Raw genomic sequence first — 72,089 nt, forward strand, 5'->3', positions numbered from 1 at the left:
GTTCTTTGGATTGATAAGATTACACCTAAGAGAGAAATTAGAAACTCACCCATCATGCTAGTATATGGAACCGAAGCAAGGCTTAATATCTCACTAGAGTATCTCTCTCTTGAATTAACTCATCAATTAGGGCTAATTGAAGATAATGCCATGACACTCAGGATGGAAAAATGGTGCAGAAGCACCCTTTCAAGGCTCCCACCATATCAAATTTTGGTGTGATGAACTTCTTCTAAGAAGTATGTAGATAGAATAAGAGTTTCTACCTCATTTGGTGTGTTTTCCTCTAGTTTAGGCTCTTGGTCTAAGTGATTGACAATGTATCGTCATGTTGTGATGTTTTGATTTCTAGTGCATAGGGTGTTCCTAGAACATTGGAATGGTGTATTGGGGGAAGTTTGAAGCCCAAGAGTTCCTTGAGAAGACCCAAAAATGGTCTTGGTGACAAAATTGCAAAAAAAAAAAAAAAAGAACTAAAAATTGCTAAGTTGTTGGTCACTTATGTAAAAGTGTTAATCAACTTGTGTTAGAGAGCAAGCTAACTTGTTTAAGTGGCTAAAAATTCCCTAACTCAACCCATACACCATGGGATATCCTATTTAAGGTTCAAAATACACGAACCAAGGGTTGGAAGTCATTTTTTTGTATTGCATTGTGCTGCTACAGCAAACTGTGACTGGTTTTTAATACGTTTTGACTGGTTTTTGGTGTTGTTTGGGAGAAAATTACATTTTTACTATCATTTTTTTGCATGTTCTAGTTAGTATCTTGTATATTCTCCATTATCAATGCATTATATTATATTTATAAATACATTTTGGAAGGTTTTGTTAAATTTCTTTAAAAGTAAGAGTTTGCTGTCTAGTTTTGAGTTGTCAACAATGAACGGGCTGTAGCTCTTGTTTCCACCTGGGATTTTCATGGACATTTGGATTCCAAGAATACAGACCCTAATGTGTAACATATTTCAAGAAAGGGCCCAAAAAATGTGTGCAAGCATTTGTTTGACAAAGCCCTAGGCGAGCTAGGCAATGCCCGACTAGGAGCAAGTATCAAAGAATTTGTTCTCAAGAGCAAAGCATAAAGATTCAACACTTTCCCTTTGGATTTATTCAAGAGGGATATAATAAGGCTCTTTTTTGTAGAGGAGAAGTTTCTATGAGTTGAATAAGGTGTTTGAAAGTTGAGGACAGTAGGCAGCCCTCAAAACCCTTCAAAACCCTCATTTTTACCATTATTGTTGTACGGATTTTTGGTGGCTTAAAACCTCAAAAATATTTGAGTATGTGATGTATGAAAATTTTTTTATTGAGGCCAGGTCTGATGAATCCTTAAGGGTAATAAGTTACTAGCCCTACAAATCCGGGTGGAGGCCTAATTTGGGGCTCTTCCAGTAGCCTTTTTGTGAAGAAACCAAGAAATCTGGTATGAACCCATTGTTACCATCTATTCAAGCATATTAAAAGTGTTCCAATAGAACCTTAAAACTCATCAAAACCTTAGTTGGATTAGGTATTACCGTGGAACCCTAGTAGACCTACATATGCATTTTGGAAGAATTGCACTCCTAGGAGGATAAGTGAGTCATGGAGCAAGATTCGATTATTTCACCTGGTGGGAAGGTTAGGGAAGGTCAGGGGATGTTCTAAGTTGCAAGAAATCCTATAGACCATATAGGTGTAGTGAAAACACCAAGATCCTATTGTTTGATGAGAAGCATAAACTAGCTAGTCTATCCCAGCCTTCCCCATCAGATTGGTATCAGAGCCTGCAAAGGTGTGGGACAAAGGAAGTGAAAAGAAAGGTGAATGTAGTCACCATGTGAATCTAGTGATTCTAAAACAATGGTAACCAATGTTGAATTGGCTAAGAAGGTAGAAGAGCAAGAAGAAGACAACAGGTCTTTGAGAGAAAGATTGGCACAACTAGAATAGTTGTTAAGCGAGGTCCAAGACACTACAGATAAAGTCAAGGACAAGATGGAGCAGAGAGAAGAGAAGGAGGCTAAATAAAAAGACATTGAGTTGGAAGAAGAAACTCCAACACCAAATTCTATTTTACCAGAAGAGCCTTTCTTGAAGGCAATCAAAGCAATAAACAGTAAAGCCTTGGAAGGCATTCCTCTATTCAGTGGCATGATGGATCTTGATCTCATCATGGAATGGATTGAAGGAATGGAGAACCATTTTGAATGTGATGGTGTCTCTGATACTCAAAAGGTTAAGAGAGGCACTGCTCTCACTTGGTGGAAATTTGTGCAAACAGAGAGGGAAAAAGAAGGAAAATGTCCTATTACTTCCTGGAAAGGAATGGTGGCTAAAATTAAACAAGCTTACATTCCTGAAGACTATGAAATATAGCTGCATAGGAGGAGACAAAATCTGAGGCAAAAAGACATGGATGTGCATTCCTATACTGAAGAATTCCAAAAGTTATTCTTGAGGTCTAAAGTGGTTGAAGATGAAAGTATTCGGTTGACAAGATATCTAAATGGATCAAATGGTCTATTCAAGAAGAAGTGAGCCTTGTCACTCCTAAAATAGTTCATCGATGTTATCAAATGGCCCTAAAAGTGGAAGAGAAAGGAAAAAGAAAGCAAGACCATACTTCCAAGAATAGAGGAAGAGGTAGAGATTCTAGAGGTGGTCAAAGAGGTGGTTCTAGTAGAGCTGGTGAATCAAGAAACCAAGGGGAAAGTAGAATCTTGGAAAAAAGTTCTTAAATCAGCACAAGGGGATCTTTTGGTAGAGGAAGATGATATCAAGGAAGTAGAGGAAGAGGAGCAGGAAGGAGTAGCTCCTATTTTTCCACGATGAAGTGTTACCAATGTGGATAGCTTGGGCATCCTGCTTACAGGTGTCCTGATAAACCATCAACCTCTACCAATGAAAAAAAGGTGGCTTATGCTCAAGATGATGGTGGCAGCTCAAGCACTAATGAAGTTAGCAAAATAGAATTAGAAATGGGTGAGAACTTGATGATTAGAAAGGTGCTCATAAGAAAGCCCAATCCGAGTGAACCTGAGTAGAGGAGGGATCTCTTTAGAGTCAGGTGTAAGATTCAAGGAAAAGTTTGCAAGGTTATAGTAGATTCTGGATCTATAGATAATATTATATCAAAGGAGGTAGAAAAGAAGCTGAAACTTACAAAGGTTCCCCATGCAAATCCCTATAAGGTAACTTGGTTGAATCAAGAGCAAAGTGTACTTGTTAATGAGCAAACATGGGTTGAGTTTTCTATTGGAGCATATAAAGACAAAGTGCTTTGTGATGTCTTACCCATGGATGCATGCCATCTTCTATTGGGAAGACCTTCGCAATTTGACAGGAAGGTGATTTATGATGGAGAAGAAAATGCCATTTCTTTCAAGAAAGATGGAAGGACTTTCAAAATTCAGTCCTTAAAAGAGAATGAAGGGGAAGCCTCTAAGACACCTAGTGTGTTACTTAGTACTAGCAAGGAGTTCTTGCAAGATTTACAGGATGAGGAAACCATAGGATGTGCAGTTATGGTGAAACCAAAGGAAGAAGATACGAAGTTGCGGCCAATACCTCTTGAAGTGCAACAAATCCTTGATGATTTTAAAGATATTATTTCAGATAGTACACTAGCGGTACTACCACCTAAAAGAGAAATTAGCCATCAAATTGATTTTGTACTCGGTGCTTCTTTGCCCAACAAAGTAGCTTATAAGCTTACTCCAGATCAAAATAAGGAAGTGGCAAGTCAAGTGCAAGAATTATTGGATCAAGGGCTAATTAAGAAGAGCATTAGTTCATGTGCAATCCCAGTGGTCTTAGCAGCGAAGAAAGGAGGAAAATGGAGGCTTTGTACAGATTCAAGGGCTATTAACCGGATCACTATCAGGTATAGATTCCCTATTCCAAAAATAGAGGACTTGATGAATTGTTTGGGAGTTGCTAGGTACTTTACTAAGCTGGATTTAAAGAGTGGTTATCATCAAATTAGAATCAAGGAGGGTGATGAATGGAAGACCACTTTTAAAACAACAGATGGGTTGTATGAATGGCTTGTGATGCCATTTGGGCTCACAAATGCCCCAAGCACTTTCATGATATTAATGAATGAGGTCTTGAAGGACTTCACAGGTAGATTTGTGGTACTGTATCTAGATGATATACTCATCTATAGCAAGACAAAAGAAGAGCACCTAGAACATGTAAGGTTAGTCCTAAAGAGACTCCAAGAAGAGAAACTAGCCTTTAATTTGGAAAAGTGTGTATTCATGCAGCAGGAATTGGTTTATTTGGGCTTTGTAGTGTCCAAGGGTAATCTGAAAATGGACCCAAGCAAAGTGCAGGCAATCCTAGATTGGCCTACTCCTAGAACAGGGACTTAAGTGAGAAGTTTTCATGGCCTAGCACAATTTTATAGAAAGTTTGTGAGGAAATTTAGTGGGATTTGTGCACCAATACTAAACACCATCAAAGGTGGGCTGAAAAAAAAGTTCAAATGGATTGAGGTAGCAGAGAAGGCATTTCAAACATTGAAACAAGAGGTAGCTACAAAACCCATTTTAATCTTACCTGCATTTGATAAATTATTCACTCTTGAATGTGATGCAAGTAATGTAGTAGTAGGGGGTGTACTGAGTTAGGAAGGAAGACCTATAGCATTTTTCAGTGAGAAACTCAATGAAGAAAACAAGAAATATTCATCTTATGACTTGGAGTTGTATGCATTAGTACAATCTCTCAAGAAGTGGAGACATTACCTCCTACCCAAAGAATTTGTTGTCTTTATAGATAATCAAGCTTTGAGTTATATCAACACTCAAGAGAAGCTTAGTAATAGGCATTTGAAGTGGATGGAGTATCTACATTCTTTTACATTCACAATCAAACACAAGAAGGGGTAACTCAACAAAGTAGCAGATGCCTTGAGTAGGAAGCTTTTGACTGCCCAAGAAGTGCAGCTACAAAGCATTGGAATAGAAGGTTTTAAAGACTTGTATGAAGAAGATGAAGACTTCTCCCAAGCCTACAAGGTATGCCTAGAGTTTGAGAATCATTTTCATAGTGATTTTGCAGATTATACCCTTCAAAATGGATTTCTATTTAAAGGTAATCAGCTATGTGTACCTAAGGGATCCATGAGAGAAAATTTTATTCAAGAGAAGCATAATGGTAGCTTGAGTGGACATTTTGGCATAAACAAGACATTGGAGTTAGTACAGAGATACTACTTTTGGCCTAAGTTAGCAAGGGATGTACGGAGATATGTTGAGCAATGTGGAATATGTCAAAGAGCTAAAGGAGGTTCAAGAAATGTAGGACTCTATCAACCCTTGCCAATTCCAAATAGGCCTTGGGAATGTGTAAGTATGGACTTTGTGGTTGGACTTCCCAAAACCAAATCAGGTATGCACAAAATTTATGTTGTAGTAGATAGGTTCTCTAAAATGAGTCATTTTATTCCATGTAAGACTACTCATGATGCGAGTTATATAGCACATCTCTTCTTCAAGGAGATAGTTCAGATTCATGGACTTCCTTTGAGTATTGTGTGTGATAGGGACAACAAGTTCATGGGTCATTTTTAGCAAACCTTATGGAAAAGGCTAGGAACTAATCTTTCTTTCAGTTCAGCGTATCATCCTCAAATTAATGGTCAAATTGAGGTCATCAACAGGGTGCTTGGTAACTTGTTAAGGTGCTTAACAAAGGAGTATGGGCAAACTTGGGATCTTGTTATTTCTCAGGCTGAATATGCTTATAATGATAGTGTTAATAGGACCAGAGGAAGAAGTCCTTTTGAGATAGTATATGGTAGACACCCTAGAGGAGTGAATGAGTTGAGAAACTTAGGTCCTATAGAGTTAAAAAGTGGACAAATTGAAGATTTTATCCAAACTATCGAAGAGGTTCAAGAAAAAGTGAAGAAAACTATGTTGGAATCTACTCAAAGACTCAAGGCCAAAATGGATGAGAAGAGGAAAGAAGTACAGTTTCAGATTGGGGACTATGTTATGGTCCATCTTAACAAAGCTAGAATGCAGCAAGGTATTCCAACTAAGCTCCAAATGCGAAGAATTGGACCATGCAAGGTTCTAGCGAAGTATGGAGAGAATGCCTAAAAAGTGGACTTGGCATCAGACCTAGCTATCTCACCAGTGTTTAATGTTGTAGACCTAATCAGATTTAAGGGAGAAATCAGTCAGCAAAGTGCAGCTCCACCAAGGGTCCTACAAGACCTTGACACTAATGCAATGCCCAAGAAACAACCAGCCAAAGTAGAGAAAGTATTGGAATCCAAGGTGAAGAAAATTACATGGCATCAAGTGTATATGGAACATCTAATCAAATGGAAGGATCAACCTGAATCTGAAGCTACTTTGGTTGAGGAAGCACATTTCAAGAAGTTTGGCATTGATCCAGCTCTTCTTGACCCTAAAGTGCCTTAGTTTTTATTGGGGGGGGGGGAGTATGGTTCAGGAGCACCTTTCAAGGCTCCCACCATATCAAATTTTGGTGTGATGAACTTCTTCTAAGAAGTATGTAGATAGAATAAGAGTTTCTATCTCATTTGGTGTGTTTTGCTCTAGTTTACGCTCTTGGTCTAAGTGATTGACAATGTATCGTCATGTTGTGATGTTTTGATTTCTAGTGCATAAGGTATTCCTAAAACATTGGAATGGTGTACTGGGGGAAGTTTGAAGTCCAAGAGTTCCTTGAGAAGACCCAAAAATGGTCTTGGTGACAAAATTGCAAAAAAAAAAAAAAAGAACTAAAAATTGCTAAGTTGCTGGTCACTTCTGTAAAAGTGTTAAGCAACTTGTGTTAGAGAGCAAGCTAACTTGTTTAAGTGGCTAAAAATGCCCTAACTCAACCCATACACCATGGGATATCCTATTTAAGGTTTTAAAAACATGAACCAAGGGTTGGAAGTCATTTTTTTGTATTGCATTGTGCTGCTACAGCAAACTATGACTGGTTTTTAATACGTTTTGACTGGTTTTTGGTGTTGTTTGGCAGAAAATCACATTTTTACTATCATTTTTTTGCATTTTCTAGTTAGTATCTTGTATATTATCCATTATCCATGCAGTAGATTATATTTCTAAACACGTTTTGGAAGGTTTTGTTAAATTTCTTTAAAAGTAAGAGTTTGTTGTCCAGTTTTGAGTTGTCAACAATGAACGGGCTGTAGCTCTTGTTCCCACTATGGGATTTCCATGGAAATTTTGATTCCAAGACTATAGAAACTAATGTGTAACATATTGAAAGAAAGGGCCCAGAAAATGTGTACAAGCATTTGTTTGACAAAGCCCTAGGCGAGCTAGGCAATGCCCGGCTAGGAGCAGGCATCAAAGAATTTGTTCTCAAGAGCAAAGCATAAAGATTCAAGACTTTACCTTTGGAGGGATTCAAGAGGGATATAAGAAGGTTCTTTTTTGTAGAGGAGAAGTTTCTATGAATTGAATAAGGTGTTTGAAAGTTGAGGACAGCAGGCAGCCCTCAAAACCCTTCAAAACCCTCATTTTTACCATTATTGTTGTACAGCTTTTTGGTGGCTTAAAACCTCAAAAATATTTGAGTATGTGATGTATGAAACAAATTTTATTAAGGCCAGGTCTGATGAATCCTTAAGGGTAATAAGTTACTAGCCCTACAAATCCGGGTGGAGGCCTAATTTGGGGCTCTTCAAGTAGCCTTTTTGTGAAGAAACAAAGAAATCGGGTATGAACCCATTGTTACCATCTATTCAAGCATACTAAAAGTGTTCCAATAGCACCTTAAAACTCATCAAAACCTTAGTTGGACTAGGTATTACTGTGGAACCTTGGTAGACCTACATATGCATTTTGGAAGAATTGCACTCCTAGGAGGATATGTGAGTCGTGGAGCAAGATTTGATTATTTCACCTGGTGGGAAGGTTAGGGAAGGTCAAGGGATGTTCTAAGTTGAAAGAATCCTATAGACCATATAGGTGTAGTGAAAACACCAAGATCCTATTGTTGGATGAAAAGCATAGACTAGCTAGTCTATCCTAGCCTTCCCCATCAAAAAATTGATTGAACTAGAAGAAAAAAGACAAGTTGTGTAGATACTTGAGGCACATCAGCAATAGGTCAAAAGCAGTTTTTCCAGAAAGGCTAAAGCTAGGTTTTTCAAGGAGGGAGACCATATTCTCAAGTGGGATTTAGACAAAGCTAAACTAGGTAAACACTCCAAGTTTGATGCTATATGGAGTGGTCCATATACTATCACCAATTGTAAAGAGGCCAAAGCTTTTCAACTATCCAAGCTAGATGGTGATATTCTACCAATTCAAGTCAATGAAATTTAACTTAAGCCTTTCTTATAGAGCAGGTTAAGGTTTCTATACATAATAGAGTAGTTTTCTATTTTCAAGAAGTGCACAAGAACATGCTTTTTGTTTGAGGAATAGCAAGGTTTTTAAGGTTTTGCAATTACAAAACATATAGTTTTGTTTGCAGAATAGGGCTCATTTTTTGTGACTATATATCCCAATGGATTGCTTAAGGTCACTACTCCATACTTAGTAGGAAAGCATCCCCTCTAAGTTAGTATAAATGTTAGCCATTTTACCCCCCCAACCCCTTCATTCCCTTGTCACCATCATTGAAATTGGATTAGAGATATTTATTCATGGCACCAAGTTTTACATAGTATGCAAAGCATGTGGCTAAAACCTAACTAAAACCCTAGTTCTCCCCTTCATGTTATAATTTTTCATTTCCTTTTTGAAGGGTCAGATTAACCATGCGACACTTAATTTCGGTCCCCTTGTTAGGTTCATTAGACCTAAGTGTTGACCCCATGCCCTATTCTTTTAAATCATTACACAACCACCCTTTGTTTCCCTAAAGTCCATTTTTAGGATGACCTAATGGTGGTGATGTAGCATTGGATAGGTGTTGCTATTTTCGAAATTCATGGAGCATAAGAGGGAAGAAATTACTCAAAAGCCCACGATCAATCATGACCATCAGATCTTGATAGATCAATGCTCATCAGTTTCCCACTTTTTGTAGTAGTAAAAGGTTTAGCCAAAGAAAGAAAACCACAGAGCAACATGTCGAATGGTGGGGCCAGTGTATATGAGATTCCTTTTTTATTGTCATAGGGTCAAGAGATAGTTAATGCTATCAGTTTTGAAGGAGTATCTTTTTGATAAATGCAGACAGGTATTAATGGTTGCCACTCCATCAATAAGATTTAGTGTTTCAAGTTGTGATAATGTAAACCCATTCATTTCCTTCTCACTTTATTTTGTGATCTAACTATCAAATGAGCTTCAAGGATATGAAATAGTCAAATTCTTTGTTAGCCTAACTTCATAGCTATATGGGATAACATTCAAATGCAAGTCACAATGGAGAGAAATTTGTTGATCGCATGGTCATAGATCATTATGCAATATGTCATCTTAACTTGCGAAGTCATGATGGAGAGCAGTAGTCATGTTTAATGGCTTTCACATCTTTACACATAGTTAAGACTAACCCAGGGTTAAGGCAACGAAGCTACAAAAGCTTTTTATCATAGATTTACAAGGTTAAGTAATGAGTTAAGGATTCAAGTTGTGAGGTTGCAATAGCATCAAAAATTTAACCTTATCACAACATCACAAGTGAGAAAGCATTAAACACATTCCAATCTGTGAGGTTGTGATTCAATGTAGATGTTAACTCCAAGTGGTTATCACTATTTCACATTGGTTAGTAGAAGGAAGCAGTAAGTGGTTGTTACAAGGAAATCAACAGTTAAGAAGGACTTCATAACTTCATAGGTGGCAACACAGTTATTTTTTCTAATTTGTTAAGCCATGCAAAGAAACCATGCAGTCAAGAGTTAATCTAGTGCATCTTCGTTTGGAGTTAAGACTAACATGGGTTTAGGGATGGAAAGTTGCAAAATGCTTTGTTCATATCTTCATAGGGTTAAACTATCATTAAATTTTAAGGTTGTGAGGCTATGATTAAAAAGAAAAAGCTAAAGTCTGATGGTTTTTTCTTCATTGCATGCAATCAAGAATGATCAAGAGTTAAGGTTGTGAAGGGGTGACAAAGGTAAGGATACAAGTATGACAACATTGCAGGTAAAGAAAGTGATAAATCCTAAACTGTTACGAGGGTGTGAGAAGGTCAGTTTGTGGTCATTGCAAGGTTGATGTAGTTAGTGAACTGAAATAATAGAAATATATGAAGAAGTGATAAGGCATAAAGTAAAGATGTCACCATTTCACATGGCTAAATAGTCAATGAATAAAATGAGTTGCGAAGCTATGAACCAATGCAACCATAAGGTCAACAAGATAGTTATAAAATTCTTAAAAGATGTGAGGCCGTGTGGTAGCATTGATTATTGAATGATGACACAACTGACCTGGCATGGTCATGAACACAAAATCAAGTAGCCTCTTAATGGAAAATAGGTCCTTTTGATCACTTGTAGCTATTTTTTTGAGTGTTCTTGATACCTGATAGTGTAGATTTCATTCTACCACCACCCTAGTTCTACAACTTGAAGGGAGTAGTTGAGTTTTTTCTTTTAGTAGAAGTCTTCTCAATTATGCTTAAGCTATAAAAGAGAGTTTTATGAGTCTTTTAAGGGTTGGTCTCTTCTCTAATTCTATATTAGTTGTATTGCATAGTCTGATACTATAATTTCCTTTGCCTCTAAGTGAATATAAATTTTTTTTGTATCTCTTTCTTCCATTAATACATTATGGAATTTCTTTTGCATTTTGTTAATGTATTTCTTCCATTTCTCAACTTCTATGATTGTATCTATCTTCCCTTTGAATGATATATAGTTAAATTCTTTCCTTATAGAATTCTATTGGTTTCTGATCTACATATGGTCATTGAGTGAAAGAAAGGATTGAATCTATGCATTTTAGGATTATATTGATGAATTTTACATTTCTAGGAAGAGATAAGACTAAACATACTATTTTGGTGTATTACCACTCTAGATTAGATTAGCTAGTTTGATTTTTATGCATTTCCTTCTCACTTTTCCTTCAAAAGAGTAGTTAGATGCATTGTGATAGTAAGGAAATCGTCCTTCTCTAGAGACTCAACTCATTGTTCAAGTCTCACAACTTGGAGATTGTTTCCATGTTTCACAAGGTTGCCTTTAGGTCAAACTTTAGGCAAGGGTGCAAAATTTTGTGACAATAGGTCGATAGTGAGTAACTATATTGAAAATAATGGGAGGTGGATTAATTTACACCAAATACTTTTAGTTCAACTACTAGCTTGAAATCTACATAAATGCATGAATAAATTATGGGTCTCATTTTTTGCAGTGGAGAATGTAGTGGTATGGAAATATAATTGCACATGAGACTTTAGTGTTAAATCTACCTACAATACCCTAATTGGTCTTGTGTTGGAATTCAGGGATCATCGCAAAAATAATTTTTTTCTAGTGGACGACTCTGCATGGTAGCATACTTACAATTGTAAAACTTAAGAAGAGGGATTTCTAATTTGTTAATAGGTTTATCTTATGTCAGGTAGAGGTAGAAACTAGCTCCCATATTCTACTACATTGTTCCTATTCCTAGGAGGTGTGGTTGGGTGAAATGTCCCTTTCTCTGATTTTGTATGATATTTCCAACCTTTAATCATATCTTTAAGATCAAACAACTGATATCACAAAGATCCACCAAATTTCTTAAGAAACCCCAAATCGGGTTTGTCGAAAATAGTGCCAAAAATCTTCACAGCTTCACCTGTTATTAATAAATCTGAAAGTAGACATTTTTACAGAAATTTGAGCAGCATAACAGCCTAAAAAATTTTATTTCCAGATCTATATAGCCTTTACAAAACAGCTCACAAATGTAGGACAAAAACTATGCTCATCGGGCTCCCGAAATTAACACAAAAATGCTCGAAAACACCACAAAAACACTAATAAACTATCTCAGAAGTTTAATCACGTCCCAATACATATATTCAGATCTATTTTAACAGCTTAAAGTCTGAAATACAGCAGAAACCAAAACTGATATGAAATGCTCAACTGAAAACACCAAACTCATGCAAAAAACCACACTCAAAAACCCACAAATCTACACTGTTCAGCACAAAGGCAAATTCTGTATGATCATGCACATGGAATGGCTTCAAACTCCCGTACTTAGCCTTCCTGGAAACCTGCAAACTCCCATTCTTGGGTCTCCCTGGAAACCTACAAACTCCCGTTCTTGGGTCTCCTTCTCCACAGGTTTGGCAGCCTCTGAAGAATAACAAAGAATGAGCAAAAATCAAGTTCTCCCCACTACCCAAAATGCCTCCAAACCCCTTAAAAGAGGCCATAACTGTAACTCACGTCCAAGAGAGGTTAATGAAACATATTTTAATAATAATTTCATTTATTAGTCCAACGGTTTCCAAAGATTAACCCCCCCTTTTTCTGAAACTTCACTTTCTTGGCCCTGCCTGTCTTAGCAAAGATTATTATTTTTTTATTATTTGAAAAGGGGACATGAAAAGTCCTCCCCTCCCCAAACATTGCTTGTCCTCAAGCAATGGCTGAACAATAAACCAATCAATCCACCTGGATCCCAAATGTAGTCATGAACTATACTACTACCAATTAACACAGGCTCCTGCAATATCCTCTGCAATATGACCAAGAGGAATCCATAATCAAACTGACAATTATAGCTCAACCAAACTCCAAAATCACCACCACCATAGTCAAAAACCCATGAGACACAAACTCTTAGAACATCAGAACCCAAGTAAAGTGGACAAATCAAACTGCCAACACAATAAATACCATCAACGCATCCCACTGGCCTATACAAAATGTACAATCCAACTCTGCAACAATGGTGAATGCTCTCATATGAAACTATACCAAGTATGGAGAATCCACACACTGTACAACTCCTGCAATCAATACAACTCTGTAGATCATCGGCCACTGTCTCATAACCATAACTCCCATGCACCCCTGATGGTGAAAAGCCATCACAAGATGAACAACAAGAAATGGAACCCAAACCAAATTTTCCTACCATCAACTCCTCAACACAAGGATCAATTGCTAACTGATGTACATACCCTGCTGAAGCATCACTCCAAAACTCCTGCTCTAAGTCATGTATTATCAAGCTATCAACTGCAGGACCTATCACCATGTCGTGCCCATTACAACTCTCATCCCAAGGCATCAAACTATTCCATAACTAATGATAAGCACTAGGAACCAAAGTACATCTCTGTATCATAATCTCATTAACATGGTCATCAAAGGTAAATTGATGAGTGTACCTCACAGTGTAATGCCGATAGAATGCGCCAATCTCAGTCAATGGCTCAGACTGTAATCCAGATGAAACTAACTACAATTGATCATTAACCATGTTGGAATTGACTACTATCTCTGAAGATATCACCAAGGGAGTAGTATTACTAGTAGGAACCATGCCAACTGTCGACTCACCAACATCACACATGCTCTTTGATACATCTCTAGCCTCTGTGCCATTAGTACTAGAGACCACCAGCATGTCAGGCATACAACAATTTGCTACAAAACCCAACTCAAATGAACCTGACTCTAGTGGGAATGAACCTGATATGCCAATGTTAGTATCAAGGATGGATGCATCCCCATCTCCACTGTCTTTGAAAATCTCGGCCATGGACATCCTCGGATCACCAAACACCATAGCTTGTGACTGTATAGAATCAAGTAAAGACTGTAGCCACTCTAACTCCATGGCCACCTTAGCCAAATGAAACTGTGACTCCTTGAAAGCCAACTGTGTACTCTCAAGAATCTTAGAAGTCACCTCAAGTTGCTCAGTAAGCTCACTCACCTCATCTTCCATGGCCAACAATGCATCATATACTGTACTGCCCCACTCCATAAGATAATCTCTGTCAGCTACCAACTGCATATAATTCTGTCTCAAAATATGAATAGCCTCCCATAAAGAGTGGATCTCTGTCAAGGAAAGATAACTACCTTCCTACTCATCACTAGTAGGAGAACCCCATCCATAAACTGCTAACAACTGATGAGCAGCATCAAAATGCTGGCAAGTGATAGCAATGTCTTGGTCACTAACTCTTAACTGATTAGGCACATGATGGCACTGGCTTGACTGTCTCCTACAAACCTCCTCGATGCACTGTCTAAAGGAGTATCCTCAAAGTCACTAGTCTCTAGAGTATTACAATCCATACCCTGTGAATTAAATCTAAAGCTCATATCAACATACGAAGTATCAAAAATATTAGCACTGCTGTCCAACTCCTCTGTACCCAAGGAAACTAAGTCTTCAAAATTGCCCACTACATCCACCTGGATGTCATCAATGCCAATATGATCCTGGGACTCATCTGTACACACTGCCAAATATGAAATATCATCAACACATTCTAGCAAGTATGGTCGAATAGATATATGAACAAAGCCCAACACCAATGTATAAAAACTAATACAAACATCGGATAAGCTCCTGGCACAAGAAAAGACAACACTGTGCAATCTGCTAATCAAATCCATGGTAGCACCCAAACAATCACTGCTACCAAAAAGTGTTAATGATTTACAGTCAACTGAACCCCAAATGCCAATATAAGAATCTTGAGTCCATATCTGTAAACTAGAATTAGCTGGTAACTCAAGAAAAATCCTGACTTGAGTAATATGACCAATACCAACTAACTCCAGATACCTATCATGATGAGATAATGTAGTGACAATAGCATCTTCACACACCTTCAGCTAGCGGGATAAATCATGTGAAGTACTACTAGCCTCAACCTCATGTGACGAAGCATCTAACTGTGTCTGGTACTCTCTCTCAGAAAAGTCATGAATGCTCAATGTCTGCTCATCTACACCAGGTATCTCACCATCATGCACAACAACATCCTCATAATCATCATCCTTGAGGTCAAATCTATCTATCACTCTTTGACAAAAATCATCAAATGTAGTTACCTGATCATGACCTTGAGTAGTCATTGCATGATACCACCAATCATAGGCTGCATCTTCCAAGTGTAGACTTGCAATTTGAACAACATCACTCTCCTTCATGGGGTTAAGTGTGAAGAAGGTCTGTAATTTTTTTAGCCATGCTCTAGCTGAAATTTTATTTGTTCCATCAAAAGTAGGTGCTATAAAATTGCTTATTTTATTTTTGAGCTCTCTTCCAGTTATGTCATGCTCCCTTCTGTACTCTTTCTTGGGCATCAAAGTGTTCATCATATCCACATATTCTCTAAAAGGAACTGAACTACGAAAGTCATCATCTAAGCCATTATAAGTAGCTCTTAATGTAATCAAGTTACCTGTAACCTCTTCCATAGGATTAACGGCTGGATTTGGTACTGGTGGCTCATCTGCAGGCAAGAAAATAGTTTTGGTTGATTTAGATGGTGTGGATTTCAGATTTCTTGGCTCCTTTGAAGTGCTCCCTTTCTCATTAATAGATGCAACTCCTTGTAGTTTTTTTGTCAATATTCACAAAGCCTCTCTAGTTTCTGCCAAACTATCCACTGTTTGCTTCTGAGTATTTTGGATGTCTTGGAAGAATTTCTTTTCCATCTCATCTGGATCAGCCATACTTTTCCCTTCCTTGGATTTTGTACTTTTACTTTCAACTCGAGGTTTGATCAAAATTTCTTTATTCTTTTCTCGCTGCAAATATCTTTTTTCTCTTTCACTTAGTTGCATGCAACCATAAATTTTGACATGCAGCTGATTAGAAGCAACATGCAACCACCAAATTCACCAAGAACTAACATGCATATGATTAGAAGTAGAATGCAACCATAAATTTTGACATGCAAGATTTGGGTAGTTATCAAAACTGACATGCAAGATCTGGGTAGTTGTCAAAACTAACATGCAAGATCTGGGTAGTTGTCAAAACTGACATGCAAGATCTGGGTAGTTGTCAAAACTAACATGCAAACTTCTGCAACTTCTACAAACCCTCAGGCTAGAAAGATCATGGCTCTGATACCACTGAAATGTGCCTTTCTCTGATTTTGTATGATATTTCCAACCTTTAATCAGATCTTTAAGATCAAACAACTGATATCACAAAGATCCACCAAATTTCTTAAGAAACCCCAAATCAGGTATGTCGAAAATAGTGCCAAAAAGCTTCACAGCTTCACCTGTTATTAATAAATCTGAAAGTAGACATTTTTACAGAAATTTGAGCAGCATAACAGCCTATAAAATTTCATTTCCAGATCTATATAGCCTTTACAAAACAGCTCACAAATGTAGGACAAAAACTATGCTCATCGGGCTCCCGAAATTAACACAAAAATGCCCGGAAACACCACAAAAACACTAATAAACTATCTCAGAAGTTTAATCACGTCCCAATACATATATTCAGCTCTATTTTAATAGCTTAAAGTCTTAAATACAGCAGCAACCAAAACTGATATGAAATGCTCAACTGAAAACACCAAACTCATGCAAAAAACCACACCCAAAAACCCACAAATCTACACTGTTCAGCACAAAGGCAAACTCTATATGATCATGCACATGGAATGGCTTCAAACTCCCATCCTTAGCCTTCCTAGAAACCTACAAACTCCCGTTCTTGGGTCTCCTGGAAACCTACAAACTCCCATTCTTGGGTCTCCTTCTCCACAGGTTTGGTAGCCTCTGAAGAATAACAAAGAATGAGCAAAAATCAAGTTCTCCCCCCTACCCAAAATGCCTCCAAACCCCTTAAAAGAGGCCATAACTGTAACTCACATCCAAGAGAGGTTAATGAAACATATTTTAATAATAATTTCAATTATTAGTCCAACGGTTTCCAAAGATTAACCCCCCTTTTTTTCGAAACTTCACTTTCTTGGGCCTGCCTGTCTTAGCAAAGATTATTATTTTTTTATTATTTGAAAAGGGGACATGACATTGGGCTTTCTAGTTAGATTCAACTTAGAATGGATGTTTAATGACAACCTACAACAATTTGTGTGTGCATGGGACCTCCTTGTCCACCACCCTCTTATAAGATTATTATGGAAGATGATTCCTCGATATGTTTACTAGCAGTTATGGAAGGAAAGAAACAATTTGATCTTCAAAGAAAGATCCTCTCCCCCATCTATCATTACCCATCTGATCACTATTTCCTTACATGAGATTATGCCTAATTAGAAATGAAACACCCACGCTTACCCCCTAACTCCCTATGAAAGGGTTAGTGTAGATAATTGGCGTATTAGGCATGTTGTCTCCAAAATTGATAACTCTACACTAATGGCCAGGAAAAGAGTTAAATGGAAGCCCCCACCCCCTCTATGGCTCAAGATGAACTTTGGTAGGTCTTTGAAAGGGGCTTAGGTTATTATTGGGGGTATTATAAGGGACCACAAAGATGACCTTGTTCTAGCCTATGCATGTGACTATGGAGAAAATAGTAATAATTATGGTGAAGCTATGGGTCTATTTTGTGGTATAAAATTAGCCAGCCTCTAGGACATTCAAAAGTTAATTGTGTAGGGAGACTCTTAATTAATAATTAAATCCTTAAAAGGAAGTAGCAATGTTGGCTAGTATATCTCACATCTTATTAAACATAGCAACCACCTTATATCGAGACTTTGTGATGTGTCCATTCAACACATTTACTAGAAAGGTAGTGGCATGGCGGATGTGCTAGCTGAAATTGGGCACACTAACCTTGACACGTGTACCTAGGGTAGTATAAATGAGATTCTAGTTCATATTCAAGAATTATTTATTAAAGATTCTAAATGATGAGGAAATCACATATAATGGGTTTAGTTTTAATGTTTTGGTGGGCAATTATTACTACGAAGCATTTATGAAAAGGTGATTGTATTAGTATTAGTTGGGATGACATTATGATTGGCTAGAGAATGGGTAAAAATAATGATAAAATTTTTCAAAGTTGGTGCACAGATTTTTGTGTGATTTGGTGGAATCCTATCAAAAGAGAAAGGACAAAGTTTTTAGAAAAAAAATACCTATATTGAGAAGAGCACATGCAGATTTTCAAATGATGTGATGAGTACCAAGGCTAATAACAAGACCTCATGGTTTGAGGCTTTGAAGTGGTATTATTTCCTTGTGCCTTTGCATTTGGGTATCCATTACCTAATTTTCTTAAACTAGAACATTTTGGGTGTTCTCTCTAGTTTTTAAAGTCTCTATTTGGGTTGGGTTGGGATTATGTTAGATGCTTCCAAAGATTTTATTGAGGATTTGAGTGAGAGTGGAGAGATTGGTGGAAGCCTTGTCCATATTGAGTTGATCCCTATCGAGAATTACAAAGAGGTGACATGGGTGTATTTGAGAGAAATAAGGTTAGTGTCATTTACGTAGTGCATTGAAGGGTATGACAAGGTAGTTTCTATGTAGTTCATAAATTCATGGACTAATGGGAGGGTGATCATGAATGGGATCTAATTTTACATCAACAAAGAGGTCATTACTAAAGTTAGTGAGTTGACTTTGGGAGGAAAAAAAACCTGTGTCACTAATGAAGTGAGCCTAAGTCAATTTTTCTAACCTAGTGAGAGCCCTGTGCATAATCGTGGACCATTTCCCCATTTTAATTTTTTTTTTTTGTAACGAGGATCTCATAACCTTCCCATTCTTCTTTCTACATTCCATGGAGGATAATATTCTTAGGTTTAGGTAGAAGATAAAAAAAGAGAAGCCCTACTATGTCATGCATCGAACCATTATGTATAAATGATATGATTTCCACAAGAATCTTTGCCCCATATAGCCCATAAATGTGCAAGTGGTCCTACCTGACCCATTCTTGTCTACTTCTATCCCTCCCACCATCCTTAAATAAATGAAAATGGAGAAATATGTAAAGATTTTGGACTCGAATATTGAAATTGAAGGTGGTAGGAGAAGGTCTACAGGGAACAAGAAGAAGAGGGTTAATGTAGACCCTGAACCTAAGATAAAAAGTTCCCCTAGTTTGGAATCCATAGATAGTGGCAAACACAAACCACTTAAGAAAAAATAGAAGAAAAATAGTTCCTGGAGGAAACATTAGAGAGAGGAGGAGGAGGAAATTGTTGTTGAGGGAAAGGGTGAGGATAGTAGCCACTTAAGTCCCCTCCCTTCCCATGTGTCTGATACTTAGAAGAATAATTCCTCTAGTATTCATGGAGGTGAAAGAGGGGAGGCCCTCACCTTCCCCCAATGTGCCACTACCAAAGGTGATTATATCCCTGAGAAGGACACCCCTCAGTCCTCATATGTTGTTTAGAGAAATGATATGTAGGTAATTAATAGGAACATGTTGAAGCTAGAAGAAAGGAACGAGATCCTAGAGTAGAAGTTCAATTTGATCATTAGGTTTGTTATGAGGTTGATGCAATTGGCGGCCTCCACCTTGCACTTGCTACATGCAGAGAAGGAAGGGATGACTTCTACGATGGGACTGGACAACACGACCTCACTATATATGTTTTTATTTGATCATTGGCTCTGACTGCTATTGGAAAAGATAGAGGGAAAGGAGAAGAACAAGAGAAATTATTACCCTCTTTTATTTATGTTTTACTTTTTTTCTCAGTTACTATTACAACACTCAACCCATGAGGACTATGTTAATGGTGCTTTTAAAGACTCTAGATATTATGAAGTCTATTTATTTTAAGTTGAATACTATTTTTAGTTCTCTTTATCATAGTTGGGACACATTAATCATATGGGGTTTTATTAAATTGATAAGTGGGGTTGGTTAATTATGGACTTTCCTATTAATTAGCTATTTTTCAGCTCATCTTGTACTTCAAGTCATGCCCTATCTTGGCTACTTTCAATTTCAAAAAAAAAAATGTAGAGGTGTGCAAAACGAGCCATACAAATTTCTATAGCCATCTCTACAATTCTAAAATAATGTTTTACATTAATTCAACCAAACTTTTAACTAGCTTCTATTTTCTTTGAAGAGGGATAACATGATAGGAAATGTAGGGTAAATAAATCAAATCTAGTGTCCCAAAAGAAATGCCTTTAAAATAAATGGAAGAGATTACGAGTTTTGATATTTTAAGAAGGATTTGGAAGTTTAAGCTCATATAAATGAAGGTCTTGATGATGTATAGATGTAATTTTCTTTCTATAGGACCAAAATGATCACAAAGCTAGTGTAAATGACTAAAATATACTATCACAAAAAAAATACACATAGAAAAAGATTGCAATGCCTTATGGCTTTTGACATTTTTAGGGGGATCCAAGTTAAGGAATATAAATTAAGGGATTTGTGAATATAGATGTTATTTTCTTCTAAAATGAAAAAATGATAAAAAAAATTAAGATAAGTGAGCAAAATAAACAAAAAAAAAAAAAATGTCATCTAAAAATGATTGCACAAATCTAGAGATTTATATTATTTATAGATTTCATGTTGTTTTATTTTAGCACTAGTTTTTTTTTTTGAATTGACACTAGAAATTTAATGTATAATAAACACAAGTAAAGAAACCTTGGATTATGTGAAATATGAATACTCAATAGTATTTTTAAAATACATGTAACCATATTATGAGAAGTAAATGGAATAATTTGTTCATAAATATTATTCAATACCAAAATATTTACAATACTAAAATATTTTTACCAATAACCCTTATAACATAAAACTCATTACTAAATGTTGTAATTTTTAGAATCAATGATTTAATGTAATTAGTCCTTTGCAATTATAATCTATAACTTGGTATTCTAAAATTGCTCTATTATCTCACATAAATATTGTTAACCTAACAAATGACATATTTTGAACACACCTAGAGTAAGGCACAGAGATGAATCAATGTTCAATAATCTTAAACTTTTTAAATCAGTTACAAAATAAGTAACATTAATTAGAAGGAATGATATATAAAATAATTAGCACCAATGCATAAGAAAACACCAAATTTAAGTAGAAAACCCAATGAGTTGAAAGAAAGTGTGAGATTATCTCATATTATATGAAAATTATTTCAATAAACTCATTGTAGGAATTGTAGTGAAAGATTATTGTCTGACAAGAAGATACAAACGACTTGTTGAAAATACTCATTGTCTCAACACAAAATACATGAGATTGTTACAAAATCAGACTTCATCATACTACTTCCAACATTCTCCTTAGAATGTACAAATGATTATCAAATATAGTCCACACCATCCAACATACCCTAATAAATCCTTCAACTGGCATCTTGCACATCACTCACACATTCTAAAAACTATGCATATAGTTATATCAATTTATTATACCATCTAAATCATGATAGAATATCAAATAGGTGGGTGAAAGCATGGGACATGGAGTGATCCCAACAAGCTAGCCACCAAAATATCATTATTGTGAAAGTGGTCATGTCTAAGTGATAGAGATGACATAGAAAATCATCACAAAATTGTGGAGAAGGGAATTTTTCACCCTCAAGATTGATGAAATCTAAATTAAAAAATCAACCCTTGTGTCACCATACTTCTACTATCACTTCAGTGAGATAGGGTGATTAAGAAAACTTAGTGAATGATTTTTCTAAGACATAAATGAAAGACATGTTTTAAAACTTAAATAAAATACTAAAAAAATAAAAGAACTGAATTAATTGAACAAGGATAGTAGATAAAATATATATGAATATCAAAAGAAAGTAAACTATCTAAAAGGGTTAACCTCAAATCTTTGTGAACTTACTACCTTATAAACCACACAAATATAGGACTTTTATGTGGTGCAAGTTTTCCAAGCTATGAAATCTCATGTATGGATATCTTAGTTTCTCAGGTCTAAGTTTTGTTGACAATTGGCTATATCTAGATATGTAATTTTTGTCATTAATGGCAACACATGATGTACATGCTCATAGTAAACCTTGTAAATAAAGATACTTAGCTTTTTGGTACTCAGAAAATTGTCTAAGAATGGAAATAGTTTACAAAAACATATTGTTTTATGTTTAACTTGTTGATACAATGTTATTCTTAAGAGAGAAGATATATGAGAATAGTATACATGTTGATGATGATATGTGTAACCTCAGACATTAGTACAGATAGTACAAAAGAAAGATATTTAAGATGTATAGAACATCATAATGAAAGGTAAATAAATTATTTTGTTTACAAAATAACTGCTTGACTAATTAGGGACAACATCCTAGATGTCTACTCTAAGTTGGAAAAGTTTATTTTGGTCTTATCAGACCTAGCAAGAATTTGTGAAAAGGCATGATATTTATGTAAACACATTTTGTGAGATTACTTGGAAGTGACAAGCAAAAGTTGTGAATGCAAAGTTTTGTATCATATGTAGAAGTGAATTTTTGATAACTTAATTTTGTGATCCAAGATTGAGCTGAGATTAGAGATCATCTAAAAGAAGGTACAACATCCATACTTCTATATTCAATGAACTTTAATTACTTGTTTGGGCAGTGATCTCTTCTTGTAATTTAAAGTGCATGTTTGGGTAGTGAGCCCTTCTTGCACACATTGTACCACAACTTCTAATAGGGTTGGAATCTCCTAACATGGATTCAAAGTCTCTTAATAGGGACTCATATGTATTGAATGAATTTATAGACTCCTAATAAGGTCCATCATCCAACAAGGAACATTTATATTAGTACATCATCTTATGGGTATCATCCCCACCAAGGTTTTCCTAGTTAACAAAATATGGTGTTATGAGTTCTCTCTATGCATGCTTACTTTTACTATTCAAAATTACTTGTTTACTTTCTTATGCATGATTCAAAGTAATTAGTAATATCTAGTTGGTGAAAAACATTTGATTCACCCCTAGACCCCCCTACTCTCAATATTCCCTATTTCTAACAATTAGTATCCAAGCACAATTATTTAGAAGAGGCTTAACAAGTTGAGTAAAATCCCTATGGATATGGAGCAATTGATGAAAAAAATTTAAGAGGCACTTGAACAAATTGATCTCCTTACTAAAGAAAGAGATAAGTTGAAAGATAGATATGAAGACTCCAAAGTATAAATTTGACAAATAAAGGACAAGATTGAACATCTCAAATCAAATCCTGAATCTATTGAATTTAAAAATATTGATGATAAATATTCAAAACTAAAGATAGAGTACAAGATCTTGAAGCATGAATTAAAGATTACCATTCTAAAGTTGAATTTGATTTGAAGATTGGAAATTTAGGTCTTTTAGAGAATCTTATAAACATGACATCTGAATTTGAAACATTAAAAGAAGATCATGAAGAACTTCATAAGTACAACACTATTGTGAAAGGTGAACTAACTCAATGCAATCTATAGCTTGAAAATCTTTATTCTAGCATAGAAAAGCTTGATTAATCAATTTCAATATAATGACTTACCTATGATAAGACTATTGAAAATATAAGAGGAGTAACTAAGAGGGGAGGGGTGAATCTATTACTACTAAAATATTTCCTAGATCCCTTAGATGTCAAATAAAATTTAGACTTATAAAACTAATTACTGCTAATACTTAGTAAACATACAAAAACATTTTTAACTCAGTAAATATAGAGTGTGATTTATTTTAGTAGATCTTAAGATGTTATTAGTAATTACTTACAAGCATGAAAGAAATAACATGAACACATGAGACACCAAATTTAACATGGAAACCCAATTTGGGAAAAACCACCAATGTAACTAGTTACTATTTTTCACTCTTCTAATGTGAGCCCTATTAGGAGCCAACCTTGCTAAAGGTTACAGAACACACTATTAGGTATGACCATGTTAAAGGATTTAATCATCCTATTAGGAGTGGCCTTGCAAAAGGTCTTAAAACAATTCAATGGAATTGCCACCTTATTAAAGGATTTACAAATGGCTATTAAACCAACTCTATTAAGAGATTTTAATTCACTGCTAGAATGGTTAGAGAGTAACAATGAAATGACCTGATTGTGATCGAACTGAATTTCTAATTATAGATCTCTTCTCTGGTTCATACTTGATCCTTCTTGATCAAATAAGACTTTTCTTCTCCACAAGGATATCTTTTTATCCTTCAAGTTTGCTTCCTCTTCTTATCTCTTTTAACTTATTCAACTTGCATCCCACCCTTTGAAATCACAACTTGAAATAATAGATAAAACAATTAAGCTTTACATGCTAAAACAAGAAAATCCTTTTGTGGCTAACCCAACTTGATAGAAACTAATTCTAAAATGATTTCCTTTGTCAACCAATAGAAGCTTGGTTCACATTGTGAACTAACAAAATTCCTTTTGTAATTGAGTGAGCTCGGTTAAAATTGACTCTGTTCAACTTTCCCTTTGTTAACTAAGTGAGCTTAGTTAACACTCCTTTTTGCTTAACTTCCTCAGATGGATGAGTGAGCTTGATAGATACTACTTTTTGTACAGAGTAGACTCAAGAATACTTAGTAGACTAGGAAAATTGTCTTCACTAACCAAGTGAGCTCAGCATGCATTTTCTATCAACTAATATGACATTTGTGTAAATCAAAGACAACATAATTAATCAATTGTATCCAACGAAGACTAGTCTTGGTTACCTATTTAACATGTCTGCAAAGAAACCTGAAAATGGATTAGATCTAAAAGAAAAAGATAGATTTGATGATAAGATTGAATCTAGTCAATCTTTTGATAAATATAAAGAAGTTGGACAAGAGAAGGAAACTAAGAAATTGGATAAACCTAAGCAAGTGGAATCTCCCAAGGAAACCAAATTTGAATTTTGAGGTGACTGTTTTTCATGTAATGAAATAGGTCATATTAAAAGAGATTGTACAAATAAGTTACTTAATCATGTTATGAATTTTTATTGTCATCATTGTCATGATATAGGTCATAAAATAATTGATTGTAACAAGCCTAAATATGATAATGATAATAGGAATAGTAGAATGTACCTTGCAAATAGAAGAAGATCTAATGAAAGCACAACACGAGAAAGAAGACCTTATGAAGAAAGAAAGTAGATCATGTGTTATAAGTGTAACAACTTTGGACACATAGCCTAGAACTATCAAGAACCTATTGATCAATAGAATCCTAGAAGTAGAACCCCCATATGTCAGCTATACAACAACTTCAGATACATAGCAAAGTATTGCAGAATGGACATAAGAAACACTTGAAGAAATTTTTGAAACAATAGAAGGAATTGTGAAAGAAACTTTAGAAATAGAAGCAAAAATGGCAGAAACTTCAAAAATGACAAATGGAATCATGAAAGTAAATCTAGACCTAAGAAAGATAATAAAGATCAAGGAAATGTAGTTAGCAAACTTTAAGAAGAACTTGATGAGACATTTGTGAAGGAATTAACTATTGGATCTAAAGAAAACTCAGATAATGCAGAGAAAGGAAGATTGAAGTCAAGAATCAAGTTTGATTCAACCAAGTTGAATTGAGCTTATTTACAACACCAGAATTTGAAACTTATTTTAGAGATTGAGCTATGAGTAGTGAGGTTGAGAGATAATGTATCTAGATGAGTTGAGATTATAGCTAAGCTTGCTTACAATTTGGAGCTTATCGGAACTAGTTATGAAGGAAATAAGAGTTATTGTTATAATAGAGAAAGTTTATTCTTTGACAAAAGATGAAATCTATGTTCTCATAGAAAATTTCATGGAGACAATTTTTGTGGAGCATTTTCATGATGAAAGGAAGCTATGATTAACCTCAGGTAGCATTTGAAGATTGAATAGATGATTTTGAGAAGATATTTGATTTTTGAATGAAATTAATAGATTTTTTGATTTGACAAAGTACAAAATTAATGCAAGTTCTAGTGGCATAAATAGAGTATGAACTTGATTATTTCCATGTTTTAATTATGTCAGATGCTTAGAGTACTCAAAAATGATTTGACAAAGTGATTTTGAGAAAAAACCTACTTGGGAAAAATGTATTTTATTATTTTTTGCACATAATTTCTTCGATAAATTTATATTTGGTGAAATCATGGATATTTCTTTAGTTCATAATGTTGAGGATGATGAGAGACCCATGTTGAAGGTTACTCCTATGAAACCCTTAGAAGGAAACCTTAATTCGACTCTATCAAAAACTCTAAACAACATAGTATATTTGGAAGACATAGGCAGTTATTTAACTATCAAGTTTGAAGCTATTGGAAGTGAGTTTATGAAAAAGGATATGGAAAATGTTTTCAAGCATGATATGACTGTGAAGCCCAAATTTGAACATCTAAAGGATTTAGACTTTTTCAGATATCATTTCTTCCATGAACTTGATACCAAAGAATGGACTCAAATCATATTGAGTAGAATTCATAATGGGAAGTTTTGGATGGGAGACAACATAGTTGAAATTTTTTCCGACCTTATTCATGAAGCAACTAGTCTTAGAAAACAAGGTAGTGTACCTATTGGTAAGAAATTAGTTAAGAAAAACATTGAAAGATATACTAAGGCATTTTATAATGGTAAGGCAATGGTGATCAACACCATCAAATAACATGATGTGAGATTCTTGACCATAATCATTACATATTCTATTTGTGCAAGTTCTAAGAGTGATGAGTTGTTAGCAAACTTTATCTATGTGGCCCACAAGATTTGTGTTGAGAAAGAACAAGTGAATTTGAGTGAGATTTTGAGAGTACAACTCCTTGATAATCTGGAGAAGATTAAGAGAACTAAGAATGCTGTATTTAAATTTCAGTCACTAATCAATCACATTTTATTTCATGTACTTAGATTTCCATTTCTATCAATTACATAGATTATGAGAAGTGAAAGATGTACTATGGATAAGATAAAAGATGTATGCAAAATGCATCCTACAGATAAAATCTTAGATAGTGGAAACCTAATAATGACAACATTCTAGAATGAGATGATATAGAGATTCAAAATTGCACCTGCAATTGTTGACTGATTTAAGAATGATATATGCTTTATGGTAGATATAGATCTAACACATATTGAAGTAGTAGAACCTTGAGAAACATTTATTAATCCCTTAGGTTATGAATTGAGTGATGATGTAGCTATTGGTTACATTGATCTATTGTTAAACTCTAGAATGGACCTAGCATCTTATAGATTTGGAACATATGAGGAGATAACTTAGTCAGCTTACCAGGAATCCTTGGAGAAAGCATCTCATAAGAAGATTGAGACTATAATGAAGAAAGAATTAACGAAGGCTAGTATGCTAGAAAGTGAATCACAGGCAATTAGGAAAACTATCTCTGGACTAAAGAAAATTGGTGAACAAGGTGTGATGTATGTGACACCTCTATTAGTTGGGAAAGCATCAAGAGTGTACATTATAATGACTCCTATAGAATAAAATATTTCATATGCTGATGTATTAGCTAAGCAACCAAGTGAACCAAAAAGGAAGTTTGGAAGGTTACTAGAAGATGAAATTCATAAGTTAAAAAGAGTTAAGGAACTAGGTACTAGACCTAAGAAAGGGAATAAAACATTTTTGATAATTGAAGACTCGAGTGAAGAAGATAATGAGGAACAAGAAGTTAAAAATCCTAAAAAGGTCACTGTTTCTAAGCAGTCAATAGGTAAAATAAGGAAACCCTAGAAATCAAACACAGAAAAGATTAACACAACTATTGCCAATGAGGGGAACTTTGTGCAAATGAATAAGTTTTATGATTTGTATAATGATATTGAGAAAGATCTTGATTGATATTTCTACTATGAGATATATGATTCTTAATAACTTGAAACTTGAAGATATTGAAGGTATTGTAAATCTGAAAGTCTATGATAGACTTATAGCTAAGAAGGAAATAGTTTCTAAGGAAGACTTGGAACTTCAGAAATCTATGTTAAGGACTATACACAAAATTGATGATGAACAAGAAATCAAAAAACTGATGAACAAACTAGCACCTTACTTGCAAAGTAAGATGGGGCCATTTTTGTTTATGGGAGGTGAGAAGAATGTTATAAGAAGTGAAACAATTACAATCATCAACCAGATGATGTTTGAATTTTTAGTGCCTACCCCTAGTTTACTTTCAATTATTATTACCAAACTCTTTTAGGCTAGTTTATGTTTATGCTTGATGATTACTGACATTGTTTTCCAGATTATTGGATATTGTTTTCATACATAGTTGATTATATGATGAGACTACTTTGGTACTAGTTATTTCTTGTATGCATGATTATATCTTGATGATGATTATTTATAGTGATTTATAATATTTAATGATGTTAGTTGGATGGATTATTTATACGTGTTTTCTATGGATACTTACCCCATACTGCATGTGTATGGTGTGCATGTATGTTTTCTTTATGTGCAACATTTCTAATGTGGTTAAGGAAGGGATTCATAATCACTTGCTAGTTAGGATCTACACGATCCACCACTTCCTTCCATTACCTATTTAGTTTAGAATATATGTGTTTGTACATGCATAGATTTTATGCAGATTGTAGGTACTTAGTATCGACTTCCCTGAATTGCCAGGATGAGTGTACCCTACCACAATATCTCAATGGTAAGAAAGGGGAGATAAATTCCTAAGTCTAAGTCCTAACCTTAAAACTAATTTTCCTACAAATTAGGAAGAGTATCTGAGATGATTACCTTTCAAACTTGTCATATGATTTAAATTCGTAATTATAACCCTTGAGTTTGATCTTGTATGTTGTATTTTATGATGGGTTTTTATATTTTGTCTTGTAGGTCTTTGGTGAGTTTTGTGTTAATCAAGTCAAATAAAAAGAATATTTAATGATTTAATTTAATGAAAAATTATTAAGATAATTTTGATATTTAATTATATTTAATTAATTGAGAAATTAATTAAATAGAAGAATTAAATTTAAAGATAAAATTATAGTTCTAATTTTAGAGTGTAATAATATTTATTTAATTTAATAATAATATATATTTAGGAGACCATTTTTAAATGTATGCTAAATATTATTATTACTTAAGTTAATAAATATTTTATCAAAAAACACTTCAAAAATTAATTAAAGAGAGAAAGACAAATTAATTTAATAAAGATATTTTAAATTGCAAAAAGTGTGCATGAATTCTCAAAAAGTAATATAATATTAAAAAGATTGTGATCAATGAGTTCTCTTGCATGATTTCATAATCAGTGCCCTGAATTTAGGGGAGAACTCCTTATCAAAGATTGAGAGTTCATTTCGTAGGGACTAGGATTTTGGAGGAAGGATTTTTAGAAAGAAGGGTTTTAGAGGAAAGAGGATTTTCTCACATTCTTCATTCAGTTGCGTATTAGCATCAGATTCAGGTAGAATCTCATGTTTTATTTGCACAATGAATTATATTCTTTGAAATTACTATCTATATTGTGTTTGTTCAATCTATTTTCCAAATTTTATTTATGATAAATCTTTCATTGTGAATTTACTCGTATTCATATCGAATTCTATCTATATATGACAATTGAAAGATCACAAAACTCTCATTCTATGAATTGAGGAGTTGGTATTTTGAATCAGAAATAGTTTTGAAAAGGAATCAAAATTTTCGAATATAAAATTGATAGGGTTATTCAGTTTTCCTTATCAAAGCTTTTTAAATATATATATATATATATATATATATATATATATATATATATATATATGTATGTATGTATGTATATGTATACATATGTATATGTATATGTATATGTATACATATGTATATGTATATATATGTACATATATATACATATACATATGTATATGTATATATATGTACATATATATATATATGTACATATATATATATATATATATATATACATATATATGTATATATATCTACATATATGTACATATATATATACATACATATATGTATATAATATATATATATATATATATATTTAATGGCATGAGTTTGGGGGTGGGGCCACCAAACTCCACACCCCACCTCTGTTCGTAGCCTTAAAAGGTTGCATGAGATAGATGTACTGCTCCCTGCGGCAGCAGTAATATTTGTGGCCACACCGTACAGACAGGCTCATAGGCCATAAACATGATTTCTTTATTGTTTTAACAATTGTTTTAAAAAATTTAACTTTTATAAAACTTAATTATTATTTATTAAAGAATTTTATTAATAAGTTTTTAATTAATTAATTAGTTAATGCTTAATAATTTATTTATATAGTTTTTAAAATAATTATTAATTTAATTTTATTAGTTCAGTTTAATTAAGTTTTTGATTAATAATTAATAATATTTAATAATGCTTAAGTTTGTTTATTGATATTATTATTTAATGATTTGAATATTAATAAAATTGTAGTAATTTTATTTTATGATCAATAATTATTATTTTAATAATTTAAATAGATAATTATTTTTAAAGTCATCTTATGATATTTAATTATGAATCTTCTAATTTCATAAGTTAACTGTATTTGTGCAATTTGTTTGAGCACGAGAAATAAGATAAGTTGTAAGGATAAAATGTAAGTCTTATCTACTCGAAAACTTATACTAAAATGAAAACTTAAACCTTACTATAAACTCCTGACTATGTCTCTTCAAAATCAAACAAGATTATGAATTACATTGTTTGTTGAGTGTTTTCTTGTACATTAGAATTGGGGGTTGACTAGAGTGTTGACCAGTCCTAGGATGTTTACCATAGGCTAGGAAGTATTATTTTAGTGATTATATATGATGTTATGTTTTGACTTATGCGTACCTTCTTGGATCATTCCTATTAGGATGGTCTTATTTGTGATGCTTGTATTTTGACTAGGTGATTTCGGTATTTGTTGGTTGCTTGTTTAGAGAATTGATGTATGGTTTTGGTCTTTTGCAATCTTTTTGCTTTGCTAATCTTAGAGTAGGTTATCTATATGTAATGTCAAGAAGTGGCTTGCAATGAAGGAAAAATCCCAAAGTGGTTGTCTGGGTAACACATTGTAGGTTATTTTAATAAGTGAAAACACTACACTAAATGAGAGTAAAATGAACCTAATAAGAGTCTTTTTCTTTGCTCACCCATGCCTCAAGTGCTACTATAGACTAGGATGGGAGCAAAGAGGATGTTTGGTTGTGATCGTGCATCATTAGTATGCCTTGTCAATACGAAAGGATACTAGTGCCACATAGAGTCACTAAGGGGCTAAGGTGAAGTTAGACTGCTAGGGTAACCTTAGAGTTGACTCATGTGATGCCACTTGCCCACTTCTATAGTAGATTCCTTATGTGTCTTTGTTTGCCTCTAGGTTTAGATGTCATTAGTTCTTGGTACCCTAAGTTAGATTACTTTCAGGTTTTCTTGTGACCTACATATTACTTTTAATTTTTTGGATTGTTATCCTGTTTGGGACTTGAGACTATCTCCTCAGCATGGTGGGAGCATACCTTTTTGGGTTACCATAAGGTTAGGTGGTAGTGCTTTTTTACTTTTACCATTGAGATCTGTCTATTGATATTATGGCTGGAGTTCCTTGTCCTACATTTCTTTTCATTCTATCTTTGTGTATTATGTTGGATGCTTATATCTATATGATGGATGATTTTACTTATTGTATTGTATTTTGTTTCATGGATTCGAAAGGGATGATGTAGTCTATTTTATAAATGTATATTCTTTCAACCTTTCATATCCTGTGACATGTATAGTCGATGGTTGCACATTTTGATTGTTGCCAAGTGGCATTCAAAATATATATATATATATATATATATATATATATATATATATATATATATATATATATATATATATATATATATATATATATATATATATATATATATATATATATATATATAAAATTTATATGGATTTAAACTTGTGGTTATTCTTTGAAGTGGATGGGTTATTTATTGGACTTAGTATTAATTCGTGATTATAACCCTTGAGTTTGATCTTGTATGTTGTATTTTATGACGGATTTCCATATTTTGTCTTGTACGTGTTCGGTGATTTTTCTATTAATCAAGTCAAATTAAAACAATATTTTATGATTTAATTTAATAGAAAATTTTTAAGATAGTTTTAATATTTAATTAACTAAAAAATTAATTAAATAGAAGAATTAAATTTAAAGATAAAATTATAGTTCTAATTTTAGAGCGTAATAATATTAATTTAATTTAATAATAATATATATTGAGGAGATCATTTTTAAATAAATGCTAAATATTATTATTACTTAATTTAATAAATATTTTATCAAAAAATTCTTTCAAAATTAATTAAAGAGAGAAAGGAAAATTAATTTAATAAAGATATTTTAAATTGCAAAAAGTGTTCATGAAGTCTCAAAAAGTAATAAAATATTAAAAGAATTGTGATCAATGAGTTCCCTCACATGATTGGATAATTCATGCTCCAAATTTAGGGGACAACTCCTTATTAGAGATTGAAAGTTCATTTTGTAGGAACCAAGATTTTGGAGGAAGGATTTCCAAAAAGAAGGGTTTCAAAGGAAAGAGGATTTTCTCACATTCTTCATGCAGTTGTGTATTAGCATCAAATTCAGGTAGAATCTTGTGCTTTATTCAGACAATTAATTATGTTCTTCAAAATTCTTCTCAACATCATGTTTCTTAAATTTATTTTCTAAATTTTGTTTATGATGAATCTTTCATTGTAAATTTACTAGTGTTCATATTGAATTCTATCTAGATATGAGGATTGAAAGATCAAAAAAATCTCATTCTATGAATTGAGTAGTTGGTATTTTAAATAAGAAATAGTTTTGAAAAGATTCAACATTTTAGAATATAAAATCAATTAAGTTATTGGGTTTTTTGCATTAGATTTTTTTATAATTATATATATATATATATATATAATGAATTTAGGGGAAAGGTTGTTTTTGTTTTTATAAAAAAAAGAATTTGTTTTAACTATACATACATACATACATACATACATACATACATACATACATACATACATATTTAAAGAAGGAAATTTTTTTTTTAAAAATTAAGGGCATGAGGTTAAAAGGCTATGCACGGGAGGCATACTACTACCTATGGTAGCAATAATGTCTGAGATTGCATGGTACAAAAAGGTCGGTGGGCCATAAATGAGATTTCCTTATTATTTTAAAAAAATTATTTTTTATAAAACTTAATTATTATTTATTAAATAATTTTTCTTATTAATTAATTAATTACTGGTTAATAATTTATTTATATAGTTTTTTTTTATATTAAGTTAGTTTAATTAAGTTTTAATTAATAATAAATATTATTTGATAATGTTTAAGTTTGTTTATTGATATTATTATTTAATGATTTGAATATTAATAAAATGATAGTAATTTTATTTAATGATCAATAATTATTATTTTAATAATTTAAATAGATAACTATTTTTTATGTCATCCTATGATATTTAATTGTCAACCTTGTAATTTCATAAGTTAAGGGTAATTGTGCAATTTGTTATAACACAAGAAATGAGATAAGTTGTAAGCGTAAAATGTAAATCTTATATGCTTGAAAACTTACATTGAAATGAAAACTTAAACTTTACTATAAACTCAGATTGTGTGTCTTGAAAATCAAACAAAACTATAAATTACACTATTTGTTGAGTGTTTTCTTGTATGTCAGAATTAGGGGCTGACTAGAGTGTTGACCAATCATAGGATGTTTACCAGAGGCCAAGACGTATTGTTTGAGTGATTATATATGATCTTATGCTTTGACTTATCTATACCTTCTTCAATTAGTTCTATTAGGATGATTATATTAGTGATGCTTGTATTTTGGCCAAGTAATTTTAGTACTTGTCAGTTGCTTGTTTAGGGAACTGATGTATCATTTTGGTCTTTAAGGATCCTTTTTCTTTGCTAAGCTTAGGGTAGGTTATCTGTATGTAATGAAGTGGCTTGCAATGAAGACTGAAGCCCAAAGTGGTTGCCTAAGTAACTCATTGTAGGTTATTCTAATAAGTGTAAACACTACTCTAAATGAGAGTAAATTGAACCTAATAAGAGTCTTTGTCTTTCCTTGCCCATGCCTTGAGTGCTAGTATAGACTAGGATGGGAGTAGAGAGGATGTTTGGTTGCAACCATGCATCATTAGTATGCCTTGTCAATACATAAGGATACTAGTGCCACATAGAGTCACTAAGGGGTTGGGGTCAAGTAAGACTGCCAGGGTAAACTTAGAGTTGACTCATGTGGTGACACTTGCCCACTTCCATAGTAGATTACTTATATGTCTTTGTTTGCCTCTGGTTTTAGATATTGTTAGTTCTTGGTACCCTGAGTTAGATTACTTCAAGTCTTCCCATGACCTAGATATTACTTTTGATTTTTGGGATTGTTATCATGTTTGGGACTTGAGACTCTCTCCTCAGTGTAGTCGGAGTGGATCTTTTTGGGTTACCACAAGGTCGGGTGGTAGTGCTTTTTAGTTTTACCATTGAGATCTATCAATTGATGCCATGGTTGGAGTTCCTCATTTTGCATTTCCTTTCATTCTACCTTTGTGTATTATGATGGATGGTTATATCTATATGATAGATGATTTTAAACTTATTGCTTTGTATTTTGTTTCATGGATCGAAAAGGGATGATGTAGTCTATTTGATAAATGTATATTATTTTAGTTTTTCATACCCTATGACATGTATAGTGCATGATTGTGCATTCTAATTATTGTCAAATGGAATTCAAAACAAATGTATGGATTTGAAATTACAATTATTCTTTAACATGGATGTGTTATTTATTGGACTTAGTAAATTATTTTAATATAAATGTGATACAACATCTTGGAATCCTTAAGAAATGTAATCTATTATGAGTTGTTTATGTATGATTGTTTGTTATTGCTTTTGCTATTTTATAATTCTTTTTATGTGTTATTTAATTTTTTTTTTCTAAAATTAGTAAAACTTTATGTTGGTTCTTTTTGATCCCTTGGTGAGGCATTACATCTAAGGCAACACCTACCACAACAGAGAAAACTTTGGAAGTATCAGTAAGTGGTGATTCAATACAAATTGATCAAACTAATATTACTATTAATATTGAAGATGATCCTTTTAATCAGCCCAAGCCTCATTTTGAGGACATTCAAGATTAGTTAGAACTTATTGAAGGGGAGGAAGGGTAGTTAGAGGAAGAAAATAAGAAGATTGAAGAAGCCAAGAAGAAATTGTTTGAGGAGGATAAGAGGCAAAAAGAAGAAAAGAAGATGAGAGTAGATGGAAAATAGAAATAGATTGAAGAAGAAAAGAAAGAACAAGAAAGGAAAGAAAAAGAGGAGAAGGAAGAAGAAGAGAGAAAGACAAGGGAGATAGTAGAGAAGAAACAAAAGGAAGATGAGACTAAAGAATCTATCTCATCCACTCCACTATCTCTTGGCAACCTTACAGGTGATGATGATGATCGATCTAACTTGATCTCATATTTGAAAAAACTGATTGAGAAGAATAGGAAAGTCAAGAGTCTACAGAGAGCATTAACGAAGGTGACTGATAGATTGCATAGCACTCTCGCAACCAAACATACAGAAGTAGATTCTGAAGAATGAGTCAAAGTAGTAGTAAAATCATTTGATGATGAATTTACTAATTTGTTGAATGTTGCAGAATCTAATGCTCAAATTTCTCATGATGCTAATCATTTTAGCATAGTTTTTCAAAACATAAACAATGTTTTGAAGAGTCTTAATACTATATCATGAAACTCCAAATATGTCAACAAGATGGAAAGGTATTGTACATTAAATGTACTTTATCTCATAGGTTGACTAATGTCTTGGATAATATGATGGAAGGGAATCTGAGTGAGCTAGAAGCTCTGACAAGTAAGTTACAACAACCCTCTAGTAGAGTTGATGATTTTTAAGGGCAAGTTTCCAGTGTTCACACTAACATTAGGAAACTGCAACTTGAGAAAGATCAAATTTTGAGAAGATTATCAAATTTCAAAGAATCTATAACTCTAAAGCTATTAGCCATTAAGAGATTTTTGGAGGAATGTGTCAAATCAAAGGACACTTATTCCAATTTTATATATTAAAACCTTAATCTAGTTGAGATTGCATCATATGCCTTATGTGCAATTCTCACTATAGCCAAAGTAGTCAACAACACATGGGAGAAAGGAATAGATATTCTAAAGGAAAATTATGATGATTTTATGAAGATGATATTAGCTTGAGGCAATGTAACATAAATTTTGATAGTTTTTGACATTTTAACCTTTGTCATTGATGAAAAAGGGGGAGAAGTTGTATGAGAAAATTGTAAGTTATGCATTTTTTAGTCATGTCAAAAGGGGGAGCATTTGTGATAGATAGTGAGTATAGTAATGTTGTAAGTTTTGGTAAATTTTTTAATACTTTACCAATTTTCCTACTTTGTTGCTATTAATGCCAAAGGGGGAGATTGTTGACAATTGGATATGTGTAGATATGTAAATGCTTTTATTAATGGAAAAACATGATGTACATGCTTGTAGTAAACCTTAGAAATAAAGATATTTATCTTTTAGGTACTCAAAAAATCGTATAAGTATGAAAATGGTTTACAAGAGTGTGTTTTTTTATGTATAACTTGTTTATGCAATGTTATTCTTGAGAGAGAAGATATATGGGAACAATATACATGTTGATGATGATGTGTATAACCTCAGACATTAGTATGGATAGTATGGAAGAAATATATTTAAGATGTACAAAACATTGGAATGAAAGGTAAAGGACTTATTTTGTTTACAAAATAATTACTTGACCAATTAGGGACATCCTAGATGTTTACTTTATGTTGGGAATTTCTTTTTGGTCTTAGAAAACCTAGTAGGAATTTTTGAAAAGGCATTGTATTTATGTAAAGATATCTTGCGAGATTATTTGGAAGTGACATGCGAAAGTTGTGAATGCAAAGTTTTGTATGATATATTGAAGCAAATTTTTGATAACCTAATTTTTTGATTTGAGATTGAGCTAAGGTCAGAGATTAGCTAAGGCATTATATTTATGTAAAGATATCTTGCAAGATTATTTGGAAGTGACATGCGAAAGTTGTGAATGTAAAGTTTTGTATGATATATTGAAGAAAATTTTTGATAACCTGATTTTGTGATTTGAGATTGAGCTAAGGTCAGAGATCAGCTAAAAGATGGTACATTATCCATAATTTTTTATTCAAAGAGCTTTAATTACTTGTTCATGAAGTGAGTTCTTCTTGTAATTGAAAGTGCACGTTTGGCCAGTGAGCTCTTCTTGCATAAATTGTACCACAATTCCTAATAGGGTTAGAATCTCTTAATAGGGATTCAAAGTCTTCTTAGAGGGACTCATATGTATTGAATGATTTTATAGATTCCTAATAGGATCCATCCTCTAACAAGGAACATTTACATTGGTATATCATCTTGTGGGTATCATCGTATGCGTGAATTTGTGGCCTCTATTAATACACACACTTCAACACAGTCATTGTATGCAGATTCATCCTGGAATAAACATGAGATTGCTCACCCAATATTTGACCTACAAGCTGACCTATTGCCTTCTATCTAAAGGTATTTTGCCTATTCATATCCTCAGAATCAAGGTGCAGGCAACTAGACCCTCTAAGAATGAAGGATTTAATGAATGTAGCTAGTCCAGATGAATGCAGATTAATCTAGAATGAAGCATGCATTTTTAATCTAAAAACATATAAAATAAATTATACTAGATGTATGCATATTAAATCTAGATGACATTAAGCTAAGAATGAAAATATATGAGAATATCTTGAAGCTAGATGAGTGTAAAATGCAGCAGCAATTCAATGCTTCTTCAATTCAACCTCCCAAAATGAAGAAATGAGGGTCTCTTAAATAGATTTTCCTAAAATATTCCAATGGTTGAGATTGATTTCCATCAACAGTCAAGATTGAAGATGAGGTTTAGTTAAGGTGGAAGATTCCCAAATTAAAGGGAGTTAACTAACTCAGATCTGAGTGTAAGAGTCAATCAGCTCAGATAGATTTTAGAGTGAGAGCAAGTGATCTGGATCACTTCTAATTTGATCAGTAGTTATCTACGAATTTCCATTTTTGAATTGAAGAGAAGAATTAGAAAGAATATTTATTTAATAAAATGAGATATACTCTCATAAATACCTTTTCTATTTAATTAAATAATTTTATTTAATTAATTAGAGACACTTTTCTTATTTAATTAAATAACTTTATTTAATTAATTAGGAATGGCTTTGTATTTAATTAAATAAATTTTCTTAATTAATAAAAAATAGCTTTTCTATTTAATTAAATAATTTTTTTTAATTAATTAAAATAAGCATATTTATTAAATTAAATAAATTTAATTTTGTAGTACATTAGCCTTAGGAGATAATTTAATTTAATAATGTATGAATACTTTAGATTAAATTAAATTGAAATCAAATAGGTATAATGTGGCTAATATGAGTGTGTACTACAGGGATTAAATAATGAATATGATGAATGTAGATTAGGGTTTTCTGCATCTGACAATTAAGTCAAGTAGCGAGTAGTAGAATAAGAATTTCCTATTAGAATAGTCTTAGAATTGATCAAAATAGACTAGAATTGGTGATCATGGCAATGAGCCAATTTTGGTGTATTACATTTTGCCCCTCTTTGAATGAATGTGTGAGAAACACATTCAATTCAAAGAAAGTCAGAAAGCATGATGCGAGGATCAAGAATGAGATTGGTTTTGAAATTGATGATACAAAGACTAACTGATAAGCTTTTAAGGACTACCTCTAGAATAGAGCTTAATCGCAAGAAATCCAAGTAGAATACCTAGATACCTAAAATTGATAAGCATTTAAAAGGTTTCTTTAGAATGAAGTTTGACTTTTAAGGATCCAAATAGAACACCTAGATACTTGAGATTGAAAGCATTTAAAAGATTATCTCTAGAATGGAGCTTAACCTTTAAGGATCTAGATAGAACACCTAGATACTTGAGATTGAAAGCATTTAAAAGATTATCTCCAGAATGAAGCTTAACCTTTAAGGATCTAGATAGAACACCTAGATACCTGAGATTGAAAGCATTTAAAATATTATCTCCAGAATAGAGCTTAACCTTTAAGGATCCAGATAGAACACCTAGATACCTAAGATTGAAAGCATTTAAAAGATTATCTCTAGAATGGAGCTTAACCTTTAAGGATCCAAATAGAACACCTAGATACCTAACATTGATAAGAAATCAAGATCAAATTATAAGTCTTAGAATTATCCCCAGAGCGATGCTTAATCCTCAGGAGCTGAGGTTTAGATTGTCTCCATACCTATAATCAAATGATGACAAGATGAAAAAGATGCCAAAAAGATAGAAACAAGATGCCCCTAGTGGTGAGATGCCCTAAATGATGAGGACATAAGATAGGAATGAGATACCCCTAGCAATAAGTGTTCAATGATGTAATCATCCTGCCCCCTCGGGAGCAAAATTAAAAGATGACACACTAGAAATAAGATATAGGAAAGAAATCCAAGATTGTGCAAAATGGAGAAGAGATCAGAAGGATCAGAAGAAAAGATGAAGAGATGAGAACAATATGGAGAACATAGAAGAGATCAAAATGATCTAAAGAAAATTCAGAGTTGATTTGCAATGATTTCGAGGTCCTGAAGACCAAGTTTGACCAAAAGTTGACCAGATTTGGCCACAATTGACTTGAGTTGACTTTTAAAAAAAAAAAATTTTGAAAAGATGAAGAATTTTGAGTTGAAAAGATTCAAGAAGTGCAAAGTATCATAAAAATTTGGAATGCACAAGTGTTCGATCACATCGGTCCCAAAATTTTAAAATGCATTTTTGAGGCACTAAGGTGTGTCAGATTTCGAATTCGATCTCGAAAATGAATTTAAAATGGTCAAAATAGCCAAGGGGTGATTTTTTTGCAAATCGAAGCACTTTGAGAAATTATGTCAACAGATATATAAGGGCCCAAGGGGTCATTTTGAATTTATTTGTGCTTTTTGTCCTTTAGTGAATTGAGCTCTGAGAGAGACATGGTAGTGAATGTGAGATATCATCATTTTGAGTGCTCTAGACAACACAGCCGGCCAGTAGACTATAGACCACTAGTGAGTCATTGATTTCCCACCTTTGCACTTTCATTTTTACGTAATTTGAGATTATTTATTGCATGTTTTAGCATGTTTTAGGAGTTGGTCAATCGGTCTTTGTGCGAAGAAATAGGGTGCACTATTTCTTCATGCATGTTAGTGAGGTTTCTCACATGGGAGATACCCACCTCTCACGTGAAGAACGAGATTTTTCACGTGCGAGAACTTCATTTCTCACACGACGAAGAGATTCTTTGCATGAAAGAGGGAGACTTTGTGCAAGATCTTGAGATCTTTGCACGAGATCTGAAGATCTTCGCGCCAGAACCCATGATAGGAGAGATTAAAATTTTCAATTTTGTACATAAAATTTGCATTCTTATTGTCTTTGTTCTTCCATTTCATTCTGGTACTGATCATTTTCTTGTCATTTTTGTTTGTGTGTGTGCAGGAGGTTTTTGATGACATCTCATTCAAATCACATTATCCACCATATGGAGAGTTGTTGTGGAGTCTTGATGATGCGGATTGGGAACATATCGCTTGAGTGGGCTTGTCCTATCTATGCTAGATCCCAGCTGTGATGGTGAATCATGACTTACTCACAACTTGGGTTGAGCGTTTCCATTTAGAGATGAACACCTTCCATCTACCAGTGGGGGAGATGATGATCACCCTGGAGGACATCTGGAGGATATTGCGGATCACTTTTCATGGAGCCTGAGTGGTTTATGATACAGTGCCCTGAGAAGGTATAGAGGTACTTTCCCTTGTATTTGGTCAAGCAATCAGTTGGGATAAGTTGATGCACACATACAGATAGACGTACAGACTGGCATCTATGCTAGTGATCTTCCCGAGTTGCTTTCTGATGCTTGACTAAGGACAACATGGGCTAGACTGTGGATGGGGAGTTATGCTTCGTCATATGGTAGAGGCATCTAAGATTTTTGGGTGGGGTTAGTATATGCTAGCCCACTTATTCCATGAGATGCATGAGATAGTCTTCCATGAGAAGAAGATTATGGTTGTTGGTGTTTATGTGTTGTAGATCTGGGCAGGGGAGCATCTTCTTGTATGTAGGGTCATTCACAAGGATGCTTGAGAGCTGATGGAGCCATATATCTACAGGTATCAGGGGCATATTACCCAGGTCTTCCTGGGTAAGACAAAGCATTGGAGGACATGTCTCGATGACCTAGTCTCCATCGTATGGCATTCCTGGCAAGAGACAGAGGATTGGGATGATGCCCAGAGAGAGTTTCCCTAGATGTTCAGCTCACGGCCACTATTGGGAAGGACTACACAGATCATAGAGTAGTTTGAAATTTCACAGGTGTGGCGGCAGTATGACTAACCATAGGATATTTTACAGGAGTACTACACCTACGCCAGACTCGCGAGGGATGTAGGGTGGGGGTGGCTTCCATGTATGGATCTAGGCTGATCCATGATAGACGTGCACAACCTAGTTGCAATTCAGTAGGACTACCTTCTAGAGGTAGTAGATGCAAGGATGACACCTTCTTATCAAGCTCATTTGATTAGCCATCCATTCTCGTGATTTACTGATACACTGGGGATGGCAGGTCAGGCATAGAGACAGGTGCCTTAGTAGCAGGAAGCACAATCATAGACACAGGTACAGCCACAATAGTAGCCATAGATGCAATCACAGGTCTGTCACTGGGTACAATAGATACAGATTCCTCCATATCAGACGAGATCATACACAAGTGCTAGGAGTAGTGGGACAGGACATGGTCGGCGCCAGAGGTAGAGGACGAAGGAGCAGGCCCCACAGCGGGAGGCTCCATAGCAGAAGGTGCCACCACAATAGGAGGCTCCTAAGATGCTTGATGAGGATATGTTAGATCAGCCTACGGCTGGGGTGCAGGACACAATATGATGCTACCGAGAGCAGATTCATTAGGCCTCCCGACAGTTGGGAGATCTATAGATACAGGTAGCTATCTGTGACTCATAGCTGGTGGAGCAGCAGTAGGAGATCGATCGATGGAGAGAGAACAACAAGACTGCTAAGCAGAGGTCAACAATGCTACAGGAAAAGGTGTAATTATAGTCAACCCAGGAAGCTTACTACTTCGTTGCATATTCAACAGTGATACCTGATGAGGCTCTCTAGGTTCTGCACTTTTCATAGTATGCTCAAGAGTTGAGAGGTGCATGACATCATGCTAGACCTAACATGCCACCACCTCCTCCTCCACCTGCAGCTCCTACTCCTACTCGTCTTGGAGATGAGAGCATAGGATAGAGTTAAATGTTGTGTGTCTAGCTCCTAATTTTGATCTCTAGCTATGTATTGATTGGTGTGCCAGCACCATTCTATACTGTTTTGATCGATAACACTTGAGTAGTGCCCATTTTTTGTACTAAGACACACACACACACACACACACACACACACACACACACACACACATATATATATATGAGATTTTTGAGCCGAGTATCAGTGTGTATATGTCATTGTATGTGTTTGCTTCACTGAGATGTGCATGAGATATCAATATGAGGATTATGAGATGTATGTTGTACTTTGATATGATGTGATTATGAGCATGTAGAGTAGATATTATGAGTATATGGATGCAATGCATATGGAAATGGACTGACATCTCATGTAGTGTAGTGTGGTTTTGCTTAACAGTGACAGGTATTCCATTCAGGAGCACGGATCAATGAATCAAATTCTTGTGCAGTCATGGAGAACCCTGATATGTTTGAAGATGCCCCCAATCCTTAATCACATAGGCGAGAAATAGAATCACAACTAAATTGTGTGCGTATGCAAGTGAAGTATGTAATGCAAGACTTATGTTAAATGCAGCCCTAGGTCTAGTTACCGAGCCTCGATGAGTTATCATCACTGGATATAGAACAAAGCTCGTATGCTATACAATTCTCACTGACATTGTAATCATGGGAATATGAATAGAACATACATTATAGGTTTGCCAAGATTAAATGTAAGCATTCAAGGCAGAAGAAGCAAAAATGACCAAAACATTTGTCCCTTTTAATATAGCAAGTTAACAGAAGCATCAAAGCACAAATGCTAGGATGACCAGAATGTTGCTTGCATGAAAGACACACCAAACACACAGGAGATCCATCTTATGCTAAGTATTCATTATTTATTCTGTCTACAATGACCCTTGCATTCGTAACCTGAGACAAAAGTGTGCTAGGTATACTCACAGTGACCCATACATTCACTTAGCAAGACAAGTATCAGTATTTACTGTAGCATGAAGAGTTCACTCAACAAACAAGGAGAAGAACCAACATTATTGGCATATTCATATAAAAGGAGTCAAGGTACACATGGCCATCCAATACAAGATGGACGCTCTCATAGTGGACACCCCTCTTATAGGAATATATCAACTTATTGGAACTAAACCACATACAGAAAGAAAAGAAAAGATCATGCCCCTAGTCATTACTTCTCTAGTCAAAGATGAAATCATCGAGTTTCTCGAGGAGATATGATAAAGAAAAGAAAAAGAAAATAAAGAAAATGCTCAATATATCCAAACAAGTATATCATTTTTTAGTTCAAGTTTTTTGGGATTGATGTCCAGTGTCAGTGTCCAGAATATGTTGAAAAGAAATCTCTTCAGTAGGGTGACAACAATAGGTAGATGCAGTAGTCACAATGACTTGTGACTGAGGTCAAAGAGGAATCTTTGAGGTGAAGAACCTAGGAGAACTAAGTGATAGTAGATAGACGTAGCCATGATGATTGGGGATTGACACCAAAGAGATCTTCCATAAAGGAATCTAGAAATGTGACATGAGCAAAAATAGGCAGACATAGCTAAAACAACTGATGACTATTGCAAAAGAGATTTTATGAGGAGAATCTTGAAAACGAGGGACACTGGCGACAGTAGGTAGACATAGTGAGGACCACTGGTGACTGTCAAGAAGGAGATTCTATGAGGAGAATCTAAAAAAAAATAGTGACACTAAAGGAGAATGCTCCCGAGGTGTGACAAAACTCAATCCATGGATACATGAGCAAAAGTAGGAAACCAAAGCAGGAAAGAGGAAGCATGAAAGTGACTATACAAAATAGCTAGAAGATGCATTGCAAGATGGAGCATTGGGAATAAGAGCCATCTGTTTACCATGTTTTCACCTTCTTGGCCGAATTTCTCTTTTTTTCCTACCATGATGCCTATTTCCAGGTTTTCACAATTGGCACATTTTTTGTTTTCCAATTTTTTTTGTATATTTCTTTTTAAAAAAAAAATTTGTATTTATTTTGTATTTTCACTTTTTTTTGGTGTTACCAAGGCACCTATTGCTAGGTTTTCACAAGGGTAACATTTTTTTTTTAGGACTTTTTTTCTGATTTTTATCATTTTTTTCAGGACATATAGATATGTACAAAGAGCTTACTGATATTAGATCAACTATAAAACTGCTTCAGGTGGAAAGTGTTGATAGGTTCTTTAAGCACTTCTCTTTTAGTTGTGGAAAGATGATAGGTGCCAAATCCATATACTGCAGTAATGATGTAGGGACTGAACCAATTTGGTTCAAAATTTCCTTTTTGTACTTACTGTTGTTGTTTCTTAGGGTTCTCTCAAAGGATGGGATCACCCGGCAGAAAATCACGTGGCTTGACCCTCCAATTGTAGCTTTTTGCCATTCATTGTTGATATGCTCACAGATGATCACATGCCACTTGTCGATGTTCATCTAGTAACACAAGCTCTTGAAGCTAAGCTATCCTGTAGTCATCATTAGTGATAAGGCCCTTCATAGAGATTCTCAAGGTAGGAATCTCGACCTCTATTGGTAGCACAACATCTGCCCCATACACTACGGCAAAGGGAGTTGTGCTCGTTGGAGTTCTAATGCTTTTCCTATATGCCTAGAGGGCTGGATTGATTTGGAGATGCCAGTCTCTCCCGGATTTTCTAATTGTGCAATGGAGGATTTTGAGGATCTCCTTATTGGATGCCTCAGCCTAGCCATTATCCTAGGGGTAATTAATGGAAGACCAATGTTGTGTGATTTTGAATTTCTTGCATAGTTCCTTGAGGTCTTTATTCTTGAATTGTCCTCCATTTTCAGTAATGATTGAGGATGGCACACCATATCTGCAGATGATGTAGTTTGTGATGAAAATGGCTATAGTTTTGCCATCATCAACTGTGACAGGTATTGCCTCTACCCACTTCGTGAAATAATTTGTAGCCGTGCTAATGAACTTATGTCCATTAGAGGAGATTGGGTGGATCTATCCCACCAAGTCAAAGGCCAATTGTTGAAATGGCCATGTTGTGGTAGAAGGAATCAGCTCTCTGGTTGGAGTGTTGATGAGATTCCCATGTAATTGACACTATTTATAGGACCTATCATACTTGATAGCTTCTTGCTCCATTTTGGGCTAGTAGTAACTAGCTCTAAGGAATTTTTGAGCTACTGTTAGGCCATTGGAATGAGATCAACAAATGCCATCGTGAATGTCAATTAGTGTGCATTTGGACTCTTTGGGTTCAAAAAACCTAAGGACGAGACCTCTCCTATACATATTGTTAGCAATAATGACATAATGTGAAGCATTAGGGATTAGGTAACGTTTCTCATTCCAGGTCAGACCTTCTGAAATGGTTTGATTGTGAAGGTAGGAATAAATGTGATGGTAGCAATATGATTCTTGTCCTATAATGAATAGATCATCTTAGAATCAAGGGTGTCATAGGCTAGGTAGTGTAATGCTTCCACCAAGAACTCATGTCGGAGATCATTTTTAGGCATTTGTAGCAGAGAGGCCAGAGTGACCATGGCATCAGCCACTTTATTATCTGCTCATGGAACTTGCTAGAAGGTGATGTGTGAAAAATACTTCTTTATGTCATCAACCATGGGCTTGTAAGGAATTAGTTTCTCATCCTTTGTTTGGTACAAATAATTAACCTAGTTGATGACAAGTTGAGAGTCACCAAAGATATCTAACTGATCCACTCTCCATTTAGCTAAAATTTTCATGCCATTGATCGAAGCCTCATATTCAACAATGTTTTTTATACAAGGAAATAATATTTTGTGAAGGACCCATCGAAGAACATAACCCATGTGTGGTGCATGAGTGTCAGAATCGACTCATCTAGAAAATCAATGTTCATTGGCAGACGACTTTGTATGGGTGCATCGGCCAGCTGATTTGCAATTACCTGTCCCTTTATAGCCTTGCATTCAACATATTGAATGTCAAACTCACTAAGTATCATAACCCATTTAGCCAATCTTCTAGTGAGAGCTGCCTTACTGAGCAAGTATTTTAGTGGGCTTATTTTAGCCACGAGCCATGTAGTGTGGGCAAGCATTTAGTGTCTCAAATTCTAGGAAGCAAAGACAACTGCCAAGCAAGCTTTCTCAATAATGTTGTAGTTCTTCTCATATGAGACCAGTGTTCAGCTCAAGTAGTAAATAGCTCTTTCTTTGTTGTCATTATCTTCTTGAGCCAACAGGATTCCCAGAGATGTTTCAGTGGGTGAAATGTATAAAACCAAAGGCTTCCCATGAATAGGAGGCATCAAGATTGGTGGATTTACAATATATTGTTTGATCTGTGTTAAGCTTTGCTCACAATCTTGGCTCCAATTAAACTTTACACCCTTATGTAAGGTCTTTGTAAAGGGTTGTGATCTATCCACCAATTGTGAGATAAACCTATGGATAGATTGGAGCCTTCCCTATAGTCCTCTCATATGATTGATGTTTTGAGGTGGTGGCATGTCCATTATTGCTTGTAATTTTTTGGATCTACCTCAATTCCTTTTGCAGAGATGATGTATCCTAGCAACTTTCCTTATGTGACACCAAATGTGCATTTCTTAGGATTGAGTCGAAGATTGAATTTTTCCATACGATCTAGGCTGAGCCCCGAATCTTGCAGATGAGTATTGCATTTAGCACTTTTGACCAAGGTATCATCAACGTAGTCTTCCATGGTCTTATGCATCATATCATGGAAAATTGTAGTAACAGCCCACTGATATGTAGCACCCGTGTTCTTCAAGCCAAATGACATCACATTCCAACAAAAGGTTCTGCATGCACATGTGAAAGCCATTTTCTGCTAGTCTACTGGCACAATTTTTATCTGATTGTATCCAAAAAATCCATCTATAAGTGAGTACATCTCATAGCCAGCCATCATGTCCATGATCATATCAGTATTAGGGAGCGAAAAGTCATCTTTAGGACATGCTAAGTTAAGATCATGGAAGTCTATACAAACCCTGATAGATTTATCATTCTTGGAAACTAGAACAATATTGGATATCCATTTAGTATAATCAATGGCATGGATGGAACCAACTTTTAGAAGTTACTCCAATTCTGCTTTGATGAGCATTGCAATGTCAGGATGCATTTTCCAAAGCTTCTGTTTGAGTGGTTTGATGCCTAGTGCTATGGACAAGTGATGCATGATAAGATCGGGATCCATTCATGGCATATCAAAGTATGTCCAAGTAAAATTTATTTTATTTTCTTTGAAAAAAGAAATGAATTCTTCCTTCTCTTCAGGTGACATTGACTGTGCCAGATGTATCATATGAGGATGTTCTTCTGTGCCCAGATTAATTGACTGTGTTGGCTCTATCAACAATGATGATCTCTCCTAAAAGTGACTTGGAAGTACATCAAACATCTCATCCATAGGTGCCTCGGAGAGGTTTTCACCATTGGATACATATTTTTTTTTACTTCTTTGGGTTTTGACTACCACAATGTGGTTTTCACCATTGGACCTTTTGCATTTTTTCTTTTTAATTGTATGACTGAGATATTTGGTGTCAACCTTAGTCATGTTGACACTCTGCTCATTGGTGGAAGATGTTATAGGTTCGATAGCATTTAGGTAATAGGCGAGAGAATAGTCATTCTAGAATGTGCGGGACTTTGCTAGATACATTGGGGTTCCAGTCTATAAGCTCAGGATGTGTGAGTGAAAGAGTAGTGACTGGTCGAATTGCATTCATAGTATAGTCATTAAGTGCTTGGACCAGCAATTTGAGATGAATGGCAACCTTGTCCATAGGTGTGTTCAAACACCTCAAAGTACGAACATCAGTAATTGATGACTCTAGGACACTAGTTGGATTAGACCCATGTGACCTAACCCTAGATGTTTCACCCACTTTGATTTGGTTTTCATAGACATGCACTTGGTCAATGTCTTTACCAATAGTCGCCTCTAAAAGAGAGTCAAACTCATATTCCTTAGAATCAGTGCTACATTGTGAGAGATTATAGAACTCCCCAACAGTGGTAGGGACATACTCACCTTCATCCTCTGGGTTCTTACACAAATAGTTAATACAGAATGACTGACTAGATTATCCCTTTTGTGAATGATGTTTGAGTTGCTTGGTATTGTCCTCAAAAGAGTCACTATTATCATTCATAGTGCTAACACGTGGCACAAAGTCATCTAGCTCAGTAAAGAATTTAGCAAGATCATGAGGAATAGGATGAGGATAGGAATCCTCACCATCAGATTCTTCCTCTTGAGTATCTGACTCAGCTTGTGACTCATTTTTAGATGAACTCTCAGGTTCTGGTATAAATTTATTTGATCCCAAATGGAAAGGGGCCTTCTTAAATCTTAGGCTAGTTGTATCATTCTTACTTTGAGCTATTGCTTTCATGGGATCAATTAGGCCATTATTATTGCATTAAATAGGGCTAGTTCCCTTGTAACCAAAATGCTTCATAAGCCTAACTCCAGGCCCATATTTCTTAGGAGTGATTTCTCGAGCTTGTTCTGTTAGGTCCATTTGACCCTCTTCTCTATAAAACCATGCAAAAATGGCTCTATTTTCACTTTCATCTTCTAAGGGCACTATAGCCTTAATAAAAGTTCCATTGTACTTGGTCTAGGGTGTCAACATGAATGACTTCTTTTCCTCTGAGGGTCTCACGTAATGACGAGGGGATTCTAGAAGAGATGTCAATGATAGCACTAGTTCAATATGATACCCTCCCATGCCAGTTTCTTTTAGTTTGAATGACTATTTGATTTGTTTCAGCTTATTGTTGTGATAATCAGTGGACTCACGATTAGCAGGGACAAATGTTTTAGTAGCTTTGAGCATATTGCAGGTATAGCTAGTAGTGGCAAGAATAGTAATTTCGGAGCCATGAAATGGGAACTTGATGCATTGGTGGTATGTGGATGGTACAACATGCATCTCATGTATCCATGGCCATCCTAATAGAATTTTTTAAGCTAAGGGAATGTCAAGCACCTGACAGGTGACATCCTTTTCTACAGGACTGACGAGTATTGGTAAAACAACAAGGCCTAGAGACTTTTGTTACACTTCGTCATATGATTTGATACTAACCTTTCTTTGAGGATCAATAGTCCTTAGAATAATTCATTTGTCTAAGAAGAGAAGCAGAGACAATATTTAGGCTAGTGCCGTTATCAATGAGTACCCAAGGAACATGTGTATGATGGATCATAACCTTGATGTGTAGAGGTTGACTGTGTGGGTGACTCAGCGAGTTATCATCCTCCTTGAAGAAGGTCATAAGATAAGGCAAGGTCAGGTGACGTACCATGGATTTGAATCACTCAAAATCAAGATATTGAGGAATATTTGCCTCAACGAGGGCTTTGTCTAGAATTTGCCTATGAGTAGGCGAGATTTTAAGTAGCTCAAAGATGGAAATTTGAGCATTAGTTCATTTCAATTGATCGAGAACACTATAACTGGTTGCTATCAAGTTCATTGTGGGCTTTGTACCTTTGCTAGATGGACCAGCAAGGTCTTTGTCTTTGTGTTGTTCAAGATTTGAAGTAAGAGGTGTAGGGCCTTTGAGCACCAACTTGGCATGAGAGCGAGTAATAGTGTTAGCACAGTATTGCAAGGGTGTATTATCCATTGCATTGGGAGTAGGGCCCCTCAAGACAAATGGTGTCTTGGGTTTGTCTTCATCTTGTTTTCCCTTAATGGTAATAACATCATAGTATTCAGAATCCATAGGTTCAACCAGGTGAAAGAAATTGTCATCATTGGAATATGCATAGTTAATCTTGTTGTTGGATTGTGGTTTTGAAGTCTCTCCTTTTTCATAAGCTGGGAAAGGCTCTTTGAATGCCTTGTGGTCTGACTTTTTGTTATGTCCATCTACCACAAGGTCACTAGCATCAATCATGTCTTGGAATTTATGGCACAAGTTTATACAATTTCTAGTTTTGTGTCCCTTGCTTTGGTGATACTCACAGAATGAGGTTTCATTCCACCATGGTGGATGTGGTTGTGGATCATAGGGAGAAGGATTTTCCATTGGTGAAATAAGCTTATGTTGTAGCAATGTTTTGTAAACCACATCTAGAGGTTCACCTAAGGGTGTGTATTCTTGCTTAGGGCGTGTGGCTCAGGAATTTCTTAGTTTTTTCCCAGATGTCTTGTTGTTAGGGGGAGGTTTCTCAACATTTTTGGCTGCTTTGAGGCTGTTTGTGAGATTAAATGTCGCTTTAGCAGGTTTGGGTGTGACATTGTCAACAACTCCATCATGTACAATTTCTTAGTTCTTGTTGACATGTTTGGTTTTATCCTTGTTGGAAGTGGAACCTTGTTTTATGTCTCTCTAAAGAGTGAGTTCACCTTTCTTGACCATAAATTCCTCGATACGGATAGCCTGTGTAATCATGTCTTCAAAGGTACGTGGACCTTGAAGTTGGACTTTATATTCGAAATCAGGTAGGAGATTATTAGTGAAAATATCAAGCTTCTCTATTTCTAGAATTTTGTGAGAATACTTAGTGTACAGTTGTCTCCACCATTGGAGGAAGGTGAGAAAAGGTTCTCCAACTTTCTATTTAAGGTTACATAGATCTTGAATATTGACAGGGTGTTGTATGTTATGAGAATACTGCTGAACAAATAAATTGGAAATTTCATCAAACATCTTGATACTGGGAGGTAAATGTGAGAACCACTCCAAAGCCTGACCACTTAGGCTTCTAGGGAATAAATTCATGAGGTATGTTTGATCGTGTATAAAATCCATAGACAAAGTACCAAATTCCCATAAGTGATCTTGGGGATCAATAGTACCAAAGTACTTGTCATACTTGGGTAGCTCTATGCCTCATAGGAAAGGTGGCATGTTTATGCTTTTGTCAAATGGAAATAAACAAAGAGCATCCAATGTGTATGTCTTCATGGGTTTCTCTTTCTCATGCATCATCTGAGCCAGTTGGTCTTGCATAATTTTCAATTTTTTTTGGAGTTTAGAAGTCTTAGTTTCTTCTTCACGTGTGTTAATGGTTTCCACATTGAAATGAGAGGGCAGTTTAGCTCCCTCTTGGGCAAGTTTGAGAAAGTACTTTTCTTTCTCTTCGTTGAGTAGGATTCCCATGACCTTTTGAAAGTTTTTGTCTCTTCGACATTTTTCTATGTGTTCAAGGAGTATTTCCACCTCTTTTGGTTCCTCATCGGTGTCATGGTCTTTCTCTTTCTCTTTGTCATTCCTAGGTGGTTCTTGATGTCGACTATAACTACCATGTTCAGGTTCACGATTAGTCATTATATGAACGTGTTGAGTTTTAGTGTGTTGTGTTTCAAAATGTCCTCTTAAAAAAGAAGCAGACATTGTGTTTGGTGGTACAAGACCTCCACCTGTCCTAGTATCCTCTTGTTACAAAGGATACCTAATTTTTTGTAGGTTTATGGAAACTGTTCGTCGAATTCAAGGTGACCTGATAGGTGAGGGGGATCGTGAAGATGCCTCACTAGTTGAACTAGATATAGATTATGTAACAAAAGGTAAGTGACCTCTTTCATGATTATGACCCCTAGCACAACCTTGCCTAAGTCTAAGAGGATAAAACATGTTGCCACTCTTGGTTGCGACACTCATAGACAAGGATAAGAAGTACGAACTTGGATAAGGACTGCACTAAGACTGAGTCTCAATAGGATAAGACAAGAATGTTGTATACTAAGGCACAAGTAGTCTCATTTGAAGGCTAGAACAGCAAAAGGTTATGACTATCATAACATGGAGTATGATAAGCATTAAGAAACAAGAATCCAGAGAAGTAAAAGGTAAGACTAGTCAAAATGCGGATCACAAATCTTTGGTTCAGCTAAATGCCACTATTCAGGACTGTGTATAGATAGAAAAGGACAACTTAGTGCAAGAAACTAACTAAACTAAGATCACAGATTGGTTAAACTGACTTATTTGATAGTTTTAGAGTAGGATTTTTCATGAAGATTCTCTACAAGCTACGCAACTAAGCTCATAGGTTCACTCGAAGACTCATGATAGTAGTTTAATTTCGTATGAAGACTTTTTTTGTATCACATAAAGAAATGACAAGACAACTTAGGATAGAAGAAAGATCTCACACGAATATGAGCCAGATCTAGCATGAAGATCGAACTGGCTCACGCAAAAAGATGAATTCTTGCATGAGAAAGTACAACTCTACTAAAAAATTAGGACTAGATTAACAACAACATTGGATTTTGAAGGGATTTTCAGACATTTTGGACAGATTGGGAAGATTTATCAAACAAATTTAATTGGATAGACAACATGATTAACTGAGTAAGATGTTTGGACAATGTTTCAAGATTCAATCAAGGTAATGTGTTTGAACAAAATAGTGGGAAACAAGTAGTAGTTGAAAATAGTCCTGCCGAGGGCAAAGCAACTCAATAGGATAGGGGAGTCTTGACCTTTATTTGCTGTAGATAGTTTTGGACTTATTTATGACTCAAGAAAAAACACGCTTCTATCCCTAAAAACCAAAATTGGTAGAGAAGGCAAAACCTTTGTCCCACATCTTATGTGCATGTATGTACCTCACACAGTCATGTCACCCCCTAGAGGGCGCCCGTGTTTTTGGTATATTTAAAGGACTCAATATTATACACTGAATGAGAACCCTTGAGGTAGGGGATGAGCATGTATACCACCTTCCAACGTCTAGTAGCATGCCTATGGTGAGTTCTATAGGAGAGATTCTTCCTCCTCCTTGCACAAAGATTATGCCTCCTTTTCAAGGTGAATTGAGTGTCTTCTAACTAAAGGTTTTTACTTGGCTTCCATTCGTACTAATTCCTGGTGGCTCTACAAGCGGAGTTGAGACCAGCAGCCCACACCATCATCTGAAAGTGCACACTACTTGCTTAGCAAGCTAGGGGCCAGTACTGACTAGTGAATAGAAAGAGCTTCCCCTTGATATGCGATATCAAGAATCAAGGGGAAGAAATTAATTCAGCTTTGGAGTCTTTCACTCTACAAAGCATCTCAATTATAGTGAGGTGGAATCTTTGACGAAAGGAGTGTGCTCATTTGGGTCATTCCCGAAGGTTTGATCACTCTAGTAGGCCCTCTAAAGGATTGACTCATACTGATGGTTTGATCATAAGGGTCAAAGTTTCTAATTTCCCTCAAGGGGAAAGAGCATACTCCTCTACCTTACTTTCTCACCCAAACATGCAAAACAAGATAATCACTGACTTAGCTTAATCAATTCCACCTTGGCTTATTCAAAGACTTTGATTCCTTAAATGAAAATCATCATCCCTTCATTAAAGGCTTCATTTGGGAGAACCACTAAGTTGCTTGCCTCCCTCAGAATGCCATCTTTCGAAAGTGTCTAGGTTTCTGATTCACCCTTGGTCATGACCTCCAAATGGTGAAGAGCATAATCCCCTATTCTTCTATCTTCCACCCTAAGAAGTTCACAAGCCCTATTTAATCTAGTTTGGAAAGCAAGAAAATAAGACACGATATTTTTGTGTGTTTGAAAATTGGTCTTCGTCAAATGTATATTTGGCAATCCTCCTGCAAGCAAATTGTTAGTCCATGTTTGAGAGGGTTGTATGAGGAATCTTCAACAAAATTGTCCTACAAATAATAGTTAAGCTACATAAAATCAGAGAAACATAGCAACATAGATCCCAAGGAAAGCACATTAAGAAAATTGAGAAAATTGCAAAGTAAAAATGCTTGAAATAGAGGTTGTTGTTACAAGATCTCATGCAAAATCTCTAGCAGAGCCATGCCAAATATTTTTATGGCCTACACGAAGAAATAAGGTGCCACGTGAAGCTTTTTATGCTTAGGCACTTTCTCGTGCTAACGAAAAAGAATCCTCGTGCAAAGATTCAGAATCCTCGCGCGAAGATTTAGAATCCTCGTGCGAAGACTCAGAATCCTTGCACAAAAATGTATTGTCTCACGCGAAGATTCCTAAATCTGTATGGAACTGTACGGACAACGAACTTGAATTTTTTTTTTAAATGTAGAGAAGGCTTGAGAAATTGATTTTCTCAGCCCCATGGTGGGCGCCAAAAATGTATGCATGAATATGTGGCCTCTATTAACACACACACTTCAACACGATCATTTTATGTGGATTCATCCTAGAATGAACATGAGATTGTTCACCCAAGATTTTCCTTACAAGCTGACCTATTGCCTTCTATATAAAGGGATTTTGCCTATTAATATCCTCAGAATCAAGCTGTAGGCAACCAGACCCTCTAAAAATGAAGGATTTGATGAATGCGTCTAGTCTAGATGAATGCATATTAATCTAGAATGAAGTATGCATTTTTAATCTAAAAACATGTAAAAGAAATTATACTACATGTACGCATATTAAATCTAGATGAAATTAAGATAAGAATGAAAATATATGAGAATATCTTGAAGCTAGATGAGTGTAAAATGCAGCAGCAATTTGATGCTTCTTCAATTCAACCTCCCAAAATGAAGAAATGAGGGCCTCTTCAATAGTTTTTCTTGAAATATTCCAACAGTTCTAATCGATTTGCATCAACATTCAGGATTGAAGATGAGGTTCAGTTAAGGTGGAAGATTCCCAAATTAAAGAGAGTTAACTAACTCAGATCTGAGTGTAAGAGTCAGTCAGCTCAAATAGACTTTAGTGTGAGAGCAAGTGATCTGGATCACTTCTAATTTGGTCAATAGTTATCTAGGAATTTCCATTTTTGAACTAAAGAGAAGAATTAGAAAGAATATTAATTTAATAAAACAAGATATACTCTCATAAATACAAGTTTTCTGTTTAATTAAATAATTTTATTTAATTAATTAGAGACACTTTTCTTATTTAATTAAATAACTTCATTTAATTAATTAGGAATGGCTTCCTATTTAATTAAATAATTTCATTTAATTAATTAAAATAGACATATTTATTAAATTAAACAAATTTAATTCCGTAGTACATTAGCCTTAGGAGATAATTTAATTTAATAAAGTATGAATACTTTAGATTAAATTAAATTGAAATAAAATAGGTTTAATGTGGCTAATATGAGTGTGTACTATAGGGATTAAATAATGAATATGATGAATGTAGATTAGGGTTTTCTGCATTTGATAATTAAGTTAAGTAGCGAGTAGTAGAATAAGAATTGCCTATTAGAATAGGTCTTAGAATTTATCAAAATAGACCAAAATTGGTGATCATGGCAATGAGCCAATTTTGGGGTATTACAATCATCACCACTGGGTTTTTTCCCTTGGCCAGGGTTTCCCTAGTTAACAAAATATGGTGTTATGAGCTTGCTCTATGCATGGTTACTTTTACTAATCAACATTACTTGTTTAATTTCTTATTTTTGGTTCAAAGTAATTAATAATATCCAGTTGGTGACAAAATTTTGTACAATACCGAGTCACCCCCCCTAGTGTTCCTTGTTTCTAACAAGTTTTTCATCCAAGAAAAGAATGGTAGATAGTTTATCAAATATTGTAGAGTCATGTAGCAAGTATGAGGCTTGTATTTTGGTTGAGCAACATACGTTGTCTATTAATATGGTAACTTTAGAAGGGAAAGGGAATAATTAGAGGTAGTACATACTAATTACTATTTTTCCTTATGCAAATCACTTCCATTGGGGGAAGTACTTATTTTATGACATATATAGATTATTTCAGTCAAAGGACATGGGTGTACTTTTTGACAAAAATTCTAATGCATTTCATAAGTTTGAGGATTAAAAAATTGGTCTAAAAAGGAAAGTGGACATGTTATGTTAGAGTCGTATGGTCAAATAGAGGAGGGGAGTATATCTCCAATCCTTTTGTAAAATTTTTCAAGAAAAATGGTGTAAAGAAAGAGATTACAACCACTAATATTCTACAAACAATTTCGTGGTTGAAATAAAAATCATACTATTGTTGAAATGATAAAGAGCATCATAAAAGAAAAGGGATTCCCAAATAATATTAGAGAGAAGTTGTAGCAATAGCTATATATTTGATAAATACATGTCCAACATTCGTTGTCCTTGACAAAATTCATCTTCAAGCATGTACAAACTATAAATGGATGGTTGTATAGCTAAGAGTGTTTGTTTGTGTAGAATACAAACACATGCCAAAAGAAAAAAAGGAAAAAGTTGGATGCAAAGGGTATAAAGTGTATTTTCACTAGTTATAATTTAGAATCAAAAGCATAAAGATTGTATGACCTAATAGATAATAACATCACTTCAAGAGATGTGGATTTCATCGAGAATAAGTCATGGGATGACTCAATGGATAAATATTCAAGCACTTCACGTAAAGTCCCTATTGTTGATAAAGAACATGAGTTTAATGATCAAGAAGATCAAATAAGAATATATACACATGGATCTTGCAAGCTCCTAATAGAAACACTTATAAAGGTAAGAAAACATAGAAAGAAAAAAAATCAACTCATGATGGATCTTGAAAACTCCAAGTTAGTACAAAAAGATCTCTTGCTATGGTTCCTACTGTTGTATAGATACAATAGTAGCAATAGTAGTGAGATTTTTGATCCCACACTTTCCTCTTCATTGCCAAGAAAGACCAAGAGTCTAAGGGACTTATACCAAGATGAAAGGTATGATGAAGATTTCGATGAGAGTGTCAATTTTGCATTATTTTCTTGTATTGATCCAATTTATTTTGAGAAAGTTGTGAAAGAAGAGAAATGGTACAGGATCTCGAATGAGGAAACATATGTAATAGAAATAAATGAAACTTGGTAGGTAATTTATTTGCCTCCTAAAATGAAATATATTGGAGTTAAATGAGTTTACAAGACTAAGTGCAATGGTAAAGAAAAATTAGATTAGCATAAAGCATGTTTGGTGGTCAAAGGGTACAAATGATATTTTGGTAGAGACTATGATGAGATGTATGCCCCTAATGCGAGAATAGAAATTGTGCATATTGTCAGAGCAATTGCAATCAAGCACAAATGGAAGGTATTTGAAATGGATGTAAAGTCTTCCTTCCTTAATGGGGTGTTTATGAAAGAGGCATATGTGGAGTAACCATGTGGTTATGAACTTCTAGGTTAAGAACATGAAATGTATAGGTTAAAAGGAAAGCTCGAAAAGTATGAAATAGGAAGATTAACACATATGTGATAAGCAATGGATTTAGAAAAAGAGATGGTGAGTCCACTCTTAATATGAATGTATATCCAACATTGTACAAAAGTTTAGTTGGAAGTTGATGTATTTGACAACAACTTTCAAAGTGTGATATAATGTATGTAGTAGGTATTATTTTTAGATTTAAGAAAACTCCAAAAGACTTCAATTGGTAACAGAGAAAAAAGAATTCTAAGATATGTGAATGGTACCAAAGTATATGACATTTTATATCCTTTCAAAAGTGATTTTGGCTGGATTTTTACATAGATAGTGATTGGGAAAGAAGTTTGTAAGATAGGAAGATAAATTTTAGATATGTTTTTCATATGGGCTCATGTGTAATTTCATGGGCTCCTAAGAAGCAACCCACAGTTTATCAATCTATAACTGTGGTTGAATATATAGTAGAAAATGCAACAACATGTCAAGCAATTTTCTTGAGAAGGATCTTGACATACTTGAAAGAAAAAGAGAGAGGATAAAATCACAATATTTTGTGACAATATTTCATCAATAGCATCAACAAAAAGTCATGTTTTTCATGGAAGAAGCAAGCACATTAAAATCATCTATCATTTTATTAAATAATTGATTGAAAATGGTGAAAATACAAAGAAGTATTAAACTCTAAGTAGAAACTAGAATACATACTCACCAAGCCATTGGACATAGAAAATTTTGAGTGCCTAACGAGAAATCTTGGCATAGTTAATTTGGATCAGCGGTTTACCTTGTTATTAGCTCATAATAAAGGTTGAGACTAGAATTTATCCTTTTCTTAAGATTTTGATGCACACCTACCTTCTAGGACCTCCCCAAAGTCAACAATTGTTAGTTGACAATGATATGATTTTAGTAAAAATCTCTAGAGAATGTAAACCCCAACTAGATTCTTACATGAGTAGTAATGTACATCAACAACATTTAGATTTATTAATGTTTATAGGTGAGTTTAAATTTGAAATTGTGGGGAAAAGTATCATAGATAAAAAAATATATATGCAAAAATGAAGAATAATTTTATTCTTTAACAAGTTGGATCGTATAGTCAATAATACATTTTCCTAGTGTTGATAATTGTTGACCTTGAAGAAAGAGGAAATGATGGTGAACAAAGGGAGGTGCTACAATTTTAATCAAAAGCAGTGGTGGCCAAGGGGAGGATAATGAAGATGATGATGATGATGCTGATGATGATGGGGAAAGCTTGTATCTCCCTTTTGGTATCTTGGGTTGTTCTAGGCAAATTGATAGTGGATAGATTTGCTTTAAGAGCTTGCACTGTGGTTGTGCTATGCAAATTTGTGATGAAGTTATGGACTTGGACTATCTTGGGTAGAGTGTGTTGGAGTTTGGAGCTTTGGTATCTTTCTTGATAGAGAGGAGGGTGTGGCAATCTCAGTCTCATCTACTTCTAGCCTACCTCCATAGTTCTATAAGGCGCAACAAAGTGGTGGTTGTGAATTTCATTCCCTTGGAGTGTAGAAGCAAGAAGTTGGGTTTCAATTTTGTGGAAGTTCATGGATTGAGATCATGCTCTTTTCAAAATGGGCACTGATTTTTAAAAAAGGGAACTCGTATAAAGTTTAGGTCCCTGATCGGGTGCTTTTTAAAAAAAAATTAAATTTTTTTTTTTTAAGGTATTTTAAATGCATTTTAAACACTTATTTTACTTTGTCAAAATGGGCACCCATTTTTTGAATTTCTAATAATGGGTGCTCCTTTCTCACAACATGGGGCAAGAGTTTTTTTTCTCTTACCTTAGATTTTGGTTTGGGATAGGCTTGGTGAGTCATGCCTTGCTATAAATTTTAAAGGGTCTTCCCGATCAAAGTTGTTTATGAAACAAAAACCCATTAGAGTTCTGACCGTCCTAATTTCATAAATATAAATTTGATAGTGTTATGATTTTATTTACTATTTCTCCATCATTTTTTAATAAAAGGTGGCACCTACATATAAAATACTAAGGTTCACTAAAACTTCAATAATATTTTTATTTTATATTTTTTCTTAAATTAATTTATATGGCATCAATCTACATACAATTCTTTTGAAGTTAAAAAATAATTGAAAAATGTGAAATTTTGATCAAATTATTGTGTCTGAACATGTGAGGTTTTAAAAATTACCTTTATAGCTAATAAAACATTATTAATAAAAAAATATTTAATAAAAAATTAAGGAAAAATATTATCATTGATATTTGGTGTGTTGGGTAATTTCTTTTAAAAGGATTTACAAAAATTCATTAATTTGTCTCAAATTATGGGTATGTGCAGGATCATGGTCAACCAAACTATGCCCTTAAGTGCCAATGAAAAATCAACAAATCAGGGTTGTGTGAACTTGATGTGTAAAGTTTAAACTTGTTATGAACTTCCAATTAAAAAGTTGTGAGAAAAGAATCTATAGAAAATTGAATTTAGTTTCTCAACTACTAGACCTTATATGAAGAAAGAAAAAAACTAATAGTGAAAATTTTGAATTTTAATCCAATAGTATAAAAAATTTAGGACAAAAATAAGAAGTAGGTGTATGTTTGCCCACCTTAATCAAAATCAAATTATAATTTTTTTTTATCAATATTCTAGATGTAAGTAGTAGACTCATGCATGGATGTGACATAATTTTTGGATATTTTTATACCTAATAAATAATTAATTATGAATTTTCTACTATAATATTTTCAGAATAAAAAAGCTCCCATGTCTGACCACCTAAACTAATCCAAAACTTTACAAAATTTTATTTTTGTTTCATTTTCCTTATAGAAGAAGTTTTATATAATGTCACACATCTTTTGGATTTCAAAAATGTTATACCATTTGAAAGTTATATTTGTTTTCAATCAGTGTGTCAATCAACACATTATGCATAACTCTATTAAAAAATTAATAATAATTACTTACTAAACTCATAATTTGAAAAACATTACATTTATCAAAAGATAAGAACACTATTAAGAAACCCTTTTCATTTCATTAAGTTTGGGTGAGAAAAAAGTCACCAGACACATATTTGAAGTAAAAAACACATAAGAATGGGCCAAAAACATGTTTTCAAGATATTTTTAAAGTTGACCATGTAGGGTTGGTAAACAAAGTGATACTAGGACTTATAAAGGTATTACTATTTTGGTTTGGTATCATGATTGGCATGAAAAATGTCAAAATAGATTATGAAATGCTTGTAGGCATTTTAGAACTACATATTTTTTAGATCACCATTTTTTGGTAAACCATGATCCTACACATACCCTTATCGTGTTTGTAAATGAGTGTGGTAGGGTCCTCAAATAGGCATTTTGAAAAAGTGATTTTTAAAGATCCATACCAAAAAAAAAATCTATCATATGGGTACACAAATAAATTACATATTCAAAATGTAGATTCTAGAAATTACAATTTTGATTTCTAATTTTTTTAAATATTCAATTTCTAAATGCCTCAAATTTTGACATCAATTGATAAGAAATTTCAAAAATAGGAAAAACACTTCCACTTTTTGCCAAAAAGTGATACCCAACTTCTTGCCCTTACCCTAAAATTAGGTAGATGTGTGTCTTTTTTGAAGATCTAGAGTGGTGCTACTCGAGGAGGTTTGCCTTTGATCTTTTGGCTAGTAGAAAGTTAGTGGATGTCTCTACTAATGGTAGGGTAGTCTGCCCTACCCTATGATCTTGCATTGGATTTTGGACCCATTTTTTGTGGGTGATTTGGTTCCCCTCCCTAAAAACCAACCTATGAGGGTTTATTCTTTTTAGAGGAGGTTCATTGTTCTTATCCAGTAGTGGATAAGGGGAGTATTATCACTAGTTTAGAGGGATGTTGGAGGCCATTGTTTTGCATGGAGGGGACCATAATATGAGGTGGATTTACCCCTATTGGTGGAGGAGCCACTTTTCTTAAGGGTAGTTGAGTAGAGGGGGTTTTACCCTCTTTTGATGCAAGATTTCTTCTTAAGTGAGTTTTAGAGATGAATCTATTTGCTTTGGTCTTATTTACTATTACATTCAGTTTTTGGTACTCCTTTGTTGGCAGTTTGTTTTTTTGGATTTGAGGGAAGGGCTTCTCTTTCCACTTTACTCTTCTACACCTATTTAGTTCAAGGTTGTGAACCCTCTTGTTTAGCTCCCATGTAGGTGAAGCCTACCACTATTCAAGTTGATTTTGATGGGATTATATGTGATGGTGAAGCCCCCATTTTGTTGGTGGGTAAGGTCCAATTGTGCTTAGGTGTATTGATGACTTTTTTTTTTAGGTGGTGTGATATGGAGGAGTGGCCAAGTGATTTTTTGAGCCGACCTTGGTGGTGGGCTTGGAGCTGGTTGGTTTCTTCTTCTAAGATCTTTTTGGAACCTAGATTGGATCCTATAGAGGAGGAGCTCAATCTTGTGAATTTTGTGGTGGAAGTAAACTATATGGAAGGGGAAGGTAGTTGGGCTACCATTTTTGATAGCACAATTGCTTGGAAGTCTTTCTTCCTTGGCATTGACATTGTGATCTTTTCTCCTTTCCCTTCTATTGAGGTGGATCCCTTCACTATTGAGGTGGGAAGGGAGTTTGTTAAGGGGTGGAAGATTTTTAGGAATGTTGAACTAAACCAATATTGGTTGTGGACCTTTGGTTGTAATGGTAAAAGAAGAATTGTCTATCCATTACATAAGGTTGGTTACTAGATTTCTTGAGGATGTTTTTGTTTCGTCCTCTTCAGTTATTTTCTTCCCATGATTAGGTGTTTACTATTAGTTTTAAAGGGCTCACTTGGTCCTCTGGTTGTGTTTTACATTCATGAATGTAGCAAGTATGGGGGCTTGTCCCATGCTGATCTTCAACAATGTGAATCACAGTTGGCGAGTTTCAAACCTTTCTTTTTTTCTTATAGAGGTAGACTTTAGTTGGTTTTTTTGTTGCTTGTCTAGCACTAGGTATTGTTAAAATGTTGTTTAGGAGTGTCTAGTACATATTGTTTGTTACATGGGTCAGCACCCTCTTGTTGCTTTCTTTAATAATAAAAAAGTTAGATTGTGAAAAATAACAAAAGGAACTTTTTAGAGTCTAAAGTAGCACTATGTGAGTTTTGAGATTGAATGTGTTGTGAGTAGGGATTACTCCTGACATTCTTTGTAGCTCTTAGTGAGAAGATTTGTACTTAAGCTTTGTGCAACTCCAAGCATTTTTGTGCAACTCTAGAATGGTGCAAGTTAATTTGTAGGTTGTAAATTCAATCATTAGTTTTACTTTCTAGATTTGTAGCTTTCAGGATTTTTGGTTGTAATAGTTTATTTCTAGATTTTAATAGAAAGCATGACATGATCTTTCATATATCTAGCTCTTGTTATTTGATGTGTGTAACATCGACAAAAATAGAGTTACATGTCTCTTTATGTTTATTTAGATTTAGAGATTTTATTCTATTCATGAACAACATCACCACCTAACTATTTTATTTTGATGATAACTCATGAATGTGATCTAGAAGCTTATTGAGTTTTCTTAAACAATAGATTTAGTAATACCATACTGTCATCAAATCCCATGTCTTACAATCTCAACAATACAAGTGTGGTGGAAAATTTGTGATTTACAAATACCGTCTAGTGACACTTGAAATTTTTACGTATATAGAACTATGTTACCAAAAATGCAAGAGACAAATGATGTTTCACATTTCAACAATGGAAACATGTTTCTTGATCTTCATTGTTAACACTCATTTCACACTATGCAAAATGTCACTAGTGAAAAAGTAATCAGAGATTTGAAAAGATTCAGGTGAGTTGCATCATCTGTTAACTACTGTCAATAATTACTTTTTACTGATATATGTAGTGTGGTTAAGTTAACCAATTTACAGATTGGCAAACATGGGATGATGTTAGTACTAGAAAAAGAGGGCTAAAAATTTATTAAGACATAAAGGATTACAACCAAGAAAGCTCAACAAGGAGCTCTATCTTGAGCAACAAGATCATCAAATTCTTGCACCATCTCAAAGGGAAGTTACCCCCTATCCATAATATTCCAGCTCGGAGCATGACCAAAAGCCCATTTGGCTAAACAATCAGCAGCTTTGTTCCATTCACAAGGAATGTAAGTAAACTTAATGAACTAGAGATAGGTACAAAAGATAATAATCTGATTAACAATAGTGGCCAATTGCCAACAACATCCTCAAGCTCTTGCGAGGAAAGCAAGTTCACCACCACTTGGGAGTTAGACTCATAGATAATCTTGCGCCATTCCCACAAACAACACTATTCCATAGCATATAAAATGGCTTGAGCCTCCATGAGATTGTTAGCGTAATCACCCTTATGCACTGAGAAGAAGAATTTAATGTCACCAGAACTGCAACAAGCCACTCACCCAATACCAACACATTGAATTTTCTAATAGTTTTGGTTAAATGAAGGCTGACACTTACCTTCAACAAATCAGTGCTTGTTACATGAAATATCTAAATGAAGTCCTTTAGCATAAAGTTTCGACGGGCCCACAATCTAATTTGATTCAATGTTTCAGTTTAAAACAAAGTTTCAAATTCAAACATTGTGACTATTGATTAACAGTAGTTTCAAAATTGACATATACTTGATTGAAAATATAATTAATAATTGGAATGTATTTTAAAATTTTATAATTTTACTTTAGATTTACTATGTAGATTGAAGCTGGTTATTTGAATTTCGCGCCTCCGAAAATAATCGGTCCTCCTTGACCGTCCTTTGATACATTAAATAATACACCATTCCTAGAATTGAAGAGAAAATCGAGAGGCATATCATCACTGTTAACGAAATGGGAAGGCTCTGAGACATTGGAAATACAGCCCAAAAACAGCCGATGCGTACGTTATATATTTCCACTTTTCCTTTACAACCTCTTTAATTGTCTGCATATCACCTGACGTAGGAGCTAGCACATGTTCATTTCATCGTGCAGACTAGCCTGATATCATGAACAGTTGGCCAAAGTCCCTTTGCTCCTGCAGAATGCAAACGGTAGGAACACTGCAATACAAAATTGGAAAAGCTGTAGGCAATATCAAAGTTGTATAATAGAGGATCATGTTGTACTGCGCTGTTCCAGAAAACGTCCTTAAATTCAAGTAAACCTTAAAGATTCAGAGAGATCGCGAAAAGATTCATTAGCCATTAGGTTCCAGTACTGATTAAATTTGCAAGCGAAGTGCATATGAATCAAATCTAGTATTAATAAGAAAAATAAAGAAGAAAACACTTTTAGACGCAGATCCCATAGTAATTGAAACAGATTCGAAGATCGAAAAGCTAAGAGAGGAGAGGATGAGAATACTTACTTTTTAGGCTTCGTCCAGCCTTCCCAGTGTGATCATACCACTTTAGGCAGCCTTCCCCAGTGTGATAAGATTTAGGCGGCGGACTTTCATTCTAGACGTGGCCTTTTAAGTTTAGCCCTATGTGGGAAACAAGTTTATTTGCTTTATTATTGCTTCGCATTCTGCCCGGATCTTTCCTCTTGCTTTTAACACTTTGTATGGTTAACGTACTACCGGGCCTAGGACGAAGAATCTATGTTGTGGTAAATACCTAAAGGTTCCGTTTGGTTGGGGAAGATGAATTTGGTTCAAAACTTTATTATCTCATACTAAGATTTTTGAAAATCTAGTTTTGCATTTTGGGAAGATAGTTGGACCATTTGGTTGACACAAAAGATAAATATACAAATCTATCTTTTGCGTTTGGTTAGGAATTTAGAAATTGGAATTGGAACGGAATATGACTAGGAATATCATTTCCTTGCATTTCGTTGTTCATTTTTAAATTGGAATTGGAATTTGATGTAGGTCTTTTTTTTAATCTTATTTTATCATGAAAGACAAGTATTATAAACAAATACCAACATTCAAATAACAACATGACTATTTTCTAGCAAAGTACAAAACACAAGCATTCCAAATATGTTCAAATTATGAATGTAGTCAATAATTCAACATAACATATGTAGCATGAGAGAGAAGATAGAAAAACCATATCCATGATGTTAATGGTGGTGTGAAAACATACCATTACATATGAAAATGCAAGGAAATCCATGCTCTATGCCTTTATGCTCAACATTCGGCGAGCAACCCTCTCATATGTTGTTCAATCTTCCCATTATTGTTTGTATTGTTCGATGGTGAATCCTGGATGTACAAACTAAACATGCTTGAAAAAGTAAAACCTACTTATTTTTCAATGGAAAACACCAAGAAGTAGCATCAGATGCATTGACCGTTTACAAACATGAATAGTACAAACAATCATCATATAACTCATTTTTTTATCAGCATGTGTAGTCTCACAATATTAGCCAATTAGGATACATCATAAAAATACCAAAAAGTTACACTTTTCTAATATTGTTGGTAATCTTGTCGGGAAGCACATACATAGGAAGTCAAATAGGGACAAAAAGACAAGAAATAAAAAATTATCCCAGCTAATTAGAAATATACATATAACATGGGACATAATAATGAACGATACAATCATCTACCAAAAAAGGATTAAAAAAAACACTTTCTCAATACTTTTGATGATCCTACCAGGAAAAACATATATAAGAAATCAAATAGGGACAAAAAGACAAGAAATAAAAACATATCTGGGCAAATTAGGGCTATAGATATAATATAGGACATAATCATAAACTATATGGTCATCTACCAAAGCACATTCTATCAACATATGCTCTCAAGTTCTATAATTGAGCATTCATCATTTGTTACTCCTCAATGTATTCCATCTAAGTATAGGTCAACTATAGCTCTAATTAACAATGAAATGAACTATACCAAACATTTACTAGGTCATAAACTATGTATAGATCAAGCATGCAAAGATCCATGCCAATCTTGGCTCTGATCTATACATAGTTCATCTACACATAATAGTTTAGGATCTTATTATTATGTATAGATCAATGCTTTGATGTCATTACCTTTGATTACATGTATATATCATAGTTAAAGCTCTGATTATCTATTCCAATTGGAATGAGATGTACAACTATATCACTAGTTTACAAGGTCATAATATATGTATAGATCTAGAATGTATAGATCCATACAATACCATTAAACATAGGCAGCTCATAAAATGAAATTACTTCAAATGCCAATCATACCAATGCCAATGAAATGAACAACTAAACTATGTAATAGTTTGTTCCTAGTTTGCTTAGCAAAATAGTCAATATGTTCTCAGTAATGAATTCCGTTTTAGTGATGTGAGAGATCAATGCAATACCATTAAAAAAAGCCAACTCATAAACTAGAATTACTTTAGATGCTAATGATGCCAATGCCAATGAAATGAGAAACTAAACTATGTAACAATTTTTTGCCATGTTGCTTAGCAAAATAGACAATATGTGCTTAGTAATGAGTTCCAATTTAGTGCTATGAGAGATCAATACACTACCATTAAATAGAGCCAACTCATAAATTGGAATTAATTTAGATGCCAATCATGCCAATGCCAATGAAATTAATAGCTAAACTTTGTATTGATCAATGTTAATCATGCTAATAAAATTGACAGCTAAACTATGGATAGATCAAGTATTTATGGATCCATGCCAATCTTAGCTCTGATCTATACATAGTTCATCTACACATAATAGTTTATGATGTCATAAACTGTGTATAGATCAATGCTTTCATGTCGTTCCCTCTAATAACCTATATATGTCATAGTTAAATATCTTATTATATGTACCAATAGGAATGAAATGTACAACTATATCAATAGTTTACAAGGTCATAAACTATGGATCGATCAAGTATGTATAGATCCATGCAATATCATTAAACATAGGAAACTCATAAACTAGAATTACTTCAAATGCCAATCATTCCAACACTAATGAGATGAACAACTAAACTATGTAGTTTGGTTTGTCGCTAGCCTTCTTAGCAAAATAGTCAATATGTGCTCAGTAATGAGTTCCAATTTAGTGTTGTGAGGGATCAATGCAAAACCATTAAATAAAGCCAACTCATAAACTAGAACTACTTCAGATGTCAATCATGCCAATTCCAATGAAATAAACAACTAAACTATGTAATAGTTTGTTGCCATGTTACTTAGCCAAATAGTCAATATGTTCTCAATAATTAGATCTAGTTTAGTGATGTGAGAGATAAATGAAATAGCATTAAACATAACCAACTCATAAACTTGAATCACTTCATATGCCAATTAGGTCAAGGTCAATGCCAATCATGCCAATGAAATGAACAACTAAACTATGGATTGATCAAGTATGTATAGATCCATGCAATCCAATTAAATAGAGCCAATTCATAAACTAGAATTTCTTCAGATGCAAATCATGCCAGTGTCAATGAAATGAATAGTTAAACTATGTATAGAATAATGCCAATCATTCAAATGAAATGAATAACTAAACTATGGATAGATCAAGTATTTATAGATCCATGCAATACCATTAAATAGAGGAAACTCATAAAATAGAATTACTTCAGATGCCAGTCATGCCAATACCAATGAAATGAACAACTAAACAATGTATTCATCAATGCCAATCATGCCAATGAAATGAACAACTAAACTATGGATAGATCAAGTATATATAGATCCATGCAATAACATTAAATGTAACCAACTCATAAAGTGAAATTACTTGAGATGTCAATCATGCCAATGCCAATGAAATGAACAACTAAACTATGTAATAGTTTGTTGCCAATCTTCTTAGAAAAATAGTAAATATGTGCTTAGGAATGAGTTACAATTTAATGCTATGAGAGGTCAATGCAGTACCATCAAATAGAGCCAACTCATAAAAAAGAATTACTTCAGATGTCAATCATGCCAATGCCAATGAAATGAATAGCTAAACTATGTATTTATCAATGCCAATCACACCAATGGAATGAACAATAAAACTATACATGTCACTAGCTAAAAGTAGCAGTTACTAGCTGAAATAGCTAAATTGCACCAAATGTCATTGCAATTCAGTCCACTCTCTCCACCTCATCCATCATCAAGAACCCTTTGGCTCTTTTGCATTGAAGCATGAAGGTGTCACGTGATTTCAAGAAAACACATTGACTTGGTTTAGGGATGGCTTTGAAAGCAATATACACAACACTCAAAACATTATCCTCTTTAGATTTATCCATTTTTACAATTTTAGGTTTATTGAGGCCATCTTTTAGTTCCTTCATAGTTTTGCATATGACATGCAATGATGCAGCCAAAGTTGTCTTCTTCCTCTTTCCCCTCCTTAATGATGATGGTGGAGGAGTCCCTCTACCACTTGCACTCGATTGATTGGAATGATATAACTCTTCATCCAAATCTAGTTGGTTGTCAAGAGGTCTACTACAATTGGTATCATCTTCATGAATCAGGTGGAATATATCATTCATAGGATGCCCTTCTTTAGCATCAAGGGGCATTGTATCTGTGCACCCTTCAATAATTTCATTTCCGACAATTACATCCAACACATTGAAATATTGGAAGGGTGACCTCTTATACATTTTTGCATTTTTGAATTCTCTCCTTTACATGTAAGCATAAATAAATGGATTAGGTTGTTATTATTTTATTATTAAAATAAAAAGGAAATATTTCTTCAATCAAAAGAGTAGAAAGACCATCCTACCTTCAAAAGGTCACCCCACACTGAATCCTCAACATCCACAGTTTGAGTTGCTTCATTCCAAGAAAACCCATGTGTATTTCTCAAGTCCTTCATTACTCTATATCCTAATTTCCATGTTCTTAGCTTATTCTTAAAATTATCCCATGATAGATTCATGATCATCCCTACTTTGAATGTCCTCTCTATGGTAGTCGACACTTCTTTTTTAAAACCATCATTACCTTTTCATCCTAGATGAACTTGTTCGAGGAGCAAGTCTATAAATTTGTGTTCCATCTATTGTGTCCACATTATCTTCGAAGAAGAAGAAGATATGTGGCTCGTACTAAGGGGTCCATTTATCTCACTTAGACTAATGGGAGAATCCATCTAGCTCACACTAATGGGTCCATCCAATGTCATTATGAGCTTAGTATATACCATACTCTACAATTTTTGTTCACAAAGTATATATTATTGTCATTTATTTAAACATATTACAAATTTAAACTAATCATATGATTGAAATTGAAAGTTAATGGTCTTTAAATATAAATGGAATGCAACAAATAGTAATATTAGAAAAATGGGATTTTCAACGAATTTGTTGTTCTCTTATTAATAGTGGTCTTATAATCTTCATCATTTGGTACTCCTTGTTGTATTTCACTTAAAATTGAAGATGATAAACTTTACATTTCAACTTTTAATACATCCTAATGGTACGAGGCTAACATATTCAATAAGTATAAACATATTGCTATTTAAACTAATCATATTATTGAAATTGAAAGTTAATGCTCTTTAAATTTAAATGCAATGAAACAAGGACTAACATCAGGAAAATAGGATTTTTCAGTGAATTCATTGTTCTCTTGTTAATAGTGAGCTTATAATCTTCATCCATGGTATGATGCTAACATATTCAATAGGTATACATATATTACAATATAAACCAATCATATTATTAAACTTTACATTTAATGGCTAATGCTCTATAAATTTAAATAGAATGCAGCAGGGACTAACATTAGAAAAATATGATTTTTAGTGAATTTTTTGTTCTCTTGTTAATAGTGGGCTTATAATCTTGATCATTTGGTACTCCTTGTTGTATTTCACTTAAAATTTAAGATGATAAACTTTAAATTTCCATTTTTATTACATCCTAATGGTACAAGGCTAACATATTCAATAGGTATAAACATATTTCAATTTAAACTAATCATATTATTCAAATTAAAAGTTAATCTTCTTCAAATTTAAATGGAATGCAACAAGGACTAACATTAGAAAAGTAGGATTCTCAGTGAATTTGTCACCCTCTTTTTAATAGTGGGCTTATAATCCTCATCATTTGGTAATTCTTGTTGTATTTCATTTAAAATTGAAGATGATAAACTATACATTTCAATTTTTAATACATCCTAATACAACGAGGCTAACATATTCAATAGTTATAAATATATTGCAATTAAAAATAATATTATGAAATTGAAAGTTAATGCTCTTAAAAAATTTTACTCGAATGTAGCAAGGACTAACATTAGAAAAAAGGGGAATTATCCTTCACTTTATATGCATACATCACTGTAATCAAATAAAACACATTGTCCTTTAAAAGTTCAATTATTCTTGGGATATGTAGTCTTCCCATATCCAACTTGTTATATCTTCTCAAAATTGTGCCCACTCATTTCTATCCTCTTGAGACAACCCATATGTCTCAAGTGCCAGTACCTCTTTCCCATCATGATCAATTTCCTCTTCAAATGTTACTTCTGATGGAAGGCCATCCTCAATTGTAATGAAATTGTGAAGTATGCAACATGCTAAAACAATATAGGATTGTGTCATGATACCATAAGATGTTGCATGTCTCAGGATTGAAAAACACTAATTCAAAATACTAAATGTATATTCTACTGCATTTCTAAGAGAGGAGTGTTGGTGGTTTAACAACTCATGTGTAGAGTTTATGGAGTTTTCTCTTGACCACTCTTTCAAGTGGTAGCATGTACACCAATAAGGAGTGATAAATTCTAGTGCATTTGGATATCCAACATCCACTAGAAAATATTTTCCTACATAAAGAAAGTATATTGTCAATACTTGAAACATTTGGCATACCCTTAAGTTTATTAAAATGTGATTTGGCTTTCCAAAGGGGAGCTAGAAGTGGATCTACTCAGGATAGATCTGAGACTAGAAGATGGCTATCCACAACAAAGCCTTCCCACCTAGCAAGGCAGTACTAAAACTTACAATCAAAGGAGAAGACACCCATAAATTTTTATGATAGGTTCCCTTTTCTATCATGATATTTGTCATGTATGTTGACAATGACTCTCACTAGAATATGACTTACATTGATAGCTCCAACACAATCCTATGGGATATGATACACTAATCAAATGTATGCTCAAGCAATGATAAGATAAGGATAACAATACAAACAATAAAATTATAACAATGCATGAGTTACCTTTAAGAATTATTTACAATAGTTGTTCCCACTAATTTTGGGAGGAGTGCCTAGACCAAGTGGTATGAACTAATCCCTATAAATGGCTAAGGCAATCATCAACACCTTGTGGAAGTATGAAGTGATTGTCTCTCCTGAGTACCCAAAGTTATGGGCAATCTTGCAATTCCTTAGATTGTGCCCAAGGGAGTGGAGGAACATCACTAGTTATTCCTCTAACTTCAAGTGGATTGTATCTCTCAACCTTCCTTTCAACCTAAGAATATGATCTAGATAAAAGAAGGCTTCCCTACTCATCTAAAACTGATCATGATAATCCACCCCATTAGAATGAATAATATCTCTACAAAATGAATTATATTTTCTTATTCATTTAACCATTTGATTTTCTTCTCAAGCTACCAGGCTTTGACTCTAAAAATGAAAGAAAAAAGAACTATGAGAATATGAGTGTA

The 72,089-nt window shown here is 34.2% G+C and overlaps 1 protein-coding gene across 1 annotated transcript; it reads left to right on the forward strand.

Moving 5' to 3' along the window:
• The first annotated feature begins 3,280 nt into the window (after positions 1–3,280).
• Positions 3,281–42,800, forward strand: LOC149536787 (uncharacterized). The gene is made up of 3 exons (XM_089806346.1): positions 3,281–3,867; positions 41,620–41,708; positions 42,724–42,800. The coding sequence occupies exons 1-3, from the start codon at positions 3,281–3,283 to the stop codon at positions 42,798–42,800; spliced, it is 753 nt and encodes a 250-aa protein (XP_089662472.1).
• Positions 42,801–72,089: the final 29,289 nt, after the last annotated feature.

The sequence above is a fragment of the Cupressus sempervirens genome, chromosome 10 (genome assembly GCF_028749045.1).
Source record: "Cupressus sempervirens isolate cs-2001-9-10 chromosome 10, ASM2874904v1, whole genome shotgun sequence".
NCBI lineage: Eukaryota > Viridiplantae > Streptophyta > Pinopsida > Cupressales > Cupressaceae > Cupressus > Cupressus sempervirens.

What these genes read in the sequence shown, in the direction of transcription:
- LOC149536787 (XM_089806346.1), top strand. Translation starts at nt 3,281, where the DNA reads ATGGATGCATGCCATCTTCTATTGGGAAGACCTTCGCAATTTGACAGG. An exon ending in ATTAACCGGATCACTATCAG is followed by an intron (nt 3,868 to 41,619) that starts GTATAGATTCCC and finishes TGGGGATGGCAG; the next exon opens with GTCAGGCATAGAGACAGGTG. An exon ending in AGCCATAGATGCAATCACAG is followed by an intron (nt 41,709 to 42,723) that starts GTCTGTCACTGG and finishes TATTCCATTCAG; the next exon opens with GAGCACGGATCAATGAATCA.